Source organism: Rhineura floridana, chromosome 6 (assembly GCF_030035675.1).
Source record: "Rhineura floridana isolate rRhiFlo1 chromosome 6, rRhiFlo1.hap2, whole genome shotgun sequence".
Taxonomy (NCBI): Eukaryota; Metazoa; Chordata; class Lepidosauria; order Squamata; family Rhineuridae; genus Rhineura; species Rhineura floridana.
Window position 1 is genome coordinate 69,847,750 of NC_084485.1, and position 72,089 is coordinate 69,919,838.

The window sequence follows — 72,089 nt, forward strand, 5'->3', positions numbered from 1 at the left end:
TCTCTGTTCCAGCATCCTGTTTCCTAGACCACAAGCAGCGCACAAGGGCATACACTCTTTGTTAGCATTGGAGCTGAATGCTGGCAGAAGCTGAACTGTAAAACAGGATCCCTGTTGGAGGAGCACTCTTTAGCCAGGATATAATCATACTGAGACTTTGGCTTTAAGAAAACAATAAATTGGCATTTATTAAAGGAAATGCATGCTTTATAGGCAAGATCCCTACTTCTGGCTAAGGCAGAGATGTAACAAGGCATGCTTCTTCCTGCATCTCTTCCTGGGTATGGAAGGGGGATGTCTCATCCGGTCCAACAGCAGCTTGCGAGTGAGGCTTGCAGGCAGGTTTGGACTTCTGTGGGCGGCCCTACCATGGGGCCGCCTCAAGTGCCTGCCTATCCTTTGGCTTATGTTCAGGCTAGCACTTTGCCGTTTGGGGAGACATCCTCTCCCCTGGGGGCTCATTTGTTGCTTGCAACAAAGGAGCGTGTATGGAAAGGGGAATATATTGACATGTTCTCCTTGTTATACTGAGAGCCTGAACAGAAGGAGAAGGATAGGCAGGAAGAACAGGATAATGAGAAATTTAAAAGGAAGAAGGTGGATAGGACTTGGGGCAATTGGTTGGCAGGATTTTTGATCTATATGGGGTAGTGATCCAACACCATCTCATGGGGGTGGCGGCCTTGGTGATGTACCTTGATATAGTTTTTAGAGCGCATACAGAATTCATGAGGTCAGCATGGCTGGCCTATGATGAATCCTTTAAGATGAGGGCGGCAGTGGATCATTACCTACAGTGGGACAAGAAGGACCCTGAGTTGTGATTGCAGCTTGACCCGTGCAGGGTGACAGGGCAGATAGCGGGTATTTGCTTGGTAAGTCTGCCAGTGTAGCTCCAACCTATGGGCCCACGGGGCAGAAGGTTCAACCCCACCTGCTCTCTTGGGAGTTTAGCGCCAAAGGCTTTTGTAACATGAACCCGAGTAAATTTAGGCACAAGTGTTCCATTTGCGCTGCCTCCCATCTCTTCACCAGTTGCCCAGGGGCTCGGGGATTTTGGGGTTTTCAAAGGGGTAAAAAACCAGGGGCTGGAGGACAGCCTTCTGGAAAGGGGCGCCACACCGATTAAAATTCTGCAGCTTATGCATTTGCTCTGGTATTATCCTAGAAGGGCAGATGCAGCTGATTTGGGGGAAGGTTTTTGTTGTGGTTTTAGAATTCTGGTTGTTGGAGAGCATAGGTCTTATATGTCAGGGAATCTTAGGTCTGTAGGGGGTATGGAGTTAGTGGTGCAGGAGAAAATTAATAAGGAAGTGGCTGAAGGATGGATCTTGGGCCCATTTGATCACCCTCCCATGCCCACGCTAAGGGTTTCCCCCTTGGGCATCGTTCCTAAGAAAGATCCTGGACAGTTCAGGCTCATTCATCACCTGTCTTACTCGAGGGGGCAGTCAGTGAATGATGCTATTCCCGAATATTTGTGTTTGGTGCGTTACACTTCGTTTGACAGCGCAGTTTTGATGGTCCGGCATTTTGGCCAGGGCGCTCTCATGGGTAAGTGTGAGATTAAGTCAGCATTTTGCCTCTTGCCAGTCCACCCTTTGATCTGTTGGGATTTTCTTTAAAGGGTTGGTTTTATGTGGATCGAGCTTTGCCCATGGGGTGTTCTATTTTGTGTTCAGCTTTTGAACGCTTTAGTACATTCCTTGAGTGGGCTCTCAGGAGGCGAGCTGGCTGTGATGCGGTAGTGCATTATTTAGATGATTTTCTGTTTGCTGGTCCTGCTGGTTCACAGCAGTGCAGGCAGCTGCTGGGGATGTTTGGGCAGCTGGCAGAGGAGTTAGGTGTGCCTTTGGCCAAGGAGAAAACCAAGGGCCCGTCTTCTGTGCTCACCTTTTTTGGGTATTGAGCTTGACTCGGTAGCACAGGGTTGTTGTTTGCCGGAAGTCAAGTTGGGGTATTTGAAGTGCAGGGTCAATAGCATGCGGGAAGCAAGGAAGGTTACACTCAGGGAGCTTCAGGAGTTGGTGGGGCATTTGAACTTTGCTTGCAGAGTCATAGCACCTGGCAGAGCGTTTCTGTGCAGGATTTGTGACCTGATGAAGGACCTCACCAGGCCTCATCATCGGGTCAGAGTTACTGGGGACATGAGGGAGGATTTGCTAATTTGGTCACATTTTTTGGAGCAGTTTAATGGGGTTTCATTTTGGTGTAGGGATTTGCTGCTGGAAGCAAAGTTGCAAGTTCACTCTGATGCCTCTGGGGCTTTAGGGTTATTTTCAGGGATCGGTGGTGTGCTGAGGCATGGCCGGGGACATGGGCAGAAGCTGGCATCACTAGGGATTTTACTTTTTTGGAGTTCTTCCCAATAGTGGTTGCTGTGCACCTATGGGCGGCTGAGTTGGCTAACTCTGTGGTGCATTTCTGGTGTGATAACTAGGCCACAGTATGCATTATCAACTCTCTTACTTCTAGGAATGCTAGAGTGATGGTTTTGGTGCGTGCCTTTCTAACTCAGTGCCTTACATTTAATATTCTTTTTCTTGCTCACCAGTGTCGTGGCTGATGCCCTGACTCGCCATCAGATGATGCATTTTTGGGAGTTGGCCCCTTTGGCTAGGCTTCAACAGGAGCCAGTGCCGGTGGCATTGTGGGAACTTGGTAGCTTGAAGCTGAGGAGGCCATAATGCTGTCCCTTGCCACCAGCACAAGAAACTCCTATTTGAGAGCAGGTAGGAAGTTTGATAGTTTTTGTCTGCACAGGGGGTATTCACTTCCGTGGCCCATACCTGTGGACCGGTTGATGGAATTTTGCATGGCTCTGCATCACCAGGGACTTTCAGTGAAGACCATTAGGGGTAAGTTAGAGGGAATTGGATTCCTGGCTAAACTGAGGAGTGTGACTGATTCCTCCCGGGGCTTTAGGATAAGGAAGATGTTGGAGGGGTGGTGTAGGGCCCATCCTCCTGCACCAGACACTCATAGCCCCATTACACCTGAGATTCTGTTGGGTTTTCATGGGCTTCAGCTGTCCTTATATAGTTCTAGTTATGAGGCAGCTTTATTTCATGCAGTTGCTGTTCTAGCATTTTGGGGGGCCTTCGCATGGGAGAGTTTATTTATTTATATCCCGCCTTATGGTCAAAAGGCCCTCAAGGCGGCTTACAAGAAAAACACAAATACAGGAATACATCCATAAAACAATACAATTACAAAATTAAATAACAAATAACATTATTAAAAAACAGCAATTACAAAACTTCCAATGAAAATACAGTGTGGTGCAGGCACCTGGAGTGGCAGAAACATCTCAGGCTACCCCCAACATAGCTGTGGGTTGGTTCATTCCCTTTCCTTCTATACTTGCAAGTCTGACACCTTCCATTGAACTTCTAATCGGCTTCTCTGATGACAAAATACGAGTAACCAAAAAAGGGGTCAAAGACCAAGATGCTGGAAAATAGGAACTTTTATTATAGATAAAACCCAACGCGTTTCAGCCTATTATCTGCAGGCTTTCATCAGGGGCTATGGTAAATCAAACAAAAGGGACAAGTTAACTCTACATACATATAAAATCATACACACATACATAGTACATATGAGTCTTTAGGACAATCTGATACTCACATAATGGCTTATAAGATTATAAGACCAGCAAATCGCTTTCTGTACTGTGTCAAAGTCAAATGTCTCAATGAGTAATGCAATTGGATTGTCTGTATATATACACAAGCAGTCCAAAGCGAAGTACAGGTGAATACAATAATGTTCCCTGTAGCATGAGGAACAGCTAACACCTGGATGCAAGAAACAAATGAGGGACTAAGGGAAATTTTCAAAATTTACAGTAGGGGAGAAGCTCAAAATCTTCATTTAACCCACTAGGGGTCATTGTTTTTAAAGTTAAAATCCAAGACAACTCTTTTCTTAATAAAATATCTTCATTCTCTCCATACACCTTCTCCAAAACCCAAAATCTTAGATCGGCTATGGAATGCGGGCATTGGCTATAGTGATCCACTAGAGGGGCTCCCATCCTTTTATTCCTTAAGTTGCTAAGATGCTCTCCTATGCGTTTTTTAATCATTCTTGAAGTCTGACCCACATACATTTTTGAGCAGCCACACTGTATCACGTAAATGACTCTTGAAGTGTTGCAAGTTGAAAAGTGATTCAGAGTGTGTCTTTTGTGATTGACTGGATTGGTAAATTCCATTATTTTGCAAGTGTATCTGCAGAAAACACAGTGACCACAGGGGTGGTGACCCCTAGGTGCAGTGGTACCTGGAAGGACCTTTGTGCTTGGATACAAATTTACCTTGAAATCGCTTCTGACTAGGATATCCTTCAAATTCCTGGTTCTCTTAAAAGAGATCAAAGGTGACTCTTGACAACCAGGGATGTGACGTACAATGTGCCAGTGTCTTTTTATGCTGCTCTGCAACCTACTAGTGATATGGTCAAAAGTTAGGTTGCAGTTCCGACGAACAGAGTTTTTTGGTGCTGTCTTCTGTAAAATGTGAACGCGTTCTCTATCAGCAACTTTCTCAAAATTATTGTCAATAACATGGGACGGATATCCCCTTTTAAACAATTGATTTTTTAGAACAAGTGATTGTTCCAAGAAATCTCTCTCTGAGGAACAATTTTGTTTTATTCTTAGGAATTGTCCATGAGGTAGATTTTGTCTGAGGGATTTTGGGTGGAAACTATCGTATCTAAGATAGGTATTCCTATCTGTGGGTTTTCACAGGCCTGAATTTACAAAATCTGAACAGGGTGGTTCATGGCAGATGCCATTGGAGATTGCTGATTCATAGGGTCGCCATAAGTCATAATCGTCTTGAAGGCACATAACAACAAGAACAAGAAGCATGACTGCAGGGGAGTCATCCCATTGAACTCAGCAAATGATCAATCCATTCTCAGCAAACTTGCACAGGATCCCATTTCTTACTTCCCGGATTAAAAAGGAGAGAAATTCACTATTTTTTTAAAAAAAAACCTTGCAGTTTAAGAACGTACCTACAGCCAACAAATATTTCTATCACACTTTTAAAAGCAGGGGAATTGGGCAGCTATAGTGAATGCACCAGCGGAGCAGGACACCTGACCTCCTCTCTGAGATATTGGACTGCCCTACAAATTTGTCAAAATGCAAACACAATTTGGATTGGTCTTTCACAGTCCAATCCACTTCCTGTGTCGCTTGGAAGAATTTGGTAACATGTGCCTCTGAGCATATGGTGACTGGTGGCAACACCTGCAATCAGCCCAATTAAGAGAAACAAGACAAGTGCTGTACTGATCTTGCTTTAGCAGGGAAGAAGCAACAATAAGACAGTTAATATAGTTCAGATAGTCACTTTAAATATGTTTGATTTACTTTGCAATTTTAGTGAAGTTTCCTATAGGAAATCATTTTCTTTTGCTTCTATTTCTGTGAATATGTGATGTACAGCAACACTTTGCAAAATTTACACTAAAAACCCTCCAAAAACAGTTGTAGAATAATGGCACTGACTATTCTGTAGAATAGTCTCTGTTGGACATTAGGAGTCTCAGTTTGCACAAGATAGAACAGTGGGAGGTGAAATATATTCTAGCAAATTTCTAGATGTGCTCTATGTTTTTTAATTGACCATGCCCACCTTTCCTTAAGTGGGGTGATTTAAGCATAGCCGGCTGAACATAGGCATCTTGGGCAGGCCAAGTTTGTTTTTTCCAACAGATTCATTGCTTAAGTAGCAACATATTGTAATCAGTCGGATCTTACAACAGTTTCAGATTCAACTGTTAATGCACCCCAAATAGCAATAGAATATAACCTCCAGTTTGAAATGCAAATTGTTGTCTTCACCATCATATCACATTGACCAATACAAAGGCTTGGCGTGCTCATGCTGAAATTCTCTCTTCAATCCAATTCCTAAAAGAGCAGGAGCTCCCAGTCCTCTTTTGCACCTGACCATTCAAGTTGGAATAAATTTGAGGGCTGTAGTGCTAATCTTCAGAAGATGTATGAGGAGGCTTAGTATGGTATGCCCCATGACCTCTGTCCCATCATTCATGTCTCCTCCCTGTGATTTATTGGGGTGCTTATTGCTTTTGCACACTGTCATAGTATTGGAGTCTGGAGAGCTTAAAGCGCAGGCTTTCTGATATTGGTCATAATAAGCTGAGAAAGATGTTCAAAAACAGGGCTTCGGAAAGTTGTTCAATTAACCAAAACAATCCAGCCTGTTTCACACTCCTGCTTGCCCAGGTGGGCTTGTTTATGGCTTTCCCAAGCTGAAGAGGGACACTGAGCTTAATTGGTTTACAAATGTTCTCACCCTGCTTATGTACACAAAGTCAGCAAAAGACTCTTATTAGTCAAAATAAAGCAGCCATGCACATGGAGGGAAAGCTGGGAATGAACACAACTGTAGCACATTCAGGGTCAGGAGAGATAAACCAAAGTCACCTGTGTGAGAGCCCAGCAAACTGGGTGCTGGGAAGATAATGATCTCATAGGTATAAGGTGCCCCCTCCCAGAGGGTCTTTTGGATATAAATAGAGGACCTCAAGATCGGGGAGACTAAGCCTTTTCATTAGAAAAGATAATAATGCTTGGAAAAGCAGAAGGAAGCAGAAAAAGAGGAAGGCCAAACAAGAGATGGATTGATTCCATAAAGTAAGCCACAGACCTGAACTTGCAAGATCTGAACAGGGTGGTTCATGACAGATGCTCTTAGAGGTCACTGATTCATAGGGTTGCCATAAGTCATAGTCGACTTGGAGGCACATAACAACAACATTCATTTTTATGCAAATTCCCCCTTTTAAACATTTTTGTAAACTCTGGTTGGTTGGAGAACTGCATTGCAATATTCGAATAAGTGTGAATTTCGAAGGATGGCTGTGTTTTGGTTCTCATATTGTTGTGGGAAGTGTGGATTTGATAGATTTAGCTTTAAATGCAAACTGAATGGAATTTCTCCCCCATCCTTACTGACTTGGCAGTCTGGTATTCAATTGAATCTTTGTGTGAAAAGCCAGAGGTCAGTCTGCAAACCCTAAAGTATTGTGTCCTCCTGTAAATTTAACACCCTAATGGGGGTAGAAAATGTTTATTTCTTGATCTAGAACAGTCTTTCCCAACCTTTGGGTCCCCAGATGTTGCTGGACTACAGTTTCTATAATTCCTGAACACTGATCATGCTGGGTGGGACTGATGGGAGTTGTAGTCCAGCAACATCTGGGGACCCAAAGCTTGGGAAAGGCTGATCTAGAATATATATTTGTCTTCTAGTATTAGAGGATGGATCATAAAGACCTTGCTGGGATTTCCTTGCACACACATAAAAAGTAAGTAATTATGTCAGTACAACTCATGAGTGAGAATGAAAGGTTAGAGAACAATAGATGATTTGGTTTGAATCACTGAGGTCTTCATGGACTCATGAACAGAGAGGAGGATAGAAAGGAGTTATGATCAGCAAGCTGGCATTCCTTTCTCACCAGAACAATTCCAGGCTCCCTTCATCTTTTCAAAAGATATGACGCCCCGCTCTCCGCGCAGCTGATGAGTGGGGCCTAGTTGCAGATGGGGGCGAAGCTGCCACTTCCACCTTTGTTTGGGGCAATGTTGTGCGTGCAATGTGCAGCATGGAGGGGAGGGGCTTCTGGGCATATTTAAGTCCAGCCGCCCCTCCTACCTTTCTCTTTGTCAGCTCGACATCGAAGGACGATGAGGGATGAAGCAGAGCAAGGAGAAGAGTGGCAACGGCCATTCTGGCGCGGCCGCGTGGTCTGCACCATTTCAGAGGCGCTTGTTTGCAGCGGCACAGGCCACGTTTACGGGCCAGTTAGGCCACGTTTGTGGGCTGATTAGGCCTCAGTTATTTTCCCCCGTGGGGGTAGTTTAAGGAGGCAGGCGGTCGCGAGCCTGGAAGAGTGGCGGCAGCTGGAGAGGGCCTTTTATTAAGGGCCTACTGGGCTGAACGCTTTGGAAACCCCCTCCCCTGGCTGGTGGGGGGGTAGGTGCTCAGCGTCCTCCAGCAGCGCTGCCTCAGGGCTATTGCTAGCCAGTTAAACAAGATCACACACACATTTAATATTGTATAAGAGCAGCGATATAGTATAAAGTAATTGGAATAAATTAAAGCAAAAGAGCTGCAAGGCTTTGAATGCTCAAGGCTGCTTCTGCAGCCAGTAAAACAAGATCACACACACATTGCTTACAATATTGGCATTTAATATAGAATCAGCAATTAAAATAAATTAGAGCAAAAGAGCTGCAGGGTTTTGAATAAAAGGATCAGACCTTGCAGACAGTGACTTACTACAGTTAGTAGCTTACAATACTGGTATTTGTGCTGGCGTTTCTGCGGTTGGTGGCTTATAATAACCATAATAATTATTATAATTGCTCTCATAATTATTATAGGCCAGGGAGGATTTAAGTAGTCATGCCAACCAAGCAAGGAAAAGGGGTGTGCGTGAAAGGTCCCCTCATAAAATGCAGGCCTTGATGGAAGCTTAGACTCTCTTTTTGACACAGAGGCTGCATTTTAAGATCCAGGCAGACTCTTCCCCCTTCCTTATGACTTTACAACAATAACAAAACCTTTCTTTGTTGAGATTTTTGATAACAATTACTTGAAGTCTGTGCTTTAAGGGAACTGGGTTAGCTGCAATGAACTAGTAGTTGGTAAAGTGTACTTACTCATTTCCTTCCCTTTTGCAGAAGGATATATGCAACAGTGAGATAGGCGGCAAGAGGCCTGCAAAAGGGTAAGAAGAAGCCCCCAGCATAAGCTGCTCAGGGACAGGTGTCCCTCCCCGGTTAGACTCAAGGTACTACGTACTTTGCTTGCAGGCTACCCGGTTTAAGGGGAGGTTTGTCTGTGTTATGATGTTTTCCTTTTTGGTTTCCCAATCCCGTACTCCAACTCCTGGCTGGCCTTCATGGCCTCCAGCTCCAGGCTGGCCTTCACGGCCTACACTCTTCAATCTGTTTTCGTTATGGCAGTAATTTGCCAGGGACAGAGTGTAAAGATGCAAATTACACCTGATTCACCACCAGTCTTATTTAAGGGGTTTGGCAGTAATGGGTTCACACCTGATAGTCTAGGCACAGTGCACTACACTTCATTTAACATGGTGCGCACATGTGGCAGAGGTGCCTTATGCATTTTATGCAGCAGAGCATTGCCTGTGGACTGCTATATTTCTTACATGGAGTCCTTTAGATCCTGAGGCCACAGCTTATAGTATAGCTATGTAACTGGGGGTTCCCTTGACCGCTGGGAATAGGGAGCATTCTGTCCCAGTGTTCACCTTTCTAGAAATCAGCAGGCGCACCTGTGTAATCTGAATATTGGTTATAGCCGGCATCAACAACTTTTGCTCAATCACTTTCACTTCTGCAAAAAACTTCCTCACTAGGATACTTCCGTGCCAAAAAAAATGCAAATGTAGACTTGTAACAAACAAAACGCCCTAGCCCCTTTTGGGGGTTCTAGTAGCTTGGATCCGCTCCCAATACTCACCCAATAGAGTCTCAGAAATGAACGAAACAAGATGGAGGATGGAGTATATTTATTTCTAACACGTGCACGTGGAGAAGGGCCAAGCCAGTTCTGGCAAAACACTGCAGTGCTGGCCTTTTTATAAGCTTTGTTTTACTAATTATTCATGCATCAATATCATAACTACATCATGACTACATCATTAGTCCATACCCATTTCCTCCTGGTAACCATATTAGGAGATTGTTTTTCACACTTGTTATCTTGTTATGTTCATTTTAGCCTTGTATATCTGCAACATAGTTTGATACTTTTCTACAGTACAGCTGCAGTTTGCAACAACAACTGATTTTCCCAGCTATAGCTATTTTGCAAACACAGCTTTAAACAAACAATGATAATGCATGTCAGCAAATTAGCATTTCTCTTTACACACACACAAGTGAATTAACTTGTCAGCAGATTAACACACAAGCAAGTTAACTGTCAATTTACTGTGCTACATTTCTAAACAGGCCCAGCACTTTTTACTTTAAGCAGCAAATAAGCAAAATACATCTTTAGTTTAAACAAATAAAGTCCAGTGTCACAGACTCTCATATCAGTTGTTTATCTCTCTGGTACTTGCATTAGCGGAAGTATAAAAATGTTTTATTACCCAATAAAGCAGCTACTCTCTGATAAATTCTCTGCTTGCAGTTCTCTAAAAAGGCATCAAAATGAGTTAAAACAGGGGTCAGTAGACAAATTATACAGATGTGAGAGTGGCTGTAGATTATAGCCAACATGGATTTTTTGCATTCCACAATGTTAAATTGAAAATACCCTCCTTCCCATTCTGATGCTTCCCATAAGCTCATTTCAAAACAAAACCTTACAAAACTTAACTGTTGTTGTTGTTGTTGCTTAACAACCCTGAACATTTTCATGGCGATATACAAACCAGTCAGAGAGAATCAAGAGTTCAAAGTCTAAAAAGAGAGAAAAAAACTCAGACCCCTTTTGGAATTTTTCTGTCAGAGTTCTCATAAATTCTTGAAATTAATTAAAAATCAGCCATGGTCACAGAGTACCTGTAATCCTATTGCTGACCTTGCCCCATACTCTGACCTTCATCTTCTGCAGTTTAAAAGTTTAAAAAATGCCTGATTTATTTTTAATTAATTTAAGAAATTTTACATTGAACTTGGTGATAACATCGGGCATGCTCAGTAAGAACCAACTGTCAGTGTTCTAAAAGCCAGACTTACAGCTGCTTGGCTTGGCTAATCAGGGGGCCACACCCACACCAGACTTTGATTTCACTTGAGACAGTCATGCCTTTCCCCAAAGTATTCTGGGAAGTGTAATTTGTGAAGATCCTTTCTAAACAATGTGCAACCTATAACATCAGGGCAGGACCATCAGTGGGACTATTTCCACCATTATTCCACAATTATTTTTGGAGTTTTTTAGTGTAAATTTTGCAAAGTGTTGCTGTACTTCACATATTCACAGAAATAGAAACAAAAGAAAAAGAAACTTCACTAAAATTGCAAAATAAAAGACATATTTAAAGTGACCGTCTGAACTATATCAACTGTCTTAATAATGTTGCTTCCTCCCTGCTAAAACACGATCAGCACAGCACATGTCTTCTTTCTATTATTTGGGCTGGGGCAGGGGAGGGGAAGTTTGATCATTTACATGCTTATTGAGTTCAATGGTATTTACTCCCATGCAATCATGTTTTAAGATAGGTAAAACTGACCATGGGGAGGGGGAGGGGGAGGGAGAAGGAGGGGACTGGAAGAGGATGGGGACAGGGCAAGAGGGAAAGAATAGGAGGGAGGAGGGTTTGATCATTTGCATGCTTTTTTAGTTCAATGGGATTTATTTATGTGCAATCATGTTTAGGGGGTTACCAGAGCATGGACAACTGAAGCGAGGTTATCTCTGTCCAGATAGAAGCGTAGCTGGGCCACCAACCAAAGTACCTGAGCCTCAAGTGACAGAAATGGTTCTAGGAGAATCCCCAAACTACGAACCTGCTCCTTAAGGGGGAGTGCAACCCCATCCAGGACAGGTTGGACATCCACCATCTGGTCAGAAGAATGACCCACTAGCAGCATCTCAGTCTTGTCTGGATTGAGTCTCAGTTTATTAGCCCTCATCCAGTCCATTGTCGCAGTCAGACACTGGTTCAGCACATTGACAGCCTCCCCTGAAGAAGATGAAAAGGAGAAATAGAGCTGTGTGTCATCAGCATACTGATGGCAGCGCACTCCAAAGCGCCGGATGACCGCATCCAAAGGTTTCATGTAGATGTTGGACAGCATGGGGGACAGAACTGACCCCTGCGGAACCCCATACTGGAGAGTCCAGGGTGCCAAGCAATGTTCCCCAAGCACCACCTTCTGGAGCTGACCCGCCAAGTAGGAGCAGAACCACTGCCATGCAGTACCTCCCACTCCCAATTTAGCCAGTCATCCCAGAAGGATACCATGGTCGATCAAGGAGAGATCAAGGGGAATCAACAGAGTCACACTCCCCCTGTCTCTCTCCCGACAGACGTCATCATACAGGGCGGCCAAGGCTGTTTCTGTGCCAAAACCAGGCCTGGTTTGAATTGTAATAAGTCACACAACTATCAGAAATATTTTATTTATTTTGTTGCTGTTTTATCTGTGGCTCAACAAGAGGAACAAAACTGCACAGCCATTTCTCCCCTGCCATGTAAATCCTGATACAGTTGTGGAGTGACAACCGTATGAAACTTGCTCCTTTCTTTATTGTAGGCTATATATGCTGCAAATATACCACATTAATTTCCTTCTTTTGACATGGCTTCATCATAATCTTTGAACACTGTTATTTTGACTGATGAAAACTACATCAAATCTCTGGTTTGCGGCAGAACTGGTTGAAAAGTTATTTGGCAAAATTCATGTTTTTAATTCTTTAAGCATCATGGAGTGGACACAGACTTTAAAAAAAAAAGATTTATATTTCTATAGGACCGCCCTCCCCCAAATACTGCCATCATAATGTTTTGAAATTTTTGATGCTTTTTAAAATAGTCAAATATGCTGTATTCATTTATTCTAGTTTTTCAGCAACTGGAAATGATTAAAAATGAGATTTTGCAAAAATAATCAGTGGGATATTTTATTTAGTGTTTCTGAGCCTTGGGGAAGTAACATAAATGAACTCAAAAGTGCTATAAAACTTGCAACCCTTCCCTGTGTCACTTCATACTCTATTCTATAGTCTCTCATCCCCTCTGCATTTTTTAATTGGATGGTTTCATTAAAATGACATTTTAAAATAAAAGGGTTGTGAGGGAAAAATGGAGTTGGAATAAGGATATCCCCAGCTGACTAAGTAGCTTGTTCATCACACCCTTTCTATCTTGTCTTGGGCTGTGAGCACACTAATTCCCTACAGCGTTTCTATTGGCTGCACCTGGAAGGGCAATGGGTTGATTTGCCAACCAGTAGCAAAATGTGTCTGAAGCAAATTTTAAAAATGGCACTCAAGCTGATCCTGCCAGGTTTTACAGCTAAAAGGGATGGTGTTTGACTAGCGTCATGTGCCAGAGGTGGAGATGCAGTGGAACTGGCAGAACAGAAGTGTGTCTCTACCCTTGGCCCCATGTCTAATAGTTAATTCCAAAAATAGAATAGAATGTATAGTTCTTCTCAAACAAAACGGCATTCACTAACTCAATTAACTTTTGTCTGTGTGTGTGCTCTGAACTGTTCTAGGTTTAGTCACCGTTATCCTTCTTCTGTGTGGTAAGCACAATATCAATATATTTATACTATATTTATATATTTATTCATAATAAAGTGAGTATGATGAACTCCCAAGTTTTAGAACTTTGCCCCCAGTGGCTCTATTCAAAACTGAGTTAGTACACAAGGACAGGAAACTTCCTGGTGCCCCAGAGGATGATTTATTGGGATAGAGAACATGCTGCCCTCCAGATGTTGACTCCAGCTCCCATTCTATCTGATCACTGGCTAGTCTGATGGGAGTTGAAGCCCAACAACATCTGGAGGGCCATAGGTTTCCCACCCCTCTGTTAGGCCTAACTGAAATCTTTGTCATGTGCCTTCTCCAAATGCCACAGTGATTTAAAGATAGGGGAGAACACTGACAACTAAGTAGGAATGCTTTCTCTGTTTCTCCCTCATCTATTAAATTGTTCTTTCCTTCCCCTTAACATGTTTGTGCTGTTTATTTGTTGCTTAATAATACTCCTGCTATTCTTTTGCTCACCTCTCCATCTTCCTCAGTTGCTTTTCTTACCCTGTGATTCTCTTTATTGCCCTTAATTGTCAGCTGCTCATTGCCTGCTTTTCAATTCTTCTCCTTCATTCTCCCTTTCTTCATTTTCGGTTTCCTGCAGTGCATTTTGTATGGCTTCTTGCTGTCCATCAACTCCCTTCTGTTCTCTTCCTGGTTTTTAAATTGTCTCTGGGGGCTCTTCTGTCATCTTCTTTCCTGTTCCTTATTTTGTCCCACTAAGGGTGCAATCCTATACAGACTTATCTGAGAGTACGCCTCATCGAATTCAGTGAGGATTACTCCTGAGTAGAAATCTATAGGAACTGTGTGGTAGGCTTCTTTTCTCATTTCCAGTGCTTCTAGAGCAGGCATGGGGAGTCTGTGGCCCTCCGTATGTTCCAACAATACCTGAAGAGCCACAGGTTCCCCAGCCCTATTCTAGTATTCAGTGTTATGGACCTCAGCCTATGGAGCTTCCTCCCAACTGAGATTAGACAGGCACCCTCCTTACTGAATTTCAGGTACATGACAACGATCTTCAAATTTCAGCAGGCATTTTAATGTAGTTTTCTGTTTTTTGTGAATTTTATATTGTTCTTATTCTCTGTGTGGTTTTTAAAAACTTTTTTGTACATCACTTAGAAATTCTGGTGTATAAATTTCTGAAAATTATAATAATAGTACTACTACTGATTATTATTATTATTATTATTATTATTATTATTATTATTATTTATACCCCACAATTTTTCCAAATTGGAACTCACGGCAGCTTCCAGATAAAAAACAGATACAATTAAAAACTACCAAAGTTAAAAGCATATAATACATACATAAATAAATATAGACAGATATAATTAAAAAATGAACTCTAATTTAAAATAGCATTAAACTGTTTCAGATAATTAAAAACTATACTCATAAAATCAGAATAATTAAAAAATAAACAAGCAAGAACAATATAACCTTTTGGGCCTATCCTTAGCCGCCTTCGGAATCAAAGGCTTGCTGAAATAAGAAAGTTTTTACCTGTCGACGAAAGGACTGCAGGGACGAAGCCATTCTTATCTCCTTAAGGAGGGAATTCCAAAGTCTAGGGGCAGCCACCGAGAAGGCCCTATCTCGTATTCTCACTAGCTGTACTTGTGCGGATGAAGGTATTGAAAGAAGGGCCTCTCCTGAGGATCTCAGGGCCCAGGCAGGCACATAGAGGGCGATGCGGTCTGACAAATAGCCTGGACCCAAGCCGTGTAGGGCTTTATAGGTCAGCACCAGCACTTTGAATTGTGTCCGGAAACAAACTGGCAGCCAGTGGAGCTTTTTTAACAGGGGAGTTGTATGGTCCCTGTAATCAGCCCCAGTTAACATTCTGTCTGCAGCACGTTGTACCAGCTGAAGTTTCCGAGCAGTCGCAGCCCCACGTAGAGCGCGTTACAGTAATCTAAACGGGATGTGACTAAGGCATGTGTCACCATGGCCAGATTGGATGGGTCAAGGAACGGGCGCAGTTGGCTCACTAATCTCAAATGTGCAAAAGCCCTCCTGGCCACTGCAGAAACCTGGATATCCAAATTTAAAGCTGAGTCCAGGAGGACACCCAAACTGCGAACCTGTGTCTTCAGGGGGAGTATAACCCCATCCAGCACAGGCTGTATCCCTATTCCCTGATCTGCCTTACGACTGACCAGGAGCACCTCAGTCTTGTCTGGATTAAGCCTCAATTTGTTCACCCTCATCCAATCCACCACTGACATTTGACACCGGTTTAAAACCAAGACAGCTTCCTTGGAAGAAGGTGGAAAGGAGAAATAGAGTTGGGTGTCATCAGCATACTGGTGGCACAGAACTCCAAATGCCCAAACAACCTCTCCCAGCGGTTTCATGTAGATGTTAAATAACATAGGGGACAAAACTGAACCCTGAAGGACTCCACAGGCCAATGGCCAAGGAGTCGAACAGGAGTCCCCCAATACCACCTTCTGGGTTCGCCTCTCCAGGAATGACCGGAGCCACTGCAAAACAGTGCCCCCAAGTCCCATCCCAGCTAGGCAGTCCAGGAGGATACTATGGTCGATGGTATTGAAAGCTGCTGAGAGGTCCAGCAGAACCAACAGGGACACACTTCCCCTGTCCAGTTCTCTGCGTAGGTCGTCTACCAAGGCGACCAAAGCCGTCTCCGTCCCATACCCAGGCCTGAAACCAGATTGAAATGGATAATAACAGAATGAAAAGTCTGTGCCTTATCTCTTACTCCTTTGCGGTCTTCTTTACCAATCATTAGAGATAGGGGAGAAATTTGATTGGTTTTCCATTTTAATGCAAACCTACCCAATTTGTGCTGCCCAAAATTATATGTGAATCGAAATACAGGTATCCTTCAAAACTTCACACTTCTCCAAATTTTGCAATGTGTTAAGTATGGATGGAATTTTCAACCCCTGCCCTGGCAGCAGCAGGTCAATACTTCCAAAAAAGTCTGTGGAAAGAGATGTCTGTGCCACAATCACTTTACCCCCCTGGGCAGAGCCTCAGCAATAGCCTCCTGGCAGGGGCAACAGTGTCACCAGAAGGGGAAAAGATGAGGCAGTGGCAAGGCTGGGGCTGTGCAGGTGCACCCACACATCCCAGCAGATACCTGCAAATAGCTCTAGAAAGAGGGGGGGTAATTGCCATACCTTGTACAGTTAAATTGCTGGATTACTGTTCAATTCTGCTACCAATACAAGGAATGACAACAGCATAAGTTAGTTACATATTGGCCTGGTTTACAAAAAACGGTAAAACTGATGGCTCCAATGTCAATGGGACAGTGAATGCGTTCTGGGTTTTAGTCCAAACTTTCAATGAGCTGTCCAAAGTGTTGAAGTCAAGCTGAAGGATGGTCCTCAATCCTGGTCTTCAATCATGTGATCATTTTTATGTAACGAGATCAACATGAGCCTGATCAGGGATTTTATTGTATTGAGTTGATCAGCTTTGGAAATTGATGTGCGAATGCTCTACAAATCAATGTAAATCTTGTTAGGGATGTGTCAGATTCGGTTTTCTCAGTTTCATGAAGGAGGTGTGAAAATTGGAGGGAGAAATATCAATAATGTAAAATATGCAGACGATCTTACCAGACACCAGTAATGATTTGAAACGAACGCTGATGAAAGTTAAAGAGGAAAGCACAGAAGCAGGACTACAACTAAATGTCAAGAAGACTAAAGTAAAACAGAAGAGTTATGTAACTTTAAAGTTGACAAAGAGGACACTGAACTTGTCAAGGATTACCTTGGCACAGTTCGTAACCAAAATGGAGACAATAGTCAAGAAATCAGAAGAAGGCTAGGACTGGGGAGGGCAGATATGAGAGAACTAGAAAAGGTCCTCAGATGCAAAGATGTATCATTGAACACTAAAGTCAGGATCATTCAGACCATGGCATTCCCAATGTGAAAGTTGGACAGTGAAAAAAACTGATAAGAGAAAAATCAACTCATTTGAAATGTGGTGTTGGAGGAGAGCTTTGCGGATACCATGGACTGCGAAAAAGACAAATAATTGGGTGTTAGAACCAATTAAACCAGAACTATCACTAGAAACTAAAATGATGAAACTGAGGTTGTCATACCTTGGACACATAATGAGAAGACACAAATCACTAGAAAAGATAATGATGCTGGGGAAAACAGAAGGGAGTAGAAAAAGAGAAAGACCAAACAAGCCACAGACCTGAACTTACAAGATCTGAACAGGGTGGTTCATGACAGATGCTGCTGGAGGTCACTGATTCATAGGGTCACCATAATTGACCTAAAGGCATATAACAACAACAAAGAACAACAAAATTCAGATCTTCACATTTCTTCAGCTATTTTGCTAAACTTTGTAAAAAAAAATCCTCAAGAATATTCTTCAACATTTTAGTGCAAATTTCTCCTAACAACCACATTTTTATATGCAGTTTTGACTAATGCAAGCAATTTCTCTTAATATAATGCATTTTGTGTGTTATTTTCACAGGTACATTTATTTTTATGCACACCTTCCCCTAATATATGCAAACTTTGTGAACATTGGTTGGAGAACTGCATCACAAAATTCGGATACTTGCAAATTTTGAAGGATGGCTGTGTTCCAGTTCTTATATTGTTTCAGAAAATGTGAATTTGATAGATTTGCCTTTAAATTCGAACTGGATTAAATTTCTCTCCCATCCCTATTTGTTAGGTTCACATTGTCAATCAGCGCATGGGTGGGGGCTTGTAACAGCTACAGCCACCCCTGCCATTGCACAGCCCACTAACTTTGCCCGTGGGGCAGTGAAGATGGGACAGGGTTGCACAGCTGACTTTTGGATGGCAAGTATCTCTGCTGCTTGCCAAAAGGGAGAGGGGGAGGGGCAAGGTACAGGAACACAGCGCAGTGCAAATGTAGTGGCAGAGCCGAGCCGATGCTCCTCCATCATGCCATAGCCACACCCACAACAGACTGCACTCCCTGCTTCTCACCCATCTTCCTCTCAGTAAACAGTAATGATGCTTGCTGTCTGGATGCCAGCTGTGCAAGCCCACCCCACCTTCGCTGACCACCATCCACTACTGCCTCCTCGACATCGACACCTTAAGTAAAGACATTTGCAAAAGGGAAGCCTTTCACGTTTACAGCTGTACATGTGGAGCCTTCCACACAGTTTAGGAACCCTGTACAATCTGGATCTGCAATCACATGGATATCTTTATACGTGCAGCTATACAATGTATAGTACACACGCTTCCCCTTTGCTGATGTCCATGTTGTTAGAAGCAACTCCCATTTGGCCCTCTTTGCATGGAGGGAGAGAGAGAAAAATAGTCCTCTCAACTGACTAGGCTGCCACTGACCTGTGCTCATCTTTTCTGTATGTCTTCCTTCCTTGTAAACTGATACGTCTCAGAGAGTTATTCACAGCTCTGATTCCTTCCTGTTTTTCCCTTCTCTGCAGACCACCAAAGGAGAAGGATCCATGTTCTCTTTGTCTTCTCTTCTCCAGCATGAGGGGCAATGTACAGGCATGGCCATTGCAGCCTCTAATTTAGTTAGTTAGATAGAAGTAGCACCTTTCCTACCCAGTATGTATTTCCAACAGTATTTTCTTATTTTGAAACCTGAGTCTGGGTGATTTAAAGCAAGGTGAAAACTCACTTCCTCTCCGATAAAATCACACCCATGCAGCATAGAATGCTACCCTAAGCTAAACTCTGCTAATTTACTACAATTCTTATTGGTCTAATAGCCATTGGAGGACAGCCATCACATGTCAACACGCAGGTGTCAGGGGCACAGTTTGTGGGACACATCACGGCAGCAGGGCCAGCTGGCACAGCCCTGCTTTCTGCTCATGCATTTATTCATTTGTTTGTTTGTTTGTTTATTGCATTTGTATACCGCCCCATAGCCAAAGCTCTCTGGGTGGTTTACAACCATTAAAAACATTAAAAACAAATATGCAAATTTAAAAACACATTTTTTAAAAAAGCAATTTAAAAACACATGCTAAAATGCCTGGGAGAAGAGGAAGGTCTTCATTGACTGAACATGTAAGCCATAACAAGTGAACATGGTTTAAGTATCTTTGCTTAACTGGGTTCTGTAACAAGAATTAAAATTGTGCTAGTAATCAAGTGGTATCTGGAACAGATAGGGAAGGATATTAAATTTGTGTATCAGTCAGGTTCAGAGAGCAGGCTGTAAAAAGAAAAATTGCACAACACTGATTGCAATACTTCCTGGCTAGGCAATTGCACAACCATTCCAGGAATAGAGGTGCAGCCCTTGCTGAAGTGAGAGAAAGGCATGCACTTATTATGACATCCACTCAGCTAATTTTCTATAAATTAGGTTGGAACACAGCTGAAGCCCACAATACTAAAGAAAGCAGTGTCCTCTTTGTGGTACTGCAGAGCGGTTGGAGCCATTCAGGATGGGTCAGGTATCCATGTGGGCTGGTAAGTCTGGCGATGTAGTTTAAGGTTAGGATTGGGGAGTATCGTGGCCATTTTTTCCAAATAGATTGCTTTGGCAAGTCAACAGGTGACCACAGCCATTGTATGTTGGTTACGCTGCTAATTATGAACAAGATAGGGGGAGTGTGACTGAATGCTATTTTTTAACATTTGTTATTATAAACCATTACCATTTCATGGGCCATCCAAGAGATCTTGTAACCCTGTGTGGGAAAATCCCAAGCTAAGCTGGTTTGAAGTTCCTTTCTGCCTAGAGTAATTATGCTCGTGCATTTGAATTGTTTTATTAATTAAAGGGCATGACTTTGAACATTCAGGGATTTGAACTAGTAAGATAGTGACCAGTTGGCATTTACAGCCTTGTCAAAATATAATTTTCTCTCTTGATTTTTTGCAGCAGGTGTAGTTGGACTGATATTTCTTCAGTGTGGTAAGTCCTTCTTCCCTCCATCCTTGGTTTTCAGAAATCATCCTGTGTTTGGAACTTCCTTGTGTGAGGCTCTAGTAGGGCTCTGATATGTTCACAGCTCCTCTTCTCTCTCTCTCTCTCTCTCTCTGTGATGGAGAGCCCCAGGAGTCAGGCTTCTAACAAAGTACCCCCAACTCTTCCTCCCCCTCTTAGAAATATCAGAATCAAAGGTGTATGACTTCAGGAAAGAATGTTGCCCTCATCATGTCTTATTTGTGATATGCCTGAAATTACTAAATAGATGTGGGCTATAAATTGTATGCCTTTAGTAGCCACACCTTCAGTCCAAGGTATGTGTACATTCATGCAGTGGAGCAGAGGGGTGGGTGGGAGGAAGCCCTGCCCCGGATCTATGGGTATTCTATAGATATAGGCTGTATGAAGAGACTACATCTTGTACAAACTGCCCATGCAATTTGAGACTCTGATTTTTCCCTTTTGTTGCAAGTCCCCACTTATCCTTTGACTCAAGGTGCTTACAGACTGTCACTATTTGTGGGTGGGATTCAAGTGCATACTGGCAAATTCAGGTTACACAATTCAAGTTGATTTTGTGCAACACACCCACTCCCCCCCCCCATGGACTTGTTTCGATAAGGAAAGTGATGGGAAAATACACTGGAAAGTATTGAACAACAATTCTTTGACACAATACCATATAATATCCCTGCAAACAAATCAGAATATATATTCAATAAAGAGCCAGCATTGTATAACCTCCACACAAACTTTGTGCAAACAAATCAGGATGAATGGTCATCTGGAAGTAGGAAGGTCAGAAAATTTCCGACAGAAACGGGGGTGGAAATTGCTGGTGTGTGTTTATTTGTCACATGTCCACAATCACTATTTGATGTTGTTTTCAGTCTGGCAATGATACATAATTGACGACTTCCCCCTCCGCCCCAACCATTTGCATTGTATTAGGTCCTGCTTGTGGGCCTCCCATAGGCATCTGGTGGGCTATTATAAGAAAAGGATGCTGAACTAGATGGGCCATTGGCCTGATCCATTTCCTTTGCATTGAAATGAATGGTGTGGAATAATGTAATGACAATGTAATGCATTATGTAAAATTATGCCACAGTGGACAGTGAAATGAATAATGTAGGTTTTGTTGAAAACTAAACTACAATGAAATGGAAGCAGAACTGCATGAAAGGAACAGTGGGAATTGGTGTTTTCTTACATCCCTATAGTGGAAGCGACCTAACTTCCCTTTTTTTTTTTCCTCCTAATTATCTTAACAGTTTCTACCTTTAAGCTGGTTTGTTATTTCACCAGCTGGTCCCAGTACCTGGTATCTTCAGGGCGTTTTGTTCCAGATAACATTGATCCAAATCTCTGCACCCACATCATTTATGCTTTTGCCAATATAAGTGGCAATCAGATTGTTCCTACTGAATGGAATGATGCCTCTACATATGAGACTCTCAACAATCTTAAAACCAGGTGGGTATAGTTACAAGGCACATACAAAACATGAAACACAAAGGGGGACAACCTTCACGGCAGCCTGTAATGTTGATACAAGAGGAGCCTCATATGCCTGCAGCCCACGTTTGAGCCCAGCTGGGACTTCTCTTGCAGGAAGCAGCCCTGGAGCCAAGCCACATATGGCATTAACCATATGATATAGCCTCACATGTATATTTCGTATTACAGTAAATAGTCCCCGGGGGCGGGGGCTGATAAAGGACCATAGTGAACACTTGACCATGGAGTGTTTAACCCTCCCCCTCTGCCACAGTTCCAGTGAAAATCAGCCATTGAAGCTGCTATTTGCATCTGGAAGGAAGCTCTCATTGGTGCAGATGGGAACTTTTATCCCCTAAATTACAGCTGGGATAGGGGAGTTTTTGGTAGGACCATAGGAGGTGGAGAGGATGTTACTGCTCTTCCTTGTCCATCTGTGATTGCCTTCCCAGGGGTAACTACTATTTAATGTTATTTTAAAAAGGTGTATGTGGCAGTAAAACTCATGTTTAATGTCCCATGTAGTGTGGCCCCCAGACTCTGTATCCTTTACAAGTAGGGATGAGAGAGAAATTCCATTCAGTTTGCATTTAAAACTGAATCTATCAAATTTGCCGTTTCCAAAGCAATATGAGAACTGAAACACAACCATCATTTGAAATTTGCAGTTATCTGAATTTTGCAATGCAGTTCTCCAACCAAACAATGTTTAGAAAACTGCAAATATTAGGGGAAAGTGTGCATAAAAATATTTATGAAAATAACATACAAAACTGCATTATATTAGGAGAAATTGCTTGCAGAAATGTGTGCATTAGTTAAAACTGCACACCAACGTGTGTTTAGTAGGAAAAAATTGCACTAAAATGCTGAAGAATTTTCATGAGAATTTTAAAAAAACAAATGCGAATTGCTGCAGAAATGTGGAGAACTGAATTTAAGGTTGGAAAAACAGGGAACAGAGAGAACCAAAATAGACAGATCCTTCCATTCCTACTTACAAGGCACCAAGTATAAAAAGCAAAACCCCCAAAGTAGTCTGTGGCTGATTCTTTCCAAGCAGAAGACGAGTGCATAGAGATACACAGCTTAACTATATCCTCTCCAGTTGCTTTTCAGCTCAAAATATTATTACAAGTAGGAATGCTTTGGTGGTACTGATAGTGAGAATCATGCTACCTTCAAGGGTATCAAATGCTGCTTTCTCAGATTACTCCATAGATCCTGTTATTCATAATGTTTGGCCCAGTGGCATTCTCCTTCCTCTGTACAATCCAGAGAAAATAAATTAAATGTGCTTTAAGTCCAACTGAAATAAGAAGAACTGATAGCATTTGACTGAGCACACATAACTCTCTGGTGATGTCCTATGTCCATTAAAACAAAGTCAAGGTTGACTTCAGTCATGCTGAAATTGCTTCTGAATAAAATTATGCCCTTTTAATTTTCACTGTCTTCATTCTTTTCTTCTTTAGAAATCCCAACTTAAAGACCCTTCTCTCTGTTGGTGGATATGCCATGGGATCTGAACCGTAAGTCTAGGGCTATCTGTCTATTCAATGCCTGCTTTTGCCAGTGAAAATCAGAAGTGAAAAAAGCCAAAGGTTTCCCTCCCAAAACAGATTGCAGCTTCGGCAGAACAATTTTCATTGGGATCACAGTGTAGGGAGAAGTACTGATTCCCCTACCTTGCTGTGTACTGCAGCCCCTAATGCACAGCTTGGAAGATTACTTTTAAAAAGTAATAAATTACAGTTACATGGCCCCCAAAAAGTAGTAATTACCATTACCATTACAATTGCTCTGAAAGTAACTGATTACTTTACTTTTACTCAAAAGTAATTGCTACAATTACATTTTAGTTACTTGTTTTTTAATTGCCTACAAGGTGCTGGCCTTGGCTGCTGCACATCTAACTAGCCTAAAACAACATTAAAAATAAGCACACACACAGAGGGTAGTAGAATATTTTTTTTATCCATAAGATTAACAGAATGGCATAACAGAATCTCACATCCCCTCACCCCACCCCCAGCAATGATGATACCCCAACACACATATTTTTGTATGTATATATTGCCTCCAGCTCTTTTCTCCTTCCGCTCATCAATTTTTAAACAATTGTTTTCTCCACCCAGTCTCGCTCTCCACCTCCTCCTTCATTGCCTCCTAAGCACCCATAGAATATGAAGAACAACGCTGCACAGAAGCCCAATTTGAAGCATATGATTTTTATTCACAAATCAGAGGAGCAGAAGACTTCCCCTGCTCCCCCCCCCAAGTAATGCACAAAAGTAATGCTGGAAACATTACAATTACTCCTCAAAAGTAATGAAGTTACTACTCGTTCTATTACCAGCAAAATGTAATGAAGTTACCCACTCGTTACTCAAAAAAGTAATAAATTACAAGTAATTCGTTTCTTGTAACTAGTTCCTTCCAAGCTCTGCCCTAATGTAACATATAATTCAGCCCTTACTCAAGGTAGTTTATTATGCTGTGCTGATATTTCCAAAACACACATCCACAAAATGTTGAAAACCCTTGGAAGATCTTAACCTTTACCAGCTCCTACTACTATTATCTTTTCAGCGCCTATTGAAGACATCCTCTTTCAACAAGCCTTTTAAGTTGAGACTTTATCCCAGTCTGCATCTATGCTGGAGTTGCTTTTTAATATGTTTTTAAACCTTCTTTTTTTAAAAAAAAAACACCAATGTTTTTAACCTTTTTTTAAAAAGATGTTTTGAAAGCTTTTTTAAAAAAATGTTTTTAAAGATGTTTTGTTTTAATGTATTTTAAAGTCTGTTTTTATGATGTTTTAAAGTGTTTTTAGTGCTCTTGTTTGCCGCCCTGGGCTCCTGCTGGGAGGAAGGGTGGGATATAAGTCAAATAAATAAATACATAATATGCTCCCAGCGCCTGATCATTCCTTACTGGTGGAGCAACTTCTCCCCTCCACCATGAATATGAGCTGGGGTTACCATGCAAACTCTTTGGATGTGCACCTTCTGCTTCAATCAGAATGCAATCAGACATTCTTGTGAAGTCCCCAGATCACATGGGTGATTAATTGAATTGTGGAAGTGAACATATGAACCAGGGTCCTGATGTCAGAGTTCAAAATCTTGCGGGGAGTCTCCACGAGTACAGGAGGCAGTGATGGCTACCAACTTGGATGGCTTTAAAAGAGGATTGGACAAATTCATAGAGGATAAGGCTATCAGTGGCTACTAGCCATGATGATATGCTCTGCCTCCACAGTCAAAGGCGGTATGCTTCTGAATACCAGTTGCTGGAAACCACAGCAGGGTAGAGTGCTCTGCACTCAGGTCCTGCTTGTGGACTTCCCATAGGCATCTGGTTGACCCTTGTGAGAACAGGATGCTGTACTAACAGGCTATTAGCTTGATCCAGCAGGCTCTTCTTACGTTCTTCACAAGTTTGCCCCCACCACCACCACCAGTGGAGGGCTGTAAACACAGCAAAGGTGATATACTGGAGAGGGGTGAGATTTGGCTCATGCAACTGAATGCCTGAATAGGGCTAGAATCAAAATTGCATTTGTACCTGCTTTGAATTGTTCCATCTTTCAAACACTCCCACCTCTTCACTTAATACAAAGACTCTTGCAATTATTTCTGGTGTCATATTATGTTATTGTACTAGTTTTGTGAAGACAGGTGCTATGTGTTACGTTACTATTGTCATATATAAAGCCCTTAAAAGCTTGGGGCCAGTTTACTTGCAGGATCATCTTACCCCATATGTGCCCACTTGACCACTTCAGTCTGCAAAGGTAACGCTGTTATAGGTGCTGTATAATATTCATTCTGTCCTTGTAAGAAATCAGGCTTAGTGTGGCAGTACCTACACTTTGGAACTCCCTGCATATTGACATCAGGCAGGCACGGTTGCTGTACTCTTCCTAATGCCTGCTTAAAAGATTTTTGTTCAGGCAACTCACAAATTCACACACAGGTGACTTCCAATATTTTGGAGACAATCTTACACAGTTAAGAGTGATCGCCACTGACAGATTCTACTGTTAATTTTAATTATCTTTTAAATGCTTTGATTACTTGTTTTTAACTGTTTTTAATGATAATTTTAATATTGTAAACTTCTTAAAGGGTTTACTACAATCAAGCGGTATATAACTTTTGTTAAATAAATACATATGTATAAAATGACCATTGTGCTATATACAGGTTCCCCTTTCATATCTCCCTAGTCACTCTGTCTGACCCCAAATGCCAGTTGACTAACCTAGCTCTGCTTGGAACTCTCAAAGGTATACTATCCCAACAGGGTGGTTGACAACCTTCTGTCAACTCTCTCTCTGAGCATGCCTGATAATGCTCACCGTATGGCTATTTCTACATTTCTCCCTGTGACACATCTTCATTCTTCTTGACATCCCCATTGGGAGGGGGATAACTGAAAAATCCCAATATTTAAAGTTCAACATTGAACTGTTTTGTTCTTAGGTTTCAGATTACAATTCATCTCTACAAGTGGGATCTGCAACAAAATGTTGCAGTGAATCCTCATCCCTTAACAAGAGTGCTTATATTTAAGGCTCCAGCCAGCCAAGCCCTCCTACATATACTATAAACTGTGGGAGGATCAAGCAGTCCAATTCACCATCCCATTTTGCGTTCTTTTCTTTTTCAGCTGAAAAACATTCTTTGGCTCCTTGTGATCACTGAGCATGGTTGGGAAAACCTCAGAGTTTGGCTTTAAAGGAAGATTAGACAAATTCATGGTGGATAAGACTATCTATGGCTACTATCCATGATGGTTGTGCTCTGCCTCCATAGTCAGAGGCAGTATGTTTCTGAAAACCAGTTACCAGAAGTCGAAGGAGGAGAGAGTGCTCTGGCACTTAGGTCCTGCTTGTGAATTTCCCATGGGCATCTGGTTGGCCAGTGTGAGAACAGCCACTAGATGGGCCACTGGTCTGATCCAGCAGGCTCTTCTTATATTCTTAAGTTCTTACGTACTGAGTTTGCTCTTGGGAAGACTAATATTTTTAATACTTCTTTGCATGTAGAAACCTTTTTTTCAAATTTAATGGAATGCTTCAAACATCTGCTACAAAAATGACTCTCTTCTATTTCTATGGGCAATATAAAAGGATCAAAAATCCCTCTGACTTTGGGTCTCCCATCTCTAACAGCTTTAGGAAAGTAACTACATCTCCTGTCACACGCTTAGCATTTGTGACGTCTGTGGTGCAGCTGCTTCAGAACAATAACTTTGATGGTCTTGATCTTTCTTGGCACTCTGCAGAACAGTCTGATAAAAGGAGATTGGCTTACCTGGTTCGGGTATGTTAAAATGTAGATCATCTTTATGTAAACAGATTTAAGAAATGGATTCAAAAGATGGACAAATTTACAAAGTATATCTTAAGGGTTTCTGTGGTGACATATCATGTGTGAGCCTCTAGCCCAAGGAAGGGTTTTCCACCTTCCTTTGGAGTATTAGGGACAGGTGATATCGAGATTTAACAAAATGAAGCAACCAGGATTTTCAGGAAGACTCCCAACACACACTGAGATACAAATTGTATTGCTATTCTGTACAGTTTCAGAAGTTAAAAACTGCAGTTCCTTAAATCATGATAATGCTTACTAATAAAGGTCTAGCTCCAAGTAAGTTTGGAGGAAACAGATTATCTGGACGCATTATAAACTAGCTTCCACCCTGGGCACAGCACCAAAATTGCTTTCACTGCCCTGGTTGGTGACATTTGTCTGGAGAGGGATGGCGTAAGTGTGACCCTTCTCATTCTCCTTGAGCTTTCAGTGGCTTTTGATACCATTCATCATGGTATTCTCCTGGAGAGGATCCATGAGATGAGGTTGGCGGCACCATATTATGGTGGTTCCACTCCAACCTTCAAGGCCACTTTCAGGGAGTAGTCATGGGATTGTTCAGCACCCTGGGAGTTATCCTGTAGGATTCCACAGAAATTCTTCCTGTCCCCCATGCTATTTAACACATGTATGAAGCCAGTGGGAGCTCTCATCAAGGGATTTGGAGTGAGGGTCACCAGTATGTAGATGATACTCAGTCCTATTTCTCTGTGGCATCTGAATTGGGACAGGCAGTCCAGTTGATGTTTGGATCCCATGATGGGCTTGAGGTGAGTTAATAAATTGAAGCTGAATCCAAAGAAATAAGTTATATGTTCCAAGTTTTCAAGTCACAGAGGTGAGAAGACAACCTGTTCTGGATAAGGTTGCACTCCCCTGGAAGGAGCAGGTGCATAGCTTGGGGGTCTCATGGAACCAACATTGTCACTGGAGGCTCAGGTGGCCTCAGTGGCTAGGAGTGTTCTTTCCAGTTACGGCTGGTTCACCAGCTACACTTCCTGTTGGACAGAGATGACTTGGCCACTATACTCCATGCTTTAGTAACCTCCAGATTGGACTAATGAAATTTGTTCTACGTTTGCTTTGCCCTTGAAGATAGTTTGGAAGCTTCAACAGGTCCAGAATGCAGTGACCACCCTAGTGGCTGGGGAACACATATAACCTGCACTGGTTACCAGTTTATTTCTAAATCCAAGGTGCTTACATTGGTGTTTAAAGCCCTATACAACATGGGCCCCAATTATCTGCAAGACTGCCTCATTCCCTATATATCATCCCAGTTGTTAAGACTAGCAGAGAAAGACCTCTTGGTAGTTCTGCCACAATCAGAAATTTGAGGAGTGGCAGGCCAGAGAGAGCTTTCTCTGTGATAGCCCCCAAATTGTAGAAATTCCTCCCTAGAGAGGTGTGTATTCATTATTCAGCTTTTGGCCGTTGAGAGGTGAAAATTATTTTTTGCAACCTATCTAAAAACTAAATCGCAGTTACTGATTGTTGTGTATGGTTGGTTATTCTGTTTTAAATTTTACTGTTATTGTTGGGACCTTATGGTGAAGGATGGGTAAGAAATAATAATAATAATAATAATAATAATAATAATAATAATAATAATTTAGGATCTGCATCAGTTATTCGCTCGGAATCAAGAAAAGAAAAGACTCTTACTAAGTGTTGCAATACCAGCTGGAAAGGAAGCCATTGATAAAGGCTATGATATCAAGTATATCTCACAGTAAGTACTTTCAACCATGTCTTTTACATACAAATATGAATCTACATTAGTAAGGTACCCAGAATAAACAGTATACTGGCTAAAGAAGAATAGTGAGCAAGTCGTATACTTCTTTTAACTTTACGCGGTTCAGGCAAGCAAACGGAGACTTTAAAGAGGATTTAGGGCTTATTGGCCCAAACTTTTTTAAAAAAACAAATCCTCATAGAATGGTTCTTCTGTTGCAAGGTAGAATTGAAACCTAGAAATGTATAGGATCCCACCCACAGATCTGCTCCAAAATGGTTAACTAAGTACACATAGATTTCTGTTCTGGAAGGCTGGTGTTGTGTAACTGGCATTTATTAAACCATACAGACATTGAAGATAAGTATAGTCATTACCCAAATGTCTTGGATGACTATTTGTTCTTCTCCTGTAGGTTTGCAGATTTTCTTAACTTCATAACCTTTGATTTTCATGGCTCCTGGGAAGCGTACACAGGTCATTTAAGCCCTCTTCAGAGGAGCAACGCTGATGGTCATTCTGCAGCCTCCTCTTATAATGTTGTAAGTTGTCCATCCAAGAACTTTGTCAAATATTTCCAAGAGCTGTTCCAGATGTTTTAAAAATGCCACACATTTCCTTTTCTGCAGTGATACTCAAGCTAGCCTGATCTAAATCAAGGCTCTGGTCTAAATCTCAGCACCTGAGCTCTGATTGTGATGCCCCCTTCACCCTTTGAGCAGCACAAAACAGATTCATCCCCACTCTTACCCATCCCCCCATTAAATAGAAGATTTATTCATGCTAATGGATATGGAAGAGATTTCCCAAATACACAGCCTGGTTCATACTTAGGATCCTACATTTTTCAAGGTGCATGCAACCCATGGATTAAATTACTTGGGACCCAAATTCTTGAAGGAACATCTCTCCTTATATCAACCAGCATTTAGATCTGCTGGAGAGGCCCTTCTTCTCTTTTCACTCGGTGAAGCTCATGATGTGGTGGCCCAAGACTGGGCCTTTTCTGTCGTAGCACTTTGGTTTTCCCTCCAGGTACAAGTGGTGCTATCAATGTTTGCCTTTTGGCAATGGCTAAAAACAGACCTCTTTTGGCCAAGATTTTGCAGGACATACTGGGTGTCCAGATGTAAAAGATGATGGCAGGTGTAAACTGATTTTTCTGGTTGTTTTAATGTATGATACGTTGTAACCCACGGTGAGATAATGAATTAATGAAGGCTGGGATAGAAATAAGTATAGAACTAATATTTGGTGTCCCACCTAATGGACACAGTAACTAATATATTCATCCTTCTTCAGGATTTTGCTGTGAAGTATTTAAAGAGCAAAGGTGCCCCAGCTGAGAAGATCATCATGGGAATCCCAACCTATGGCCGTACTTTCACTCTTTCTTCCAGACAGACTATGGTTGGAGCCCCGGCATCTGGTGCTGGGACACCTGGTCCTTTCACAAAACTGGCAGGAATGCTGGCCTATTATGAGGTAGGAAGGTTTTCACTTTGTTGTCATTTGGCCTATGGAAGCCCCAGTCCTCTTCTGTCTCATAAATCTCAAGAACAAGAATGGAAAAGAAATTCAATTCAGTCTATATTTAAAGCCAAATCTGTTTTGGAAATTTGCATTTTCTGAAACAATGTGAGAACTGAAACAGCCATCTTCGAAATTCGTTCTTATCCAAATTTTGTGATGCACTTCTCCAACCAAACAATGTTTACAAAAATTCATATATTAAGAGGAAGTGTGCATAAAACATATTAGTGAACATAACATACCAAAATGCATTATATTAGAAATTGCTTGCAAAAATGTGTATGTTAGTTAAAACTGCACACAAAAATGTGTTTATTAGGAGAAACGTGTACTAAATTGCTGAGGAATTTTCATGAAGATTTTTTTTAAAAATCTCAAATTGCTGCAGAAGGCTGAAAAAATTAGAAACGGAGAGAACCAAACTTGATAGATCCTTCCACCCCTCCTCAAGGAGATGGATTCATATCAGAATTAATAAGGGGAAAAGCAAGAGAAATTGAGCATGAAGCTGTCTCATGCTCTGTCTTAGAAATGGTATATAATTTATAATATATATATCGCTCTCACAGGCAACCCACATTCACATAGTTAAGTGTGTGTGTGTGTGTGTGTGTGTGTGAGTGAGTGAGTGAGTGTGTGAGTGTGAGTGTGTGAGTGAGTGTGTGAGTGAGTGAGTGAGAGAGAGCACAGACAAATATTCACAGGGTGATCTCCCCACCCTGAGGAGATGCTCTGACTGAAGCATTTACCCTAGCCATTAAATTTTAAGTATATATACACACACACACAGATTCTCACCCAGCACTCTTCAAAAAACATAATGAATTCTAGATAGATCCATGTCTGGGTGATGATGATGATAATAGACAGTTTTCAGAAAGAAGAAAGTTCAGAAAGATGACATGATAAAAGGAGGGACATAATAGAAGTTTACAAAATGTAAATTATTTATTGCAAAATTAATGGTGTGGAGAGATCGAATGAGTTGAGATTTTTTTTCTCCCTCTTCAATAATACTCATTTTCTCCCTCTTCCATGATACATAATAAGAATTCATTCAGCTCACACAAAGAGCTCACACATACTTAATCCATTCAAATCATTGCCACCCTCAAGAAGTGATGGTTACTAGCTTAGATGGCTTTCAAAAAGGATAAGTCCCAGATTGGCTTCATGTCTGAGGGGGTCCATAAGCAAAGTGCCTTCTGGTGGTCTCCCTCCAACATCAGTTGGCTCCCTCTGGACTTACCTAACAGCATCCCAAAGATGTCTAGGAGACACCACTGAGTGTGTCTGAATACCTCACATAGTGTCACTCCAAATCATAGTAATGAAATTAAAAGTGGAGGCTCATAGATCTAGCTGGCGGGCATAGGGGGCCCAGGGCAATCATCAATGCTGGTGGGCCCTGCCAGGAACTGGAGTCACAGTTGCTGCCCAAGAATGCCTAGTGCCGACACCAGGTGATGAGTCAGGCAAATTCATGAAAGATGGGTCCATTAATGGCTGTATTAAGCATAATAGGTAAGCGGAACTTGCATATTCAAAGACAGGTGAATGCTGGACTCAGGTAACTATTCAGGCCTGCCCCCTTGCCTGTGTGTTGGGTACAATCTCAGTGATTAAGAGGTGCCATGCAGTGAACTGCAGGATGCAATGAGTAACATGTGCATTTATTAAAGACAAAAGTGAGTGTGTGGCAATGCTTTGGTATACTAAAAGTAAAGGCCCAGGATCTGTATACAGCCTGAGAAGCAAATGAACGTTTTTACTTTACTTTTGTCTCAGCCTGTTGCATCAGATATTAGGGATGTCAAAAGTCCTTTTAGCACACTTGTTCGGAGTCACATGTGTCTGCCACATGTCTGAATCTGATTCCATATCCTGTGAGTGCTGCTCTCAGGAACAATGGGTGGTTGGGGAATTAGTCTGATCCTAGCAGAACTCTTTCTCTCTATAGCTCTCTGCTGGAGAGCAAACAGTTATCCATCAGGTAGAGCCCACTCAGAAAACTAGTACCTTAGTCAAATTAATAGGAGATAGGATGCCCGTGGTCTCTAGATTGCAGAACATCACTACAAGGTCTTCAGGAAGTAAAGGGGATTTTATTAAGATAAAAGGAAATGAAATAGCAACTTATCAAAATTATGTTTAAGTTTGAAGGCTACCCCATGAAGAAAGGCATGAAAATGAAAAAATGAGGGGCCTGGGAATGAGAAGAGAGAAAGGAGAGGGTTTGTTACCAATCCGTTATTTATTGCGATGATAGATATAATATGTTAAATCCAAACAAGGGGAGATCAGGTGTTTTCCACAAAGATAGTGAATGTGCAAACTGCAGGCAGTCCAATTTACAGTTTGCTTTTATCAAATTTCTCACCTATCCCTAATCCAGTGGAGGGATCCTGTAGGCGTGTGCTGATCCTGACCACCAAGCATCATTACTTTAAACTGCCAGGCCTTGCCTGTGATGGGAGACAAGCTGGAAACAGTCCGCTAACAGTCCTGTCTTGCAATAATGTCCAGACAAGCTACTGACATCAGCATTCATATTTGTGGCTTTCAATTTATTCCTGTCAGATCTGTAGCTTTAATTCCGGTGCCAAGAAGGAAAGGATTATGGAACAAGCAGTCCCCTATTCCCATAAAGGGAACCAGTGGGTTGGATATGAAGATACGGAAAGCGTTCAAACCAAGGTAAGTGTTGGCAAAGGGTGTAATCCCTTTGTTCATTGTCGCAAGTGTGTGAGGGGTTGCAAGTGTGTGTGGGGTCGTCTGGCCCTGTCATCTGGCCTTCGACTGCTGCTGTTTAATGCCAGGTCAGTTACCCCCAAAAAAACCCTCATCCATGATATGATTCTGGATGAGAGGGCTGTGACGTCCTTCCCTGGTTCTCCCTGTCAGGTTCCCACCTGCTTGTGGCTACTGCCTTTCACTAGGCACCACCAGGGACACCACCAGTCCGGACCGTCCTTTATATGGTTTCTCACTCCACTCTAGCACAGATCTCACTGGATCCCACTGCTAGGCAACACCACCAGTCACGTCCTGTAACCAATACTCCCAGAGACTTTGCCTGAGTCTCTCTCTAGCTGGTTACTTTTGTGACTGAGTGCTTATGCTGTTCCCAACCCACTTGTATCTTTATATTAAAAGCATACAACTCTGGGTTGCTCTGGATACTTGACTTGTTACTATTTCTCCCTTCACCGCTGCCACCATTAGATACTGCTTCTGTTCAGCCTTGGTAATTACCTTGCCCTCCCTTCTGGTCTGTATATTCCCCAGCCAAGGATCAGGCCTTTGGTAAACCAAAGAAGTATTTATTTACTAATAACAGGAAATAACAAGATTACTTTAGGAATGTTTCACAAGCGTATGGTTTCATATATGGTTACTCTTTATGTTTCTGTTCATATATATCCTCTTTAAATATCAGCCAAATCCAATCCAAACTTCCCTCAGAACTCTGCCAACCAACTCAACAACCTCTCTCTAACCGACTCTCTCTCCCACCTTCCAACCGACCACTCACAAACCTTCATTTATACCTTCAGCCAGCCAGCCACTCAGCCAATCATCACCCAGCATACTTCAGCTTCTCACCCATGTACTCCCCCTTTCTCTCTCAGTCATTTACCATACATCACCCAATAGACCTGCACTTACCATATTTACAGATGCTAACTTACAGGAACATCACAAGGGCGAATCTGGCATGCATTACTGAAACCTGGCTGGATGAGGCCGCGGCTCCCATTTTAGCAACCATATGCCCAGTTGGGTTCCTGTATGCGCAGCAGCCAAGAATTGGAGGCCGGGGGGGAGGAGTGGCGGTTATTTATCATAGATCCCTGCTTTTCACCAGGCCTCCCCTTGGTGAGACTAAGATCACTGACTGCCTGTATTGGCGGTTGGGCCCAAAGGGTAGTCTCGGGTTCTTACTGGTATACCGTCCACGACGCTGCACGTCGGACTCTCTAGCCAAGGTGTTGGAGGTGGTCTCGGATGTACGTGCGCAATCTCCAAACTTATTAGTTCTGGGGGATTTTAATGTGCATTCTGAGGCCTCCCTTTCAGGAGTGGCCTGTGATTTCATGGACACCATGGCTGCTTGGGAGCTACAACCCATTCAAACAGGGCCTACTCATGCAGCTGGTCATGCTCTCGACCTGGTGTTTGTGCCAAGAGAAGTGGGAGATGACTTGGAAGTGGGGGTCTGGCCACCACCACCCTGTCCTGGTCGGATCATTACCTACTTAGAATAGACCTTTGAGTGTCACAAACCTCTCGTAGGGGTAGAGAACCCACTAGGATGATTCGCCCTAGACAGTTGATGAACCAACGGATTCTTACGTGAGCTGGGGGATTCTTTAACAACTACACATGGCCATTCGGCTGAGACCTTAGTGTCAAGGTGGAACGTTGGGATCACCAAGGCGTTAGACCGGATGGCTCCGAAACACCCCCTCCCATTAGATAGAGCCTTGACAGCGCCTTGGTATACTCTGCGGTTGCGTAGCTTATGGCGGGAGGTGAGACAGCTAGAGCGCCGATGGTGGAAATCACTCGCAGAGGACGACCAAGCACGGATTAGAGTGGCAGCGGCAACCTATCGGTTGGTGATGGGGACAGCAAAGAAGAAGTTTTTTGCTGCCTCTATTGCATCCGCAGAGTGCTGCCCCAGGACACTGTTCCAGGTGGTCCATAGTTTGGTTAGTCCAGCTGCCCCAGACCCAACAGAACATGCCAAGGCCTCCTGTGACAATTTTGCAAAATACTTTGCAGACAAAATCGATTACATCAAGAGTACCATTCCACCTGCCACAGCCTTAGTAATTGAACCAGAGATAGCTATCAGGTCCTTGGTGACGTGGGATCAATTCCAGCTTCTCTCCTCCAAGAAAGTAGTTAAGGTTCTTTCCTCGCTTAAACCAACCTCCAGCATATTTGACCCAGAGCTTGGAAAAGTTACTTTTTTGAACTACAACTCCCATCAGCCCTAGGCAACATGGCCACTGGATTAGGCTGATGGGAGCTGTAGTTCAAAAAAGTAACTTTTCCAAGCTCTGATTTGACCCTTGCCCAGCATGGCTCATTATGAGCTGCAAGGATAGACTGGGCGAGGGGATCAAGGCGGTGGTTAATGCATCCCTCGACAAAGGTCATCTGCCATCTGCCTTTAAGGAGGCAGTAATTACACCAATTCTAAAAAAGTCCTCCTTAGTCCCCCTGAACCTAAACAACTTCTGCCCAGTCTCAAATTTACCATTCCTGGGTAACTTGGTCGAGCGGGTGGTGGCGAACCAGCTACAAGCGTACTTAGAGGAAGTGAATTACCTTGACCCATTTCAGTCAGGTTTCAGACCCAGACATGGGACAGAAACAGCATTGGTTGCTCTGGTGGATGATATGAGAAGGGCACTGGACAGAGGTGAATACACTCTCCTTGTTCTCCTGGATCTCTCAGCAGCCTTTGACACCGTTGAACACGGTATCCTGCTAGATCGCCTAGAGAGGCTAGGTATAGGAGGCATCGTTTTATGGTGGTTCCGTTCCTTCCTCTCTGGGAGATACCAGAGAGTGGCGCTGGGAGCAGAGGTATCTGAGCCTTGGTCTCTCACTTGTGGGGTGCCGCAGGGCTCTATCCTCTCCCCGATGTTATTCAACATCTACATAAAGCTGCTGGGAGATTTCATTAGGAGATCCGGTCTGCAATGCCATCAATATGCAGATGACACGCAGATTTACCTCTCATTCAAATCCTCCCCACTGGCGGTGACAGAAATGCTATCCAAGTGCCTGGAGTCGGTGAATGATTGGATGGGCAGGAATAAGCTTAAGCTGAATCCTGATAAAACTGAGGTTCTGCTGGTGGGAGACAAGGGAAGATTGGGGATCACTGATCTGGTGCTCAACGGGGTACATCTGTCCCTGAGAGACCAGGTCCATAGCCTGGGGGTCATTCTTGACTCTCATCTATGGAGGCGCAGGTTTCTGCCATAAGTTGGGCGACGCTATATCAACTTCATCTCATACAAAGGATACACCCCTACCTCCCTAGCCGCCTGCTCCCTTTGGTGGTACATGCTTTGGTTTCGTCTCGCTTAGATTATTGTAATGCACTATATGTGGGTCTACCCTTGAAAACGGTCTGTAAGCTGCAATTAGTGCAGAATGCGGCAGCTCGCCTGATTAAAGGTAGCCGCCACTGAGATCATATCACTCCAGTGCTTAAGGAGTTGCATTGCTTACCGGTGGTTGCTTGGGCCAAATTCAAGGTATTGACTTTAACTTTTAAGACCCTATTTGATGCCGAAAGGGACGCCTGCATTATCACCAGGGGTACCGTTTAACAAGATCGACCACGAAGGGTCTACTCCATATTCCTCCAGTTAGAGCAGCTAGATTGGTGAGGACTAGGACAATAGCCTTCTCAGTTGTGGCCCCCTCTCTATGGAATTCCTTACCAACCAACCTCCGCCAGGCCCCCTCCTTGATGTGTTTCCGCCGGGCCTTGAAGACCTGGATCTGCAACCAGGCTAGGGAGGTGGGTTAGGTTTTTCAGGTTTTGTAGCCATTAGTTCGTGGTTTTAATTTTTGTGTATATGTTTTTATATTGAATGTACCATGTATTGTATTGTACGTCGCCCAGTGGCAGGACAACCTGCCAGATGGGCGTCTAACAAATCCAATAAATAAATAAATTCATTGAGTAGCATTATCTATAGATGCTGGTAAGGCAAGTTATGAAACTGTGTGAGAATTAGCCTTTTTATGCTTAAAATAAGCCATAGCGGCCAAGCACCTGAATGTCGCACGGAGAGATGTCACCACTAGACACCATTAGAGCAATTTTATTTAGAGGGCTAATCTTGTTTCCATCAAAGACTTATATTAGGGTAAGAGTTGGAAGATCCCAGCTGCCTACACAGACCATTTCTACAAGAACTAGCAAATAAGTGGCAAGCAACAGAATCAAAAACTGTGGCTAGCAGCTCAGATTTTTTAAAAAGATTTGACTATTAACCTGACTTCAATCATTTCTCTTTCATTGGGCGATGATACTCAAAATATGAGGCAAGCCACTCCACAAGGCTGTATCAGATTTTATGCTAAGCAATGTGCAGGCCTGGTTACAATTCTGTTCTTGTATCAGGTTGCCAGCATTAGAGAATGCAAAAATCCATTAAAATATCCCTGCAGAGTATCTTTGTGGTATTATACATGCATGAGCTGTCTGTCACAAAATACATATGTGCACTATGGCATTATATGGGAATGGCTGCATTTGCTGTGCAATGTGCATTAGTGTGCTCTTAATGCTCTGTGCTGTGAGTGTGAATGCATGTGCATTGGACCGTTATGTGAAAATCCATCCTTTAATAAAAGACATATACAGGTAACTGGTGCCATGGCTGAAGAGTGTGTTTGTTAAGACAGTGCATGTGGAGTCTGAAGTCTTCTAGCTATTGACATATAGATGTGTCCATATTTGATGAAATGGCAACCCGTTTTGCACTTCTGGATCATAGTGCAGGCTGAGACCCTTCTATGAGTCAGTTTCCACATCATGATAAGCCATAGTTAACACACTGTCTGGTCTGTTTTGCTCCTCCCTTTTAGAATGTGGAGGAAACAAACCACAATCCCTGGCTTAGCATTACGACTGAACCAGGAATCAGGATTTGTTTCACTTTAACAAACCACAATCAGTAATACAAGAACAAACAGTGGCTACAGATTGTAGTTTGTGTTGGCTTGTGTGCGTTGTTGTGTGAAACAGCATACATTACGTTGGAGCTAAGTTGAGCAAGAAGACTTCTTCAGAGCATTTAAATCATGTAAGAGTCTTTATTGAGACATTAGGGCCATTGGCTTAAGAGTAAATACATGTAGAGATTCTTCTCACCCCCCTTCTGGGACATCTCTCTCCATAGATAAACACAAAAGACAGCCTCTCAGCTCAGAGGCATAATTCAGAAAAACAACAACTCACATAGACTCTGTTACAACTTTCCCAGCTGTTATCAGATGGCTACCATAGCAACGACCTTCACTGTCCGTTCCCAGACTGGCATAGCCATAACTCACCCCTTAACCACAGTTACGTCTTCAAACTTGCAGGCTTCATGGAAAACTAATAGAGACAGTAATGCCCACTGGTCACCAGCCCAACAGCCTCCCTTTTTTCCATTAAGACTGCAAAATACACATGAAATACATCTCCATAATACATAGTCATACAGTCATACATTTCTACAATACCTCTTGCAATACATTTCAGTACATTGCATTTTCAGTTCAGTACAGTTCAAACTTACATCTCAGTACATAGCAGTACATTTCAGAACTTTATTCACTCAAACTTTGGTTCATTCCAAGCCTTGTCACCAGTTTGCCAAATTTCTCCTCACACAAAGGCTTGGTCATTATGTCAGCCACCATGTTGTTAGTGTCACAAAATTTTAGGTTAACAAACCCCTGCTGCACACAATCCCTTACGTGAAAGTATCTGACACTAATATGTTTTGTTCTCTTGGTATGAGCTTCTGATGTGGCTATCTTAATGCAGGTCTGATTGTCTTCATATACAGTAATCGGAAATTGCATATCAATGCCTATCTCCTGCATGAGCATTGCGAACCACTGTAGCTCATTACAGGCCTGTGATAGGGCCACATACTCGGCTTCTGCACTTTATGTTGCAACCACATTTTGTTTCTTGCTGCTCCAGTCAATGCATGACCCGTGCCACATCACAACTATGCCAGAGGTTGACTTACGACTGCTCAGCTCCCCTGCATGATCTGCATCCACAAAACATTCAAGACCTCCTGTCTTTGCTTCTGACAAAACCAGACTCTTTGTCTTCGTGCCTTTCAGATAACGCACTATCCTTTTAATCCCTTGCCAGTCAGCCTCTGAAGGATGCTCTACCTTCCAGTTTAAAATACTGACTGCATTACATATGTCTGGGCGAGACACCTTCACCAATTATTGCAATTTCCCTATTATGCGCCTGTACTTCTCAGGAACTGTACAAGGCGTCTCCTGCACATTCTGTTGGAAAGCCACAACCATTGGAGTCTTCACAACATTGCATTCTGTCATGTTGCATTCTTCTATGATCTGATTTATTTTACTTTCCTGACTCAATGTTATGCTTCCGTCTTCTGCACGCACAATATCCGTGCCTAAATAGTGTGTGACAGGCCCCAAATTCTTTGTGTCCACCTGCCTGCCCAGTTGCTCATTAAATTCTGTTCGTGTTTGTGTGTCATTTGTTCCTGTAAGAAGGACTGTCTCCCTTTGATCCCAAGGCTTTTCTGAGACTTTAATGCTTCTGCTCAGAATTAACTGCTGTGTTTCTGGACACCAAACTCTGAAATATGCATTCTCATGTGCTCTAGGTGCACGTTTGCCACGTCTCTTACCCTGTGGCTTGTAAACTCGGCTGCAATGCACTCTTTCAGGCATCAGCCTGACTGCATTACATGAATACTGTGGCTGTGTGCTTTTAACAGCTGTCTTCTTACAGCTCTGGTGGTCATTCCCTTTCCGCCCCATTAAACTCAAGGCATCAGCACACTTCACACCCACGGTCATTTTAAACTGCCCTTGTATCATGAAACCCTGACAGACAACATTTTCTCCTCTTTGCACCCAACATTTTCCTTTATCAAACCAGACTGAAAATTGACAACTCACCAGTTTGCCCACTGATAAAATATTATGAGCCAAGTCCGGAACAAACAAACAGTTTGTCATAATTCCAAGCTCGTCAAATTTAATCAGACCTTTAGCTTGCACAGATTTCCATGATCCATCAGCAAGTAAAACAAAGTCCTGCTCATCTGTAGATGTGTAAAACAGACTCCTGTCGTTGATTAATATATGGCTTGCTCCGCTGTCAACAATAAAGTTAATTTGGTCCAAGTCTTTAGACTTCTGTTTACAAACAAAGTTCACACTTCCCTGCTTCAAGCCTCCGTCCCTGGAGTTTCGCTTGACTGGACAATCGCGCTGGAGATGTCGACGGTCTCCGCACTCAAAACAAGCCTTCAGCCTCTGCTGCTGCTCCCGCTTGTTTTCCTGTCTGCTGCTGCTTTCTTCTTTCAGCTTGGTTCTTTGCTTTTTGTAATCCTGTTTGCTTTCGGCTGCCTCCTCCGGTCTTCTGACAGCTTCCACCGGCTGGGCTCTCTGCGCCTCCTGCCTCCGCTGCCATTCCTGGGACAAATCCTGCAACGCGTCCCACATCTGTTTAGCCGACGGCTCATCTCTCACACACATCAGTTGAGAATCCGATAGAGCCAAGATTATAAACGCCTGCGCCCTCTGATCTCGACGCTTCCAGGCCACGGTCGGTACCGCCGGGGGGTTTTCCTCAATCACGTCCCATAAATCCTCTGTTATCAGCAAAGCCCTCATCCTCGGCTTCCAGCTGGCAAAATTCTTCTCATTAAGTCGTTCCATCGGCAAGCCTCCCCCAGACAGGTTTACAGCCATGTTGCTCACCTCCGTCTGGTTCAATCAATCAAGCTGCCTTCTCTGGAACTCCGTCTGCCGTTCAGACCAGCAACTTACTCCCGTGTAATGCGCTGTGGAGCGTAACCATCCTCTGCTACCACTGTTGGCTTGTGTGCATTGTTGTGTGAAACAGCATACATTACGTTGGAGTTAAGTTGAGCAAGAAGACTTCTTCAGAGCATTTAAATCATGTAAGAGTCTTTATTGAGACATTAGGGCCATTGGCTTAAGAGTAAATACATGTAGAGATTCTTCTCACCACCCCTTAACCACAGTTACATCTTCAAACTTGCAGGCTTCATGGAAAACTACTAGAGACAGTAATGCCCACTGGTCACCAGCCCAACAGTTTGTTGGGAGCAAAACAAACTCACAATCACTGGTTTTGACGTAACGCTAAGCAAGGGATCATTTGTACATCCCTGAGCTAGCAGGATGGAACAAAGCAGGCATAACTGGTTCATGCCTGGTAAGCCCTGGTGTATGATGTACTGGGAAGTATGATCCAAGGCCCATGTGTGGTGTGAAAGAAAGTTTAATAAAATTTTCATATTTGATATTTAATTGATATTAACGTAATAATGTTTGATAGTTGTTTTTGTTTAATTTCTTTTCCCTCTCCTTTAGGTTCAATATATGAAGAATAATCATTTGGGAGGTATTATGATCTGGACACTTGACTCTGATGATTTTTCTGGTTCTTTCTGCCAGCAGGGAAAATACCCACTACTTAGCGCTATTAAAAAAGAGCTGGATAAGGCATGATAAAGCTTATCCTTTTCTTCCAGAAAGAAATGCAGATGATGAACTTACAATGTGGGGAAGTTTATTTGGTTCTTAAATGTGTGCTAAAATTCATGTGTGCTAATGCAGACAACCATAGCTAGTTTTATATTACTGAACAGTTTTATATTGCTTCTTCCTTACTGACTTGCTATAGAATGAAGATATTACTTCTGTCAATTCCGCTATGGATTTCTGGAAGTCTTTTGTCACTATTTCCTGGTTCTTTGATGAAGTATCATGTCATTACTGGTTAATTCTGTTGTTAACTGTCTTAAAATGAACTCACAGTGGTAATGGTGTTGCTTGAATGGTATCCAAATATATAAATGTTTCAATAAAACATTGTCCTGTCTTTTGTTGAGGGAAGATTTGTTGAGATATGGTAATGTACATGCAAAAATTATGCTTGGTGTGTATGTTTGTGATGAAGGGTTGGAAGTAGGGTATATGCAATTTATATGTTTTTATGTACCCCTACAATTTAAAAAAAAGCATAAGTGTTTTGCACACAAAAATTGTCTCTCAAGTCATTTACACACAATCAAGCAAAAGTTTGCATTTTGTCATTTGCAAAAAACTACATAAGCCCCAATCTAGTGCCAATTGTGTAATATTTACTTCTAGGTAACTGTACATAACATTTCAACCAGGGGCTTGTCCACACCGGAGCCCAACTTCATACTAAAGACGCTGCTTTTACCATTGTAATAGATTTTCAGGGTCCACACTTCTTGCTCAATGGTAGCTTCCAATCCACTGTTTTCCATTCACATAAGTAGGATGCAAGTAGGATCCTCTGGGAAGGATTAGTGTCACTGTTTCCTTGTGGCCCCATTCTCTAATTTTACATGTTTACTTCCTCCAGTTGTTTGGGCTTCAAGGCTGAAGCTGGGAGAGCACCTCAGTGTGTAGTTGACAAGAGACAATGAAACTGACTAGACCTCTGCCCCTGCTCGCACTGATAGCATCCCAGGGAAAAGGCTGGCGGAGAAAGGGGGATTAGATATTCTGGAAACAGAGCCCATTACTTGCAAATAATAAACTCACTTGATCAAAATAATAACATGGAGACAGGGAGGGAGGTGGTGGTTGTTGTTCAAAGTGGCTCCTGCTGGACAAAGTTCTTTTGAAAACTATTAAGTATTATCATGGGAAAAAGTGGTGCTGATGAAAATTGCTGATGGGGAAGGGGGAGAGGTGCAAATGGGGAGGGGGTTGCCCACAAGTACTCCCTTCTGCTGCAGCTTCCAGTTACAAAATCACCAGGTAAGTCTAAGTGAGAAACCGGGTAGTCTGGGACAGAGCCCCACAACAACTTGTTGCACTCGTTCAGCTTCCCCAGTCCTGGTGGCTAGGACTGATTTGCAAGCTGATCCTTCTGTTTTCTGAGTGATTTAGACTTTAATTTTTTTCCCAGATGTTCTCTCTCCACCCCTCCTTTCTTGACTGGGGCTTACTTTAAAAACAGGAGAGAACAGCGGAAGTTGCTCTTCAGCCCAGAGGATATGAAATGAAGGGAGGAGGGGGGAGTGGGCGTGGAGAGGGGAACTATTGACACATCCACCTAAGAGCATCGGAGCAAAGCATCTGTAAGGGTCTGATATGAAGTGGAGACATTTTTTTCCTTCCCTTTTTGGATTATATCAGGATTGGGTTAATACTGTTTAAAGGGGGAAACTGTGTGATAGCTTCTGCTTGCTTGCAACATCATGTGAACCATGCAAATTAAAAGAGGATGCAAGTAGCACCAGATACATGGTAAATCACTGTGTGGATAAGCCCCATGTCACACAATCCTATGTGTGATCACGAAAAGTCTCATTGAGTGTAATGGGACTTACTCCCAAGTAAGTCTGTAGAGGATTGACACCTTAAGCAATTAATACTGGAAGAGTGGATCTGTTTCTCTCTTTGGAAATCAACTGCAGTTGAGGTGTGAATGTCCAGCTCTGCACTCAGGAGTTTGTTAAAGGTTTAAGCAATAATAATTATTATTATTATCACTTCCCCACTCCTATTCTTATTAACTTGTGATAAGATGCATGTCCTTTGTGCAAGCTGGGGTTATTTCAGCACTATGTCTGTTACCAAAACTTCTCAAGGTCCTAAACCATATTTTATCTTATCTTAATTTTTTTCAGTAAATGTTTTCATATGAGATTTCCAAGGACAAAGGGTTAATGTTACTTTGCTTTCTAAGGTGCGATTCCTTCAAGGGCCCTGGCCAATTCAGTTTGCTCCCTTCTAGGACATAGATGGGGGAACCTCTGGCCCTCCAAATGCTGCTGGACTACAACAACGACCATAACCCCTAATCGTTGGTCCTGCTGACTGGGGCTGATGGGAGCTGGAGTCCAACAACATCTGGAGGGCCACAGGTTCCCCATCCCTGTTTTTAGACCATCAGAGAATCCATTCAATATGTATTGTTAGTTATATAGAATGGAAGTATTTTTTAAAGTCAGATGGTACAACACTTTTTTTTCTTTTCTTTATTTGCATCTGGATGTTTTTGAAAGCTGCCCCTTGCTAAAGTATCTATTTCATTGAGCTATTGCAGCAGTCCATTTGGAAGAGAATGTCTCATTTAGCTTTCTTTGGCCTTTTTAAAAATTTCAAATGTTTTTTTTTAAAAAACTCAGATTGTGAAAGAGACGCCTCTGAAGCAATGTTTATCTTTGCTATAAACAGTGTCTGCTATAATCAACAACACGACAAGCAGTTTATGTACAGGTTTGAGACATTTGAATGTGCTCGATTTGCTGTGAATCAGAAATGTGAAGTAGAAAAAGAATAGATACAATTGTATGGCATGTTGTTAGCAAACATGTAATTCAGCTTTTTATTAATCCTTCAATTCTCTGCAAAAACACCCCTCTAGCATTTTTTTAGAGCTCAAAGGGCTACAACTGCTCCACGAGCTAGAGGGAGCCCCAGCTGACGAAGCGTCAAGGCCCCAGCTGACAAAGCGTCAAGGCGAGTTAAGCAGCAGAGCGAAAAGAGGGTAAGTAGCTCCCATTTATTCCATTATTTAATTGAAGTAAAACAGCTCAGAGCAATAAGTAATAAGGGCAGCCCAAGGTCACCCTGAGCTAGGAGCCAAATCCTGAAAGAACCTATATCTTAGATCCTAGGAGAAGGAAGCCCATAGAAAGCTAGTTTTCAACACCACCCTAGCAGGAAAGCTTCAGGGCACACTGTAAACAAGGCTAAATTCCAGTCGGAGAGAAGGGGGAAAAGGAAACTCCACCGACACATACAGGGAGAGAGTCAGCTCAGTCCTTGCTAAAAAGGGCAGCTTCAGCCTTCCTGAAACACAACCACAAGCTCTGTTTCCCTAGGTTAAAGAAAGGTCAGGCTGTTCTAGGTGGGAAAACAACAAACACAAAAGACTTGCCTGGAAGGCGCAGCCCCTTGATTAGATTAAAAGCAGCCGAAAGCTTAAACAGCCCCGCCCCTCGCTCAGGAAGGAAGGAAGCCTGAGAGAATACTAAAGAGTTAAGCCCCAGCTGATAGCCATCAGCCTCAAGTAACACAGCATTGGCTGGCAGCAGTAGCTGGGAGGAACCAGCCACACATATAAAGTCAGAGCACCCTAGCGAGGGAGCCTGCTCCACGAGCTAGAGGGAGCCCCAGCTGATGAAGCGTCAAGGCCCCAGCTGACAAAGCGTCAAGGCGAGTTAAGCAGCAGAGCGAGTTCGGCAGCAGGGCGAGGAGGCCAGGGCCCCCCACTCTGCCCGTCTGTTCCCTGACCTCAACTAAACCGCAGTCTCCAACCCATTGACGTAATAAACCTTAAACAAAACTATGCAGGTAAGAAGCCAGCAGGGGTGTGGGGGCTTTCCAGTGTTTTGCACTGCCTGCAGCATGTACGACTATCTGCCTGTTGGACAGAAGTCGTGGGTGTGCTCTCGGTGCAATGAACTCCTGGCTCTCCGGGAACGACTTCATTTCCTTGAGGCCAAGGTGGCGGACCTGGAAAAGCTGAGAGAGGCAGAGAGGTGTGTGGAGGAGGCCTTCAGGGACGTTATAGCTGTGTCCCACTCCAACGATGATAGCTCTCCTGCTATCATGGAGAACGATGGTCTCGGGGAAGGAGAGCATCCAGCTGAGGAAGAGGGAAACGATCCCTTAGAAGGGACCCATTCCTTGGGGGATGAGCAGCTATCCTCTTGTGCCGAGGATATATCTCCAGGGGGTGGAGGGATCCTTGTAGTGGGTGATTCGATCATAGGAACATAGACAGTGGGGTATGTGATGGACGTGTAGACCGCAAGGTGTTTTGCCTGCCTGGTGCGAAGGTTGCGGATATCGCCCATCGTTTAGATAGTTTGGTAGACAGTGCTGGGAAGGAGTCAGTGGTCGTGGTGCACGTTGGCACCAATGACATGGGGAAATGCAGCCGTGAGGTCCTGGAAGCAAAATTTAGGTTGCTAGGTAGGATGCTGAAAGCCAGGACCTCCAAGGTGGCTTTCACTGAAATGCTACCGGTTCCACGCGCAGGACCAGCCAGACAGGCCCAGCTTCGCAGTCTCAATGCGTGGATGAGACGATGGTGTCGGGTGGAAGGGTTCGGATTTGTTAGGCACTGGGGAACATTTTGGGACAAGCCGGGCCTGTACAAAAGGGACGGGCTCCACTTGAACCAGAATGGAACCAGACTGCTGGCACTTAAAATTAAAAAGGTAGCAGAGCAGCTTTTAAACTGACTGAGGGGGGAAACCCGAAAGGAGCTGAGAAAGGTCCGGTTTGGAATAAACCTCCCCCCTCGGATAAAAACCAAAGAAATGATGAAATTTTAAAAGGGGTAGGCCTAGAAGTAGGCATTGTGAGAGCAGGGGCACAGGATATAAATTCAGAAGAGCAAAATTACCACAGGCCTAACCACAAGTGCCAAAGACACTTGAAGAGAGACACTGCTTACAAGTGCCTGTACGCTAATGCTAGGAGCCTCCGAACCAAGATGGGAGAACTGGAGTGCTTGGTCTTAGAGAAGAGCATTGATATAGTGAGCATAACTGAGACCTGGTGGAATGGAGAAAACCAGTGGGATACGGTTATCCCTGGATATAAACTATATCGGAAGGACAGGGAAGGACGTATTGGTGGCGGAGTCGCTCTATACGTGAAAGAAGGCATTGAATCCAGCAAGCTCGAAACCCCAAAAGAGGCAGACTCCTCCACAGAATCATTGTGGGTGGTGATACCGTGCCCCAGGAGGGACTTAATACTGGGAACGATCTATTGTCCCCCTGATCAAAATGCTCAGGGAGACCTTGAGATGAGATATGAAATTGAGGAAGCATCCAAAGTAGGAAATGTGGTAGTAATGGGTGACTTCAACTACCCGGACATAGACTGGCTGCATATGTGTTCCAGTCATGACAAAGAAGCAAAGTTTCTAGATATTCTAAATGATTATTCCCTAGATCAGTTGGTCATGGAACCGACCAGAGGGACGGCAACCCTGGACTTAATCCTCAGTGGGGACCGGGACCTGGTGCGAGATGTAAGTGTTGTTGAACCGATTGGGAGCAGTGACCACAGTGCTATTAAATTAAACATACATGTAACTGGCCAATTGCCAAGAAAATCCAACACGGTCACATTTGACTTCAAAAGAGGAAACTTCACAAAAATGAGGGGATTGGTAAAAAGAAAGCTGAAAAACAAAGTCCAGAGGGTCACATCACTCGAAAATGCTTGGAAGTTGTTTAAAAACACTATATTAGAAGCTCAACTGGAGTGCATACCGCAGATCAGAAAAGGTACCGCCAGGGCCAAGAAGATACCAGCATGGTTAACGAGCAAAGTCAAGGAAGGTCTTAGAGGCAAAAAGTCTTCCTTCAGAAAATGGAAGTCTTGTCCGAATGAAGAAAATAAAAAAGAACACAAACTCTGGCAAAAGAAATGCAAGAAGACAATAAGGGATGCTAAAAAAGAATTTGAGGAGCACATTGCTAAGAACATAAAAACCAACAACAAAAAATTCTATAAATGCATTCAAAGCAGGAGACCATCTAGGGAGACAATTGGACCCTTGGATGATAAGGGAGTCAAAGGTGTACTAAAGAACGATAAGGAGATTGCAGAGAAGCTAAATGAATTGTTTGCATCTGTCTTCACAGTGGAAGATATAGGGCAGATCCCTGAACCTGAACTAACATTTGCAGGAAGGGATTCTGAGGAACTAAGACAAATAGTGGTAACGAGAGAGGAAGTTCTAAGCTTAATGGATAATATAAAAACTGACAAATCACCGGGCCCGGATGGCATCCACCTGAGAGTTCTCAAAGAACTCAAAGGTGAAATTGCTGATCTGCTAACTAAAATATGTAACTTGTCCCTCGGGTCCTCCTCCGTGCCTGAGGACTGGAAAGTGGCAAATGTAACGCCAATCTTCAAAAAGGGATCCAGAGGGGATCCCGGAAATTACAGGCCAGTTAGCTTAACTTCTGTCCCTGGAAAACTGGTAGAAAGTATTATTAAAGCTAGATTAACTAAGCACATAGAAGAACAAGCCTTGCTGAAGCAGAGCCAGCATGGCTTCTGCAAGGGAAAGTCCTGTCTCAGTAACCTATTAGAATTCTTTGAGAGTGTCAACAAGCATATAGATAGAGGTGATCCAGTAGACATAGTGTACTTAGACTTTCAAAAAGCGTTTGACAAGGTACCTCACCAAAGGCTTCTGAGGAAGCTTAGCAGTCATGGAATAAGAGGAGAGGTCCTCTTGTGGATAAGGAATTGGTTAAGAAGCAGAAAGCAGAGAGTAGGAATCAACGGACAGTTCTCCCAATGGAGGGCTGTAGAAAGTGGAGTCCCTCAAGGATCGGTATTGGGACCTGTACTTTTCAACTTGTTCATTAATGACCTAGAATTAGGAGTGAGCAGTGAAGTGGCCAAGTTTGCTGATGTCACTAAATTGTTCAGGGTTGTTAAAACAAAAAGGGATTGGGAAGAGCTCCAAAAAGACCTCTCCAAACTGAGTGAATGGGCGGAAAAATGGCAAATGCAATTCAATATAAACAAGTGTAAAATTATGCATATTGGAGCAAAAAATCTGAATTTCACATATATGCTCATGGGGTCTGAACTGGCGGTGACCGACCAGGAGAGAGACCTCGGGGTTGTGGTGGACAGCACGATGAAAATGTCGACCCAGTGTGCAGCAGCTGTGAAAAAGGCAAATTCCATGCTAGGGATAATTAGGAAAGGTATTGAAAATAAAACAGCCGATATCATAATGCCATTGTATAAATCTATGGTGCGACCGCATTTGGAATACTGTGTACAGTTCTGGTCGCCTCATCTCAGAAAGGATATTATAGAGTTGGAAAAGGTTCAGAAGAGGGCAACCAGAATGATCAAGGGGATGGAGCGACTCCCTTACGAGGAAAGGTTGCAGCATTTGGGGCTTTTTAGTTTAGAGAAAAGGCGGGTCAGAGGAGACATGATAGAAGTGTATAAAATTATGCATGGCATTGAGAAAGTGGATAGAGAAAAGTTCTTCTCCCTCTCTCATAATACTAGAACTCGTGGACATTCAAAGAAGCTGAATGTTGGAAGATTCAGGACAGACAAAAGGAAGTACTTCTTTACTCAGCGCATAGTTAAACTATGGAATTTGCTCCCACAAGATGCAGTAATGGCCACCAGCTTGGATGGCTTTAAAAGAAGATTAGACAAATTCATGGAGGACAGGGCTATCAATGGCTACTAGCCATGATGGCTGTGCTCTGCCACCCTAGTCAGAGGCAGCATGCTTCTGAAAACCAGTTGCCGGAAGCCTCAGGAGGGCCAGTGTTCTTGCACTCGGGTCCTGCTTGCGGGCTTCCCCCAGGCACCTGGTTGGCCACTGTGAGAACAGGATGCTGGACTAGATGGGCCACTGGCCTGATCCAGCAGGCTCTTCTTATGTTCTTATGTTTAACTGTCCATCATTCAGAGTGAGGGCAATTGAATTCAGGAAGTATTGCACTCACTTTAAATTGGCTTTATATAACTTCACTGGCGTAATCATATTGCCAGATCTGAAGGAAACTGAGTTGAGGGTGAGAAGGGAGAATGACATGATAGCAGCAGATGGATGTGAACAGTAAGTGTACAGGATCAATTTGTGGTGATGGTGGGCAGTTCAGGGAGCCTTTACTCATTTCTCTGACTACTTTTGCACTAAAAAAAATACGGTGACAAAATTTCAGTGCAGCACTTATTGCTGCAAGAAAGATATGTCTGTTTTTGTGTGATTGTCAGAGGCGCTTACATGAATGGTGCCCATGATAAGCAGTGTACAATGTACAACATGGTCTTAAAATGCCTTTAAAAGGGGTGTAAAGTAGTTTCCCATACCTAGAACTATTTTAGACCTGTTTTTAAAGGCATTTTAAGACCACAATTACACATTGCATGGCAAACAGGTTCCCAACTCTGTGTTTGCCAGTAAATGGTAATGTGGGAGCAAAAAGGGCATTTACAGGGGTGAATCACTTGGGGAAAGGGATGCTTAACCCTTCCGTCTTCTCCAAATTCTTTCTCCTACAACTGTTCCTTCAGACAGTTTTTGTCTCTGCCAGGCACCAAGACCAGAAATAAACTCAGATTAAGCACTTTCCCTCCTGCCTGTTGATCTACCCTGCAAATATGCCAAACCCTACATTTTTATTGCTATTGCTATTAAGTAGTTATATCCTGCTCTTCTACAAGTACCCAGAGAAGCTTACAAAAAAGAATAAATAAAGAAGTTAATATGCAAATTCATAAACATGATCAAGAGGGGCCTTTTTAACCAAATGGAATACTAACACATTATCATAATAAGCATATCATATCCAAATCTCAATTTATAATCAAGTTTTAGAGTGATGTATATTCTGGAATTCACACATCAATCACACATGTGCCATTTAGACTCCTAAATCCTTCACCCAGTGTTCATCAGTAGAGGCATCATGGCTGACTACAGCATGATGCTTGTCCACACTATGTGACTACAACATCAGCTCACAGTCGTATCTTCCAACAAAAACAATATCTCGTGGTAGTCTATGAGTGTCTCCACCATCCACTAAAAGCCAGGGTGTTAGTTGCATTAACCAGCAAATATAGTGTAGTGGGCCCAGGCCTGTAAAACTCCCTTCCAGCTGAGATTAGAGAGGCACCCTCCTAGCTGAACTTCAGGTGTATGACTAAAATTCTCTTGTTCCAGTAGGCATTTTAAAGTAATGTTTGGTTTTATGATGATTTTTATTGTTCTATTGTTTATCTTATGTATGGCTTGTTTTTGTGTACACTGCTTAGAAATACAAATTATTAAGCTGTATATAAATGTTTAATATAAATAATAATAGAATATTTCTGCAAGCAATTTTCTCTAATGTAATTCATTTTTCAATTTTATTTTCATTAATATTTTTTGAACACTTTCCCCTAATATGTGTATTTTTATACACATTTTTGGTTGGAAAACTGCATCACAAAATGCAGAGAAGTGCAAATATTTGAAAGATACTTGCATTTTGATTTGCACTTTATTTTGGGTAGTGAAAATTAGATAGGTTTATCAAATGTTCCCTCTCCTAGTCTTAAAGCATTGTTTCTACACAAGAAAGATTATTACCTTTCCCCCACTGTGGCTTATAGCAGCTTGGGTAGGTGAGAGGGAGGTGATTGTGGCTGCAGCAAAGGGAGAAACAGTTAGACATTCACTCTCCTTGTATCATGGCCCTGATCCAAATCAGGTTTCCCCTGCAGTTGCTTTTTCAGAAAGAAAAGAACTTTGGGAAGTCACATTTAGATTTGCCCAGATGAAATACCCAGTTATATACCATGAAGAGAGGTGGGGTCAGCTTGTCCTGAGAAAGTAGAAGCTGTACTGGTGGTTTCCTTCTCTCCTGTATAGCAGGCACTGTGTACCATGAGGAGTACTGGTAGCTAATTTCAATAAATCAGCTAGAACTGAAATGACATATAAGTGGAAAGCATCAGATGGTCCTTAACTGTGCAGTCCTAGATATGCCCACTTCAAAATAATCCCCCTTGAGTTCAATGGGATTTAGGCCACATTCACACCAGACACTTATTCAACTATTATTCCACTTTAAACAGTCATAGATTCCCCCAAGGAATCCTGGGAAGTGTAGTTTGTGAAGGGTGCTGAAAGCTGTTAGAAGATTCCTGTTCCCCTCACAGAGCTACAATTCTCAGTTTTCTGGGAAGAGGAAATGACTGTTAAACCACTTTGGCAAACTATATCTCTATGAGGAGATTAGGGGTCTCCTAACAACTCTCAGCACCCTTTGCAAACTATACTTCCCATGATTTTTTGGGGGAAGCCATGACTGTTTAAAGTGGAATAAAAGTGGAATAAATGTCTGGTGTGAATGTGGTCTTACTCTGAGGAAAGTGGGTATACAATTACAACCTTAATTAAAAAGTGGATTAAGAGAATTGAAATACTCTGTATATGTTGGAATTCATCCATCTAGTTAGATTTGGGAGGAGAAATAGGATTAGGTTAAAGAATGTGAAAAGCTGCGATTTTTTTATTCTATTGTAATGTATGCTTCAGTCAAAATATTCCACTTGAAATCTTTTTGCTTGAGATTATAGGGAAGAGGCACCAGAGATCATATCACAAACATACATTGGATAATGGAACAGACCAAGAAATTTCAAAAGAAAATCACCCTGTGTGTTATAGATTACAGCAAAGCCTTTGACTGTGTAGATCATGAAAAACTATGGAATGCTTTAAAAGAAATGGGGGTGCCACAGCATCTGATTGTCCTGATGCACAACCTATACTCTGCACAAGAGGCTACTGTAAGGACAGAATATGGAGAAACCAATTGGTTCCCAATTGGAAAGGGCATGAGACAGGGGTGTATTTTATCACCCTGTTTATTTAATCTATATGCAGAACATATCATAGAGAAAGCGGGATTGGACCAAGATGAAGGAGGTGTGAAAATTGGAGGGAGAAATATCAATAATTTAAGATACACAGACGATACCATACTACTAGCAGAAACCAGTAGTGATTTGAAATGAATGCTGATGAAAGTTAAAGAGGAAAGCATAAAAGCAGGACTACAGCTGAATGTCAAAAAGACTAAAGTAATAACAGAAAATTTCTGTAACTTTAAAGTTGACAATGAGGACATTGAACTTGTCAAGGATTATCAATACCTCGGCACAGTCCTTAACCAAAATGGAGACAATAGTCAAGAAATCAGAAGAAGGCTAGGACTGGGGAGGGCAGCTATGAGAGAACTAGAAAAGGTCCTCAAATGCAAAGATGTATCATTGAACACCAAAGTTAGGATCATTCAGACCATGATATTCCCAATCTCTATGTATGGATGTGTAAACTAAAATGATGAAACTGGGGTTATCAAATTTGGACTCATAATGAGAAGACATGATTCATTAGAAAAGACAATAATGCTGGGAAAAACAGAAGGGAGTAGAAAAAGAGGAAGACCAAACAAGAGAAGGATTGATTCCATCAAGGAAGCCACAGACCTGAATTTACAAGGTCTGAACAGGGTGGTTCATGGCAGATGCTGTTGGAGGTCGCTGATTCATGGGGTTGCCATAAATCGTAATCGACTTGAAGGCACATAACAACAAATGGGAAAATGTATAAATTCTATTTGTAGATACATGAAATGGGGAGGGGAGACATTTTACTGAGGACTATATATTTGGACTAAATAGAATCTGTGCATGCCTCTCTATGTACAGCCATACTATCTGACACTTAATTCCTGTTGTCAAATCATTCCTGTTCCAATTCCTGTTCCAAACCATTCTCGTAACTGTTCTTAATTCCTGTTCTTAATTCCTGTCCCAAACCATTCTCGTAACTGCTCAGATTAATTGCCAGAAATACACCTAATTGATACTCCAACAAATCTCCCCATATGGCAACCAGTAACTCAAAAAGAAATTGCCGGCCTGATTGCCTGTTTGAAACCTGGTAAAGCCCCTGGTCTCGATAATATCTCCTCTGAAATGCTGAAAGCTCACCAAGCTTGGTGGGTCCCCCTTCTTGCAAATCTTTTTACTTTAATTAATAACTCGGGATGTATTCCTGAGTCTTGGCTTGAATCCATTGTAATCCCTATATTTAAAAAAGGGAACAATGAAGACCCTGCAAATTATCGTCCTATCAGTCTCCTTTCCACTATCGGTAAACTGTATGCCTACTATTTAAAAGGGAGGCTCTCCTCATGGCTAGAGGAGGAAAACATTCTTGGGAGGGAGCAGGCAGCCTTCAGGAAAGGTAGGTCTGGGATCGAGCATTGTATGATCCTAAATCATTTAGCCGAAAAATATAAGAATCGCTGGGGCAACGGTCTCTTTGTTGCCTTTGTCGATTTGAAATCGGCTTTTGACTCCATCCCAAGGGAGATACTCTGGGCTAAATTCACTAAATCTACAATCGATAAAAGACTCCTTTTTTTAATTAGTCGTCTTCACCAACACACATTTCTCCGGGTTAGGTGCAGTCGCGATGGTCACCTTACAAATCCTATTAATACTACAAAAGGAGTCAGACAGGGCTGTATCCTTGCCCCGCTATTATTCAATTTTTTCATGAATGACTTGTCTTTACACTGTCAATCCCCGGATTTTCATCCCCCCAAACTAGCGAATTTGCATTGCCCATTGCTATTGTATGCTGATGCTGATGCTCTTCTATCAGTATCTAGAGTAGGACTTAAACGTTTAATTAGAGTCTTTATGAGCTACTGTAATGAAAACAAATTGGTTATAAATTTCTCCAAAACAAAGATTTTAGCCTTTGCTAAACATTCTTCTGCTCATGAATGGACGATCAATACTCATAAAATTGAACAGGTTTCCCATTTTAAATATCTTGGGTTATTATTTCATTCTTCTCTGTCTTGGACTCCTCACATTAGAGGTGCAACGGCTACCGCCAGAAATTCAGCCAATGGCATCCAAAGGTTTTTCTTTACTAAAGGAGGACAGTATATTCCGGCAGCCATCAAGGTTTTCAGATCCAAAACTATTTCCCAACTTCTTTATGGGGCTCCCTTATGGATTGGTGCCTTCAACCCCTCAATGGAGGCAGTTCTATCTTTATTCCTTAGAGAGATTCTAGGTGTTCCCAGATGTGTACCTTCGGCTGCCCTCAGGTTGGAAATCGGTCTGGCCTCACTTAAGTCCCAAGCATGGATGACTGCCCTAAATTTTTGGGTTAAAATGTTTTATGAATACTCTTCTGGTTATCTCCCTTTACTCCGGGAAGATCTTTTTATTTCAAAATGGGCCCAAACATTTATAAACTATCTTGCAAATATTGGCCTTTCAAATGAACATCTGATGACTCAGGATCCAAAATCAGTTAAGCTTTCAATCCTGACTCGTATCAGTGATATGGACCTTCAAAGTTCCATCACTGCAGCCACTTCGACTTGTTCCCCCACTCATTTTGGTTTGAGTTTCGCGCCATCATCCAGCGCCTCTTATCTGGAATACCTTACGATCCCCAAATACCGTCTAGCCTTCATGAAGGCTAGATGTAATTGTCTTCAATCTGCCTTACTAGAAGGGAGATTTCAGCGCATTCCTTATGCAAATCGATTATGCCCATGTGGTGTCAGCGCCATAGAAACCCTATTCCACGTCGTCTTTGAGTGTTCCTTATATGCTGCATTTCGCTCTAAATTTATAATTCCTATTATAAATAAATTCCCTAATAAACCGCTTGACCGCTTACTCTGCTACCTTTTGTCTGCGGCTAACAGGGATACTACCTTGCTTGTAGCCAAATATATTTCTGCGGCTCAATCAGTCCGGAGGGTACTTACCCCTTCAGTTGTTTCCCTCTCCATGTAACTGTTTTTATTGTTTTTATACTTCTCTATGTTTGTATAGATGTATTTTTGTTATAAATGTACATAGCTTTATTTATATAAATGTTTTGGTCTATGACTGTAACAATAAAGAATTTGAATTTGAATTTGAGAAATACACCTCAGGGTAAATAACAAGTCAAGAAGAAGAAGGGAAAACCAAACTGAACCAACAATTAATTTCTTTTCCAAATAGCTGTTATCTCTTATGCCTCATTATGGGCTCATGAGTTTGTTCCCAATGTCATTCCTCTGTCATTATTTGATCCATTTCTACCACTGTAATTACATAAGCAAACTTCTTACTGATATATATGTTTGTTGTCCCTATCTAATACCTGATATCTTTGGTAAATTTCCACTGGAAGCGTATAATATTGATTTAGGATCTGGGATGCAAAAACAACCTTTCTCTTTCAATGCGTGCCTGCTTATCCTAGACTTCAGAAGATGGGGAATAAAGATTATATTCCAAGGTGAAGATGGCTTCCAGTGTAGTCACTTATTTTAGTTTTGTCTACCAATGATTACATATTAACTTTCTGTTTAATTTTTTGGGATGAGGGCATCTAAAGTCACGTATGTTCAGCTAGAGGTGGGAACAGAATGCATCTTATAAAACGGTAGAAGGTGTAACGACCTAGTACACAGGTATCAAAATGGGCAAGCTTCTCCTTCTGACTGGTGAGTACAAAGGGTTCAGCTTGCCAGTGAGCTAGCAAAAGACTCTTGGGTTTCTGTTTCTCCATCAATCTATCTGTCTCCATCAGTTCTGTTCTGATCAATTATATCTGACCTAGTTTAATCTCCGATATCCTTCCTGTCCAAGTACATCTATAGATTACCTACCTACAGTAATTTGATGATCGTTCTAGGAAATATTCAAAAAATGTCAAGAAATTAAGGCAATTAAGAAAAAAGAGGGCCCTTAGTACAAACTTATGACCCTCCGTGGCACAGAGTGGTAAGCGGCGGTAATGCAGCCGAAGCTCTGCTCACGGCCAGAGTTCGATTCCAACGGAAGGAGGAAGTCGAATCTCTGGTAAAAGGGGTCAAGGTCCACTCAGCCATCCATCCATCCAACCGTGGTCGGTAAAATGAGTACCTGGCATATGCTGAGGGGTAAAGAAAGGCCGGGGAAGGAACTGGCAATCCCACCCCATATATACAGTCTGCCTAGTAAACGTCGCAAGACGTCACCCTAAGAGTCGGAAACAACTTGCACTATAAGTGCGGGGACACCTTTACCTTTACCTTGAGTACAAACTTAAGAACAAATCAAACTATAGAGCAAACATTTTGGAGGTTGGTTTTTTTGCGTTGAATGACAAGAAACGCTTCCAATGGTAAGAACAGGTATTGATTAAAACATGTTTTGTAATTCCCTTCTCTAGATACTTAGGAGCCTGGGTGAGAATCTCTCAGAGTGTAGCTTAAGTCTAGAGAATCTTATTAATGTGTGGCACTGGAGTTGATAACCCACAAGATCTTTTTACAGCAATGTAATAGTCTGAGTAGAACTACATGGTATTGGTATATCAAATATTCTCAGTGCTGCATTTGCTGAGATAACCTGAATGTGGGGGAGAAGGCCCTTGCAGGAGTGGGAGGGAGGTGGACTGGTGAGCCAGGTTCCTACTAACACCAATATGGAAATAATATAGCCCAACCTTATTGCCGCATTCATAAGATACTGAAGAAGAGCAGTTATAGATAAATATAACAGACCCTCATATTTAGATACTAGAGATGTACAGTGGCTTCAGACCAAATCCTTAGCTGAAACTGGGTACTTCGGAGATATTCTAGTACGAGACAAAGTGGGATCTCTAAAAGGTGCCCAGATTGAAGCAGCAACGCCCAAAGTGTCTTGTGGCATCTCACCAGGTAAGGTGCCAAAAAGTGCTGCAGATAAGTGTTTGCCAAAAGTGAAACTAAAGGTTCTAACCTTATTATAAAAGGGAATCACAAGGGGAGTGAGGGGGGAGATAAAGCAAAAGCCAGGGTGGGGATAGTAGGGAAGGAGAGTTCCATTGTGACTGACAGGTCAGGTTTGCAATCAGAGGAACAATATTGCCCAGAATTTCCAGTCCAGTGCTTGGCAAGAGGGGAGAAAGAGAATTCCTTTTAGTTCTCCCTCACCAGACAACATTAAAGGTGCCTAGCGACACTGCTGGATGATTTGTCTGCAGTTTGACAGGCTTCTTGTCTACGGTGATCTGTTTTATGTCTTCTTTTACAGACCGGTTGCTGCTAGGGGATGATTAAACAACTACAGCTATCTTTATGAAATTTGGCTGCATTAATTCCTTCAGAACAGGCAAATGTACCTGCAAATTTCATCCAGTTCTGCTCAAAATTTAAAATGTTATAAACAATTCCTTTTTGTAAAATAATAATAATAATGAATTGGGGGGGATGAGCCTTGTTTGTTCCTATGCGGCCATGACCTCGGATCCCAAACTGAATTGGGTAACCACTGAAACGCTTCAGAACAAGGCAAGCTGTTTTCTGAAACACTGAATAGAGGTTCAAACCGAATCTTGTGGTCATTGTACATCCCTGTAAGATATAACTATAGTATTATAGCTATTTGCCATAAGGGATGCATAGAATGAGACACTGTTTATTGAAATGGGCAGTGTCACAAATCACTTTTCCAACTCCAGAATTTAGCTTTGGCAAGTTGAACAAACAAGGAAGATGGCCCCGAGGTCTATTGTATCAAAGACACAGGGCCAAAGATTAGGTGAGAAGAAGTTACAAGGTTTGGAATGTGTAAATAAACCTCTTCTTATGCCTGTAAATGCCCTGCCCAGGCCATATTTCTCTCAGCCAGGCTTAATTCTGGTTTTATTTCTGGTTTCAATTTTAATACTGGGAGGAAGTGCAAGGGAGAATCAACAGTTGCGGGGAAAGTTAAGGAGTTCCCCCCTCCCGTATCTCCTGCAAACACCACATACATGGGAAACTGTGGCTCTCTAGAGGTAACTGGACTACAACTCCCATCATCTCTGACCATTGACCATGCTGACTGGGGCTGATGGGAGTTGGAGTCCAACAACAACTGGAGTTGTTCTTCACCCCTGTCTTATATACTGTAGAAAACACATTTTAGGAACCTCATATTTTCCTCATAAATGGTCCACCCATTATATCTATGCCATTAAGGTAAGAATCCCAGTATCTTGGTAATAATATATTGTACTTGTAAGACAGGACCATAATATATAGCAAACTCTGTACTATGTAGACATTCCAGTGCAGTGCGATGCAGTGCAAGAAAACTGAAGATAGACTCTGAAGCAATTTAATGAAAGCGATAATTTATAAGCGGTCTGTTTCAGCACAGAGGCAACCACTGGATTCCTGCATTGAGCAGGGGGTTGGACTTGATGGCTTTATAGGTCCCTTCCAACTCTATGATTCTATGATTGTTTGCAACACATCAGGACAAACTCATGGCAAGTACAAATGTTGCAGAGATCTACAGTAAAATCACCTCATGAGGATACCATAGACTTAAACTTGCTTAAGAATAATGCTCTTTCAAAGGAACCCTGGGTTGTACTTCAGTGAGAGAGATTAGGGTTCTCTAACAAAATATTCTTAATTGATCAGTACGTGTAACAAACTGCACTGCTCATGATTCTGTTAGGAGAAGCCATGACATCGATATACAAATTATAGTTACTGTATAGTTGGGGTGAACTAAGAAAAGCATATGCCTTGCTTTTGTGTTTGACTCACAATGGAACTTTTCTTTCACAGGTCTGGCTCTCCTGCTGCACCTGCAGCTGGGTAAGTTGTTGCACATTTCTTTTTTATTTTATCCCATTAAAAATAATACCTAAAAAAGGCTTCTTCTCTCGTTAGTAACTAGAATGTGTTGCTTGACTTTGACCTTTCAAAATGCAGGTGCATCTACCAATATTGTCTGTTACTTCACCAATTGGTCCCAGTACAGACCTGGTATTGCACGTTACATGCCTGAAGATCTCGACCCTTGCCTATGTACTCATGTTATCTATGCTTTTGCGGGCATGGCCAACAACCAGATCCAGACCATTGAGTGGAATGATGTGGCTCTCTATGGTGGCATCAATGGACTAAAAAACTAGTAAGATTCAGTGTGTTTATATACAACAATCAATCCAATGGGCAGACTCCAGAGAATTAGCTTAGACACAGTGAAGTTGCAGTGAAACTGATGGGAATCCATTGTTTAACTGTATGCTTAAATCCCCTGGATTTCTATGGAACCAAAGCATCTGATTTTTCTATGGGTTACACCTACGTTTTGCATTTCCTGTTCTATTTAAATAACATGTTTGTCATTCACATTAACAAAATTCAGACATATATGATGCAAGAAGCATAACAGAAGGTTACAAAAAAAGAAAGAAATTGAAAGGTGTGACTACTCACTCTGGGCAACATTCAGTGATGTCATCCACTTGCAACAGAAACACACTTGAGTAACGGGATTATCTCCCCTTGCAGTCCCCTGCACCCTCCTCCCATATCTTTTCCAAAGGGTCCCCCAACTCTCCAGAGTGTATTCTGGGGATGTGAGAGGGGCTACAGAGGGGAGGGGAGGAAGGAGAAGCTCTGTTACGCAAGCAGATACCCACTTGCATGACATTGCATCTCACTATCAGTTACATTTTGATATTAACAGTTGTACCTTCAATGCAACTCTTTGAAAGTACATGAACTTTCTTAGGATCTGTCCCTACTTTTAAAACTTCTATAGATGTTTTAGATCTTTCTTTTTAAAGGCAGCCACCTTGTAACTGTTTGCAAGTGGTTCAGAGTTTTTAATGACCTTCCAAATAATTTTTTCACAGCAATCCTGATCTGAAAACCTTGCTGTCTGTTGGAGGCTGGAACTTTGGTACCCAGAAGTAAGATATTCTATAAGCATTCTGAATGGCTCCCTTCCCTCCTATTTAACATTAGGATGGTCAGATGAAAAAGAGGACTGGCCTGCGTCTCTAGTGTGGAAGAAAGAATTTCAGCAGGGATTACTTGTTAACACAAGCTGTACCTGCTGAAATTCCCTCTTCTGCATAGCTATTAGAGATCCAGGAGACCTGTCCACTTTTGCATCTGGTCACTCTATTTAGCACACTCTCCAACCTTGTTCAGTTTTAGCTGTTATATTTCCCTCGCCCATATTTTTGCACATCAGCTGAAATCTCTTTCCCCTTCTTCCAACTCCTTCAGTGAATGCAGCATGCTTCCAGATTAAAGAAGAGAAGGGCCACTTTCACATTGTGTAATATGAGGATGCTCCCTCCCTCCTTCTCCCTCTCTCTCTCTTTCGGCCCCGGTGCCCATCTGGAAGCTGATTCCATGCTTCTGCTTCCAGATGCATGAAGGGGCCAGAAAAGGCAATTGTGGCAACTCTCATCTCACAGAATACACACATATCTCTATACTAGTTTCCAGGGGGGGGAAATGCTTTCCACAAGCATTTGGAAAAGAGCTTCAAACAATGAAGACCAATCTAAGCTGTCCCTCACAATGAGGGAACCCTGGTTAACAGCCAGTGTGGTTGGAGGTAGACTGGGGAGACTTGGGTTCAAATCATTGCTCAACTGTAGAATTCACTGGATGGCTTTGGGCAAGTCACTGACTCTCGGGCTAGCCTACCTTGCAGGGTTGTTGCAGAGATAAAATGGGATAATTCCATTAATATCTCCCTGAACACCTTAGAATGAGAGTGGAAAGCATGATAAATAATAACAGTACTTAAAAATATGAGAAATATTATCAGGGAAAAAGAATTAAATGGATTAAATTTAAGTGACTGAAGATTTCCCCTTCCTATCTAAATTGTGGACACTATTATGTGATAGGAAACCAAAACCTCTGGTTTAGGGATGGGGAGGCTGTGGCCCTCTAGATGTTTTTGGACTCCAAATCCCATCAGTCTCAAATCAATATGGCCAGTGGTCAGGGATGATAGGACTTCGGGTCCAACAATATCAGGAGGGCCACAGCCTCCCCATCTCTGCTGAAGTCCATGCTATCCAAAAAAACTCCAAAGGATATCCCCTTTGGAATAAGCAGTATCCAGGTATTACCCCCTGTGTAGACCAGCCTTCACCAACCTGGTGCCCTCCATATGCTTTGGATTATAATAACTCAGCTGGGGCAGATGGAAGTTGTTGTCCAAAATAGCTGGAAGACACTAGGCTGGCGAAGGCCAGTATAGACCATCAGTTAGCCCAGGATTCAATTCAACTGTATACAGTTGCAAATGTGTGGAATTAATCATTTCTGAGTTTCTACTATGCTTTATTCTACAGGTTTTCTGACATGGTTTCCACCGCTCAGAACCGTCAGACTTTCATTCAGTCTGCTATCTCCTTCCTACGCAAGTATGGCTTCGATGGGTTGGACATTGACTGGGAGTACCCCGGCAACAGAGGCAGCCCCGCTGATACCCAACAACTTTTCACAGTCTTGCTCGAGGTTGGCTTTGACAACAGGCTCTTTCAAATCTCTAGCTGACTGGTATAGGTGCCTATCAATGGAAGAGATTTGTTCTGAAAATTTTCCCAGTGCTGTTTGACCGGACAATAGGATCACTAAAACTGGTACAATGACAGCACCAGGTCTTTAGAAGATACCTCTTTCCCTACTCCTTCCCCATTTGTGTTCCCAATAATATCCAACTCAGAAATGCCACAAAAGTGTGTAATTTTCATAGTTTGAGGCAAATGCTAGGAAGAAAAGTCCAAAAGAGGATAGAGCAGAAGTGGGGAATTGCCTGCAGACCTCGGCCTAATTTCATGAGACCTAAATTCATGTGAGTGGCAAAGAGGGGGAAATGTGAGGAAGGGGATGGTACAGAGAAATATAAAGTGGAAGACAGGGGGGGTACCCAACACGTTTGGCTCCAGCCATGATCACTTTTGACTTGGGAGCTGCCCACTGCCAACATGTGGCCCCTGACAAATTACTCTGAGAGCATATGGTCTCAGCTGAGGGGAAAAAAGGTTCCTCCCACTTTTGGGGTGTTGGACAGGACAACATCAGCAGGAAAAAAGGTGAAGTCAATGCTTTTTTTTACTGTTAAACTGGATTTATGATAGGCTCATCATGGTTTTCATACCTACATGGACACAAGGGGCCATGACATATGGAAAATTAATATTCAGAATTAATTTCCATTTCAGAGCAGCTTTAGGCAGGTATTTACCATATTCGAGTCTGTGGGATATATGTGGATGTTTGAATTTATGGTGGTGCCCCAGTGCATGTGCAAACATACATTCAAAATTGTGTGTTTCTGGTTATTTCCAAGACACATGCTGTTGGAAAGGAGTCATTTTGTGTTTTTGTGCATATTGGAGGCTCTGACATGGTAAATGCACATATAGAGCATTCATAAATCAAATGCAGAAGTTTTATACATATGCTTACCTTGATAAAATAAATACGCTTTGTAAAATGCATTGGTGTGGATAATAGGGAAAGAAATATTACTTACCAATTATTTCCTCAGTCATTATCAGGACATTTCAAAAAGTGACAATAAAATGGCTGCTACTGCCTTCACAGTTGGTCAACACTGCTGTTACTTTCTGAAGCATTCTTTTAACTTATAATGTTATTAGTTATCTTGTGCTTTACATTCTGGCACATCACCTTCATGTGTCCCAAAAGTCAGGCATTTTAAATGTGTGGGAGGGGGGATATCTCCTGTGATAATATCTTGTGATAATTTGCACCTTCTAATAACAGGAAATGTATGAAGCCTTTGAGCAGGAGGCTTCTCAAACCAACAAAGCCAGACTGTTGATCTCTGCAGCTGTATCTGCTGGCGTGGGCACCATTGAAACTGCTTACCAGATCCCACAAATGTCTAAGTAAGTTGCACCCTGGTCCTTTGCCAGCCAACGTAGACAATACTGAGTTAGATGGCTCAATGGTCTGGTTTGGTAGAAACTAGCTTCCTATGTTCCTAAGAGGGGACAAACATGCCCAGTGGAAAGACACTAGCGTCAGGGTTGATTGGTTGTTATGGCAATTGCACTGTAGCTTAGGACTTCTGGTGCAGCTGTCCCTGCTATGGTATGAAGTGAGTGCTTCTTGGTTTGAAGGGTTGCTTTCTTTATTTTCCAAACTCTAGTAAAAATAATCCACTGCTCAGAATATGAAGACTAGTTTACTGCTCATATATCAGGCAAGCAGCAGCAAGGCTCCTGACTCAGTGCTTCAGTGAAATGTGAAACACCAAGAGCAACAGATCTCAATGGAGATACCTCTCTCCATCTGACATATCTGTCTGTGCGGTCTGTCAATATATTTGTCTATACTTGTCAGTTGAGGAATGAAGAATGTGACTTACATGTCAAAGGACTTGCACAGACCCAAAATATGGTTCAGCACAGAATCCTTTAGAGCCTTTGACATGGTCTGAACTTGATGCATAACACCATATTAAAATGCACTGGGGCACATTACTGCATTCTAGGGATGTGCTAGAATTCTATCGAATTCAGATTTGTACCACATTTTCCATTAATTTGCTTATTCCCTATTGTTGTTGATTGGATATTTATGTAGCTATTTTCCATGGCTATTTTTGAAAACAGATTTTTCTTTTTAAAAATCCACCTCTAAAATATTAAGAATGATAATTTTATAGATATTTCCTTTCAAAATATCAGTATTTTTTGTGAGGGGGAAAAAACAGAACAGTAAAAGCAGCAGCTGGTGGATACAGAACAAACACTAATTGATACCGGCCTGTTAGGTCGAAAGAATGCTTTCAAACCTGCACCAGCCAACAGATCCCATCCTTATGGCATTCACAAAAAACAAAAAATAGTAGTAATGCTGAAGTAATTAATGAAAGCATGCGTATAGAATAGATCTTGTGTGTGTTGCATCTATCATTGACAAATCTTAGGCGGCTGCCCCATGCTTGATTATTAGGAACTACATTAGACCCTTGTGTAAATATTAGCAATGAAACACTATTGCAGAAGCAAGACAGCTTTTCTTCTTACTTATCACTTATTTGAATCATGAGACCAATGCCCTGAGATTTGTTAGGAGACCCTTATTCCCCTCACAGAGATATAATTCCCAGAGTTCCCTGGGAAGAGCAATCATTGTTAAGCCACACTGAGAATTGTGGCTCTGTGAAAGGGAACAATTCCCCAGGATGACTGTTAAGGTGGTATGATACTACTTTAAATGTATAGTACAAATGGGCCCCAAATGAGAAAGGAACCTGAGAGTCACCAGAGATGACTGAGGATATCACATAATGCCTCCTGGCTAGAACCCTAACAAACTAAAAACTTGTGGATTTTCTGAAAAATGTATTGATGCTGACCTTTTTCAGAAAATCCACAAGTTGTATTGATAAATGGTCAGGTTTAAATTTGCACAGATTTAAATGAATTGCAATATTAATTGAATACATTGAAATTGATATATAGAAATGTGCAACAGCTATTATTGTTTTTCCCCTCTCTGAGGAAAATGACAATGCTAAGTTAACAGAGTTAACACTTGAATATAAAAAAAAGATCTAAAGTTTTCCAAGAGGTGGAAAAGAAATTGCCAGACTGATATATTTGCCTATTTGCTTCCCACCCATCCCTGTCCCTCCAAGGTATATGGACCTGATCAATGTAATGACTTACGACCTCAGAGGATCATGGGAAGGTTTCACCGGTGAGGACAGCCCTCTGTTTGCAGGCCCTCAAGACCAAGGCTCCTATATTTACTTCAACGTGGTGAGTGACTGTATAGAAATGAAGGGTTTACTTTTATCATCAACCATACCCTAAATATCCAGCTGCTGAGTAGGTACTTTAGAACTGCCTTATCCATTGCCTTCCAATTGCCTTATCTATGTTCACTCCACCAGGACTATGCTATGAACTACTGGAAGAAGAATGGTGCTCCAGCTGAGAAGCTGATGGTGGGATTTGGAGCCTATGCCCGTACCTTCACCCTGAGCAACCCATCTAACCATGGTCTGAATGCGCCAACCTCTGGGCCAGGTAAAGCTGGAGCCTACACCCAAGGAGCTGGGACACTGGCATATTTTGAGGTAAAACTCTGGCATAGTTTTTCTGGGATCCTAAACATGTGTTTGTTGTTGTTATGATGTACTGCATTTTAGTGGGGGGGAAATAAGAAAGTAGGTAGGTACTGACACATTTCTGCACCTGGACTTTGCACTTCTAAACCAACTTTACATCCACTTTTGGAGGCATTATGGTTCTGAATTCCAGTTGCTGGAAATAACAAAAGGGGAGAGTGCAAATTCCATGCTAGGGATCGTTAGGAAAGGAATTGAAAAGAAAACTGCTGATATCATCATGCCATTATACAAATCTATGGTACAACCACACTTGGAATACTATGTATAGTTCTGGTCACCTCATCTCAGAAAGGATATTGTAGAGTTGGAGAAGGCTCAGAAAAGGACAACTGAAATCATCAAGGAGATGGAGCAATTCGCCTACAAGGAAAGATTGCAGCATTTGGGGCTTATTAGTTTAGAGGGAAGGCAAGTAAGAGAAGACATGATAGAGGTATATAAAATTATGAATGGTGTGGAGAAAGTTGACAGGAAAAAATATTTGTCTCTCATAACACTAGAACTCTGGGACATTCAATGAAGCTGAATGTTGAAAGATTCAGGATAGGCAAAAGAAAGTACTTATTCACGCAGTGCATAGTTAAACTATGGAATTCACTACCACAAGAGGTGACTGCCAAAGAGAATTAGACAAATTTATGGAGCATAAGACTATCAGTGGCTACTGACCGTGATGGCTATGTTCTACCTCCACTGTCAGAGGTGTTATGCTTCTAAACACCAGCTGATGGAAACTTCAGGAGGAAAGTGCTCTTGTGCTCAAGTCCTGCTTGTCGGCTTCCCAGAGGCATCTGGTTGGCCACTGTGAGAACAAGATGCTGGATTAGATGGGCCACTGGCCTGATCCAGCAGCCTTTCTTATATTCTTAACATAATTATAGTACCAGATTCTTTCTGTATAGTTTCATGCTCCTGTTGTTATTTATTGCTCTCTGTACTAGGAAGCAAAGTGGTCAGTTCTGGTATACTGAAGATGTGGTGTAGGATGTTAAGTCAGCCATTGCCATCCTGGTACCCTCCAGGTATTTGGACTACAACTCCCATCAACCCCAGCCAGCTGGCTGAGGAAGGCTGCTTTAAACTATGGCAGTGCAAGCCACTCTTGCACTGTTGGAGTTAAATGCCTGTGTATTTGTTTCATTTCTGTAATAGTGAGTTCCGTGTTTCTCTCCTGTCCACAGCTATACTGTCATTTTTGAAAATGGGTGGAAAGAAGAAATAATCCTAGTTTAGCTAGCCTTAGGTAACTAGACCAAGCACTTTCATTGGCTTAATGAGACATATTGTTCCCACAGGTCTGTATGTTCTTGAAGAGTGGTGCCACTGTTGTGTGGAATGCTCCCCAGGAAGTCCCTTATGCCTATAATGGAAATCAGTGGATTGGCTATGACAACCCCAAGAGTTTTGGTATCAAGGTAAGCTTGCTTCTTGCATCCATGTTATGTCCTTATTCATGGTTTATGACATGAATATGTCCTTATTATGTCCATGAATATGTCCATGTTATGTCCTTATTCATGGTTTACACTCTTCTAAAATGGAAGGAGGATGAGACAGGAAGGGTTATTTCTATGGCTATACCAACAACTCTGTTTTTTCTGAATATTTTCAGCAGCATCAAAAAGCACACACACATTTTCACTACCATCCCTGTCAGCATTTTTTTAGTAATCATTTTTTTAAATGTCCACCTATTCCCTGTATTGAATGTATGTGACCCCAGCAATCTCTATTTGGTTTAAAATGAAATAGAAACAGTTCAGTAGTTCTATTTCTTGAAAAATGGAAATGGACTGCCTTCAAGTCGATTCCAACTTATGGTGACCCTACAAATAGGGTTTTCATGGTAAGTGGTATTCAGAGGTGGTTTTACCATTGCCTTCATCTGAGGCTAAGAGACAGTGACTGGCCCAAGGTCACCCAGTGAACTTCATGGCTGTGTGGAGATTTGAACCCTGGTCTCCCAGGTCATAGTCCAACACCTTAACCACTACACTACACTGACTTTATTTCTTAGCAGAGTATATATTTTGCAAAGCAGAATGAGAATTAACCAGCCCACCTTCCCCTCATACAACATCTGGAGGCACACTGATTGGGAAAGGCTGTCCTAGTATGTTTCTTGGAAGTAAATTCCATATAGTTCAGTGGGATTCATTCTCTAAATGTGCATAGGATTGCAGGCTTAATTATTAAGGTTTAGGCTGAAGTATCGAGCTCTTCCCTTTCATTGCAACTTCAAACATTCTAGACCAGTTTGCTTATCCTCTCTCTTCACAATTTAAGGAAAAGAATAGCTCTGGTTTTCAAGGAGTCGTTTACTACATCATTCTGCTTAACTATCTAACTCACAGGCTAAGTGGCTACTGGAAAACAACTTTGGAGGTGCCATGGTCTGGGCTATTGATCTGGATGACTTCACTGGCACATTCTGCGGGGAAGGCAAATACCCTCTGATGAATGCCTTGAAATCTGGATTGGGAGTCACCACACCAAGTGAGTAGCATACTGCTGGTGGTAGGATAGAGCAAAGTGCCTGACGTGCGTTGAATCTATATCATCTGTGCATGAAATACTGCAACCAATGTCAGTCTTGTGCCCATCTACATCCTCTCAGGCTCATTTCTTTTGAGGGAATATGGCTGCCCCACTACTGAGAAAGCTACAAGGTGAGGTGATAATTATGAGGATTGCACTAGGTGGGGGAGGTGGAATATAACCTTTTCCTCTTTTGCTATGGTCCTGAGGAAAATCCTTCCTCTGAAGCTTGTATTTCTTCCCTCCTCTGGAGCTTTGCATTCCTCCCAATGCAGATTCCAGCTTCAGAGAAGGTTGAATACCCCCTCTGCATGGACTGCAGTTTCAGTTGTTGCACACGTACATCCCATGCTGGTGCTATTTTTTGCATTAGAAGGCATCCATGCATATTAAATGCAAAGATGTAGTTAACACCATGTCTAGTCTAGCCAGCACTTCTTTTTCCATGCTCCACTATATTTTTAATTCTCTTTGCATAAAATAAAGGCAATAGATTTTTGTTCCTCATAATCCCTTATTGCAACACTTTTTGTTGTGTTTGTAACTTCTCCTTTGCCAAGAATGAGAGCTACCACTATCTCTTTTCTCACTTTTCCACACTCTCTTACCATAAGTATGCAGCATCCTTTCCAGGCATTCCAACAAAGCACTACTTAAACATCTGGTTTCTGGTTTATATCTCATGAGGAGCCTCATGAGGGTCAACTCAGGAAGATGTAATTTACTTTCTGAGGAAGGAAAGTTAGCTTAGGGATAGAGCATCTGCTTTGTACACAGAAGGCCCAGGTTCAATCTATGGCATCTCCTGGTAGGGCTGAGAGAGACAGTGGTCTCAATTCCTAAAGAGTTGCTGCCAGTCAGTGCAGACCAGGGTTTGAGAACCTCCACTGTGAGGGCCAAATGTGGCCCTCCAGGCCTCTCTATTTGTCCACAGAACTCTCCCAAGGCCACATACCCCTCTTCCCACTTCCCACTGGTCCCGCTTCACACCCCCAAATACTTTGGCCTGGTTGGAAAGTATCCTTCAACTCTATAACACCTGTCAAGATGGAGGACCGAGAGGAACGTGTAGAAAGTGGCCTACTGTACAAAGGTAAAATTCACATTTGTTGTTTCACCCACGTTTGCATCCAGCCCCTCCCACCACTGGCATGTGGCCCTTGGAATGTTGCCCAGAAAGGAATGTAGCCCTTGGGTTGAAAAAGTTTCTTCTCCCCTGGTGTAAACAATATTGAGAGAGATGACCAAAGGCCTGACTTAGTATGAAGCAGGTTCCTAAATTCCTACAGTTCTAACTTCATTCTTATCTTTCTTTCAGACTGTAAGGTTCCAGCAACAACCCATGGCACCAATGCTAATCAGCCTGCCCAGGTTACAACAGCAGCCCCTTCTGGTGGCAGTGGAAGCTCTGGTGGCAGCGCGGGCACTTTCTGTAATGGAAGAGCCAGTGGCCTCTACCCAGATCCCACCAACAAGAATAGCTTCTACCACTGCGTGAATGGGAAGACCTACCAGCAATACTGCCAGACTGGCCTTGTGTTCGACTCCAGCTGCTCTTGCTGCAATTGGGCATGAAGAAAACAGCCGCAGAGAATATACGCAATCCACTGCCGTAAACAGAAAGGAAAGAATTCAGCATGATAAATAAAGTTGCATTGCATTCACATACTAGTCTCCAATTTCTTTTGCCTAATACATACAAATGCAGGGACTGCAGCAATCAGATGACCAAATGTGATGAAACAGTTTATTTCCTTTGAGCTCCCAGCCCAACCCTCATTTTTTTTTACTGTGACAGAGCCCCACAACATATAAAGAACCCAAATTAGCCGCCACCATTCTATTGACTTAAATCAGGATGGCCATGTGTCCTAATCTCCAGACAACAATATTTGGCTGGCTGTCAGAGAGAGGACAAACTTCTCTCAGAAGGTATCCTCTGTTTGAAGAGCTGTGCAATTCAAGTATAGTTTGATGAAAAAGACAAGAGCCATAAGAAGGCAGAGCAAGGTGGTAGCCTTAAAGTTGCTGATCAGGAGTTAACACCTGGACAGCAGACTGAACATGTTCCCAGGTCATCCAGTCACTGTCTTCCCCATTATGATGAGGTGCACCTATACATATAAATTGCTGCCATGGGCTCCTTTGGGGGGGATGTCAGGATATGATGATGATGGTGATGATGTTATGTGAACTGGGAGCATTTTTGTTCTGTCTTTTGATTATGAATTTCTTCCTTTTTGCTGGTAAGTAGACACCCAATAGCTAGAGTGTGAAAGTGGGGGGGGGCAACAACAATAGATCTCACAAGCAAGGCACAGGGAAACAACTACTCAAGAGATCAAAAATGTACACAAGTCTTGAAAGTCCAACACAGAAGCATTTCAAGCAAATAAATTGTTAGATAAATTATCTTTTTGGTACCTACAGGCCATTTCATTGGCAAAGAGCTCATTATGACACAAATGTGGACTGATTTTTATTTAAAGAACCCTTTTCTACACCCTTGGATGATCATCCTTTTGCTTATATTCTTAATTAGGGAAAGATAGGAAAAAGAAAAACACACTCATGATGGCACAGCACAGTTGAAAACATTATTTTTATTATTATTACTATTACTATTTATTCAAATTGTTACCTACCCATCCTCCCAAAGGAGCCTAGTATGGCACACAGCAATAATAAAACATTTTTTAAAAAAATGAATCTCTTTCCTTGATACTTTTGGGCTATCACAGGCATGCTCACAAGCTGGCCCTGTTTCACAGCCCACATTCAGTTCCAAGCCTTGGGGGTGAAGAAAACTGATCAGCATGGCCAACCGAGCATTCATGGTGGTGGCAGCTGGCTTTTGGGTTATTAAAAGGGCTTCCCACAATCCTATCCAATTCAGCTGTCTCTTGCACCATCATGACCCAATAGCTGGCTGGCACTACAGCAGCTGCATAAAATAAATAGAATAATTTTTGAGAATTGATACTTGGCAGTATATAATGTTTTTCATGTATAGGTAATTGGTGTGTGAAGAGTGATATGTTATTATGAGATTTCACATTCAGTGTCTGCCAAACTAAAAACAAAGATATGCTAATAACGCCAAGACATTTGAATTTCAAATGTTGAGGCTAAATTTCAGTAACAATCTAAATTTGGTATTCAGAATTAAAAATGTGTATTTATTTATTTATTTATTATTACATTTCTATCCCGCCCTTCCTCCCTCAAAGAGCCTAGAGCAGCCTTTCCCAACTAGTGGGCCACCAGATGTTGTTAGACCACAACTCCCATCAGCCTCAGCCAGCATTGCCAATGGTCAGGAAAGATGGGAATTGTGGTCCAACAACATCTGGTGGCCCACTAGTTGGGAAAGGCTGGCCTAGAGTGACACCTTTTGTTGGAAATGTTGGCAGATTTCAAATAGCTGCACATATCTTTGCAGCTCTACTCACTTCTTAGGATGCTTCTTCTCTCCCAAATCATCCTAGGGGCCCTGGCTAAACAACAGAGTCTATCCCCACCCTGCCTCATAGCTAGGCCACACCACTGGTTTTCCTTACCAAAAGTCTGGCTTTTAAAATTAATGTAATGGATGAGTGAGGGAGAGAAATCAGCAGGGCTAGCCCAGGACATTTTACTGCTTGAGGCAAAGGACAAGATGGTGCCTCCCTCCCATTCAGTGTTCAAAATCTAACCAGCCAGGCAAATGAAGACTGGCAACAGGACAGTTGCCTCTAACACAGCCTTTCCCAACTCTTGTTTCCCCAGATGTTGCTGAACTACAGTTCCCATAATTCCTGATTATTGGCCATGCTGGCTGGGATTGAT

The 72,089-nt window shown here is 42.3% G+C and overlaps 2 protein-coding genes across 2 annotated transcripts; both read left to right on the forward strand.

Moving 5' to 3' along the window:
- Positions 1-19,566: 19,566 nt before the first annotated feature.
- On the forward strand, positions 19,567-42,036 carry LOC133387454 (chitinase-3-like protein 1). Its single transcript, XM_061632247.1, has 10 exons — positions 19,567-19,762; positions 20,178-20,210; positions 21,500-21,701; positions 23,201-23,257; positions 26,908-27,058; positions 28,726-28,841; positions 29,263-29,389; positions 30,150-30,332; positions 32,961-33,077; positions 41,538-42,036. The coding sequence occupies exons 1-10, from the start codon at positions 19,738-19,740 to the stop codon at positions 41,673-41,675; spliced, it is 1,149 nt and encodes a 382-aa protein (XP_061488231.1). The 5' UTR covers positions 19,567-19,737; the 3' UTR covers positions 41,676-42,036.
- Positions 42,037-56,241: 14,205 nt separating this feature from the next.
- Positions 56,242-69,836, forward strand: LOC133387456 (acidic mammalian chitinase-like). The gene is made up of 11 exons (XM_061632249.1): positions 56,242-56,266; positions 59,354-59,383; positions 59,501-59,702; positions 60,433-60,489; positions 61,900-62,065; positions 63,341-63,465; positions 65,226-65,349; positions 65,484-65,669; positions 67,019-67,138; positions 68,078-68,219; positions 69,580-69,836. Exons 1-11 carry the CDS (start codon positions 56,242-56,244, stop codon positions 69,834-69,836), a joined length of 1,434 nt encoding a protein of 477 aa, XP_061488233.1.
- The last annotated feature ends 2,253 nt before the right edge of the window (positions 69,837-72,089 follow it).

Coding starts and splice junctions, on each gene's coding strand:
- LOC133387454 (XM_061632247.1), top strand. CDS start 19,738: ATGGGTCAGGTATCCATGTGGGCTG. Junction 23,258..26,907: donor TATGCCATGGGATCTGAACC/GTAAGTCTAGGG, acceptor CATCTCTAACAG/CTTTAGGAAAGTAACTACAT. Junction 30,333..32,960: donor GAATGCTGGCCTATTATGAG/GTAGGAAGGTTT, acceptor TATTCCTGTCAG/ATCTGTAGCTTTAATTCCGG.
- LOC133387456 (XM_061632249.1), top strand. CDS start 56,242: ATGGGCAAGCTTCTCCTTCTGACTG. Junction 59,384..59,500: donor CCTGCTGCACCTGCAGCTGG/GTAAGTTGTTGC, acceptor TTCAAAATGCAG/GTGCATCTACCAATATTGTC. Junction 60,490..61,899: donor TGGAACTTTGGTACCCAGAA/GTAAGATATTCT, acceptor TTTATTCTACAG/GTTTTCTGACATGGTTTCCA.